Genomic DNA, 70063 nt, shown 5'->3' with positions numbered 1-70063 from the left:
GTGTGTGTGTGTGTGTGTGTATGTGTGAAAGAAAGAGAGAGAGAGACAGAGACAGAGAGATACAGAGAGACACAGAGACAGAGAAACACAAAGAGAGAGTCAGAAAGAGACAGAGGCACAGAGAGAGTATCCTGGGGCTTGAACTCAGTCCTGGTCACTGTCCTCCAGCTTCTTTTGCTTAAGGATAATGCTTTACCATATGAGCAACAGCTCTACTTCCAGATTTGTTTTGTTTTTGTAGTTTATTGGAGATAGTTTTTTTTTTTGGGCCCAGTTGTGGGGCCTGAACTCTGGGCCTGGGTGCTGTCCCTCAGCTCTTCAGCTCAAGGCTAGTGCTCTACCACTTGAGCCACAGTGCCACTTCCTTTTTCCTTATGTGGTGCTGAGGAATCGAACCCAGGGCCTCATGCATGCAAGGCAAGCGCTCTACCACTGAGCCACCTTCTCAGCCTGGAGATACTTTTTGTGTGTGTTTGTAGGTACTGGGGCTTGAACTCAGGGCCTTGTGCTCTTGCTTGGCTCTTCCACTCAAGGGGTACTCAACCATTTGAGCCATAGGTTTACTTCTGGAGTTTTGCGAGCTAACTGGAAATAAGAATTTCACGTTTTTTAAAAAATTTATTTATTTTTTTATTGTGAGAATACTGTACAGAGGAGTTAGAATTACATGGGCAAGATAACGAGTACATTTCTTATCAAGCATTGTTGCCTCCTCATTGTTTCCCCTTCCCATCCCTTCCCATACTACTCCCTTCTACCCACCCGATCCTCTCCTCACCCCTCAAATTTCACCAATTTTTAACTGTGATCTTCTGATCTCAGCCTCCTGAGTAGCTAGGTTTCAGGTGTGAGCTACCAGCACCCAGCTTATTTTAGTGGTACTAGGGCTTGAGCTCAAGACCTCTCAGGTTTCATTAATCTTTTTCCTTCCCTGCTGGTGCTCTACACGTGAGTCATAACTCCAGTCCTGTAAAGACTTTTATTTTATTTTTTTGGGGGGGCATAATTTTAATATTTTATTTCTGAATTCAGGTACAAGTTATGGAAGAGAAATTAAATGCCGCGAATATTCAAACCAGTGAATCAGAGATGAAGTTATATAAAAAGTGTCAAGATCTAGAGTCTTTTCTCCAGGAAAAAGATGACATCATTCAAAACTTGGAACTGCCACTTGAAGAGCAGGTTAGGAAACATAATCATTACAGACTTCTAAATGTGTCTGCTCATTTGTCACAAATCACAAAGGTTAAAAAGAGATAAATCTTACGGAAGGATAAACCTTCCTTATTTAGTCAGACTGTAGCATGGTAAAAGGTACAACTAAAACTGCATTGTGTCTAAGGCTTGCATCTGGTAATTTTTAAATGTGACCTTTCTCCTTCTCCTTCACTTTACAGCTTAATTGTAGTATTGAGGTTGGAAATACTTAGTTATCAGCAGGTATTTATATCTGTCTGTAAAGACTTTTAATAATGTTTATAACAACGACTTTATTTCTAGTACTTATAAGTGAAAACAGCTGACATACCATGAGGTATATGGATTTGTTGAAGTATATCATAAATATCATACTTAATTAAACAACAACAGTTTGCCGCCATACCCAGCATGAATTAATCTCAGAAACATGATGTGAACTGAAAGAGGTTACACACCAAGAGGTGCACCCCAAGTGTTTACATGATGTTTCAGAAAGGCAAAACTAAGTTGTTTAAAAGTAAGAAAAAAGTTAAGAAAGACCCCTCAAATGCTGTTTTCCCTAAATTTTTTCCTTAAAAAAATAAACTGGGGGAAGTGGCTCTGTGGCTCAAGTGGTAGAGTGCTAGCCTTGAGCTGAAGAGCTGAGGGACAGCGCCCAGGCCCAGAGTTCAAGCCCCACGACCGACAAAAAAAAAAAAAATAAACTGGGTAAATTATTGGCATTTATGCTGCAGCTCCAGTTCCAGAGTAGTCCCTCAGAATAGACCAAGAACAGGTCTTGTTTTTTTCTTTGTGAATGGTTAGATGGATGAGCTTCAAGGGAGGTGATACTGCCCCCTATAGGTCTTGTTAGGAACTTGCTACTTTCCCTTTTTTGCTTTGTATTTCTTACTTATTGAGTCAGGTGCTGGTGGCTCACACATCTAATCCTAGTTACTCAGGAGGCTGAGATCTGAGGATCGAGGTCCAAAGCCAGCCTGGGCAGGAAAGTCCATGATACTCATCTCCAGTCAACCACCCAAAAGCTGGAGGTGGAGCTGTGTGGCTCAAGTGGTAGAGTGCTAGCCTTGAGCAAAAAAGCTCAGGGACAGTACCCTGAGCTCAGGCCTGTAGTAAATATTATGGAATACTGACATAGTGTATTACTAAATACTGACATAGTGTTTTATTGAATACTGACATGGTAGGTTATTGAATAAGAATATATTGAGTGTCTGTGTGCTGGGAAATAGTATGAAATATTAAGCTGTAAGATTAGGAGTTAGAAGTTAGAAGTTAGAACTATGGAATATAGAGATAAGGACACACCCAGGGAGCCTACAGAGCTGTCACCAAGACAACTAGCCCACCAGATAAACCAGACCCAGCCAGAGGCAAGCGAGCCCCACCCTCGTCCATAACCGGACTAGACTGGCAGCGAAGCTGTCACCAAGGCAACCGTGCCTGCTACTGACGATCAGATATAGCCAGAAGTGAAAAAGCCCAGCCTAAAACATATAAAAACCCAGAGCAGCAGAGACCCAGTGAGAAGGCCTTCCTGAGTGAAGCAGCTCTGTATTGGACGGGCCCTCCACTGCAGCTGCCCCAGCAAGACAGCGCTACTCCCTCCAGGGACTCAGACGCAGCCCGGAGGACACCCTCAACGAACTCCCCTGGACCTCCGGACCAAGTGACGGTGCCACGTGAGCTGCCCTGGGTGTGGGACGCACTTAGTAGAATTAGGTATAAGAGTTAGTTATTGGTGTGGATTATATTTGAAGTGTTTGAATAAATCGAGTGAAACTTATTAGTCTAAGCGTGATGCTATATGCATGGTCAGCACAAAGCCCCAGAAATTAAAAAGGAAAAACGAGAGTATCCTAAGACACTCCTGTCAAGCTGGGGATGTGGCTCAAGAGGTAAAGTGCTTAACTACTAAGTAAAAGGCCTTGTGGTCAAACCCCAACCCTAGTACCACCAATAAATAAATAATAAAAATAACTGAAAAATAATCTCTCCCCCCCCCCTCCTCCTCCTCCTCCTCCCGCTCTTCCTCCCCCTCCTCCTCCCGCTCTTCCTCCCCCTCCTCCTCCTCCTCCTCCCCCTCCTCCTCCTCCTCCTCCCCCTCCTCCTCCTCCTCCCCCTCCTCCTCCTCCTCCTCCTCCTCCCGCTCTTCCTCCCCCTCCTCCTCCTCCTCCTCCCCCCCCCTCCTCCTCCTCCCCCTCCTCCTCCTCCTCCCCCTCCACCTCCTCCTCCTCCTCCTCCTCCTCCTCCTCCTTCTTCTTCTTCTAGATTCTGCATAACCAGGCAAAATATGCAAATCTTTCTTCTCTTTCTGAGTCTGGCTTCTTTCACTTCTTGATTGCTGAATAATATTCCATTGTGTATATATGCCATTTTCTTTCTTTTTTGTTGGTCATGGGGCTTGAAATCTGGGCCTGGGCGCTGTCCCTCAGCTCTTCAGCTCAAGGCAAGTGTTCTACCACTGGACCCACAGCGCCACTTCCGGTTTTCTGGTGGTTAATTGGAGATAAGAAACTCATGGACTTTCCTGCCTGGGCTGGCTTTGAACCATGATCCTCAGATCTCAGCCTCCTGAGTAGCTAGGATTATATGTATGAGCCACCAGTGCCCTGCCGCTATATTCTTAATCCACCCCTCTGTTGGTGGGCATCTAGTCTGGTTCCTTATGTGGCTATGGTGACTTGTGTGGCAAGTAAACATGGGTGTACAGGTGTCTAATGTAGTTCTGACTTTGATTTCTTTGAGGATGGCAGAGGGAAGGGATACTAAGTGTGGCTATTAGGGAGACAGTTTTGATCTAAATACATGATATACATGCATGAAAATGTTGTTATAAAGCCTACTATTTGTATAATTTCTGCACATTGATTATGTCTTGTAGAGTCTAGAAAATTCCTTCAACCTGTGACACTGAGATAGAAAAAGAGAAATAAAGACCAGTTGCCAGTGGCTCACACTTGTTACTCTAGCTACTTGGGAGACTGAGATCTGAGGATGTTGGTTCAAAGCCAGCTTAGGTAGGAAAGTCCGTGAAACTCTTAATCTCCAATTAACCACCAGAAAGCCAGAAGTGGAACTGTGGCTCAAAGTGATAGAGTGCTAGCCTTGAGCAACAAGAGCTCAGGGACAATGTCCAGGCTCTGAGTTCAAGCGTCATGATGGACAAAATTTTTTTTAAAAATTTAAAAATTCAGGGTCTGGGAAGGTGGCTCAGTGGTAGAGCGCTTGCCTTGCATGCATGATGCCCTGGGTTCGATTCCTCAGCACCACATAAGCAAACAGAAAAAAGTCAGAAGTGGCGCTGTGGCTCAAGTGGTAGAGCGCTAGCCTTGAGCTGAAGAGCTGAGGGACAGCGCCCAGGCCCAGAGTTCAAGCCCCCCCCCCCAAAAAAATTTAAAAATTCAAAAAGAAAAAGAAAAAGAGAAATAAGGAATCTCCTTCCCCCTTCCCCTTTTCTGCTCCTCCCTCTCCCCCTCCTTCTCCTTCCTTTTGACTTCCTGAAGCTCTGAAAGGAAACAGAACAGCTGAGGCAGATGAACACACACACACACACACACACACACACACACACACACACTCACACACACACACACACACACACACACACACACCGTTATCAGCCAGAGGTGTTTATTGAGGGAGCTGTGGGATGTACTGGGTTCAGGTTCAGGGCTAGCCTCTTCTGTTCCTGTCTGGCATCGGGGTTCCTGGCACTGAGATGATCCATGGCCGTTCTTTCACCTGGTACTTGGGCTTCACACAGCACACTTTACCATTTGAGCAGTAGACATACACCTTGTCCTTCGGGGAGCATCTCCTATGACATTTGCCATGCGAACTCCAGCATCTTTGGGCATCACCTGATACAAAGAGGAAGGGAGACATCAGTGGTAAGAAGAGGTCGGCCTTGGATTGAAACAGACTGAAATAGACCTGAGAGAGGGCCTCCTAGGCTTGTACTCTTTCTACCTAGGAACATTTTTCCTTTGCTGCACTCTTTGAGCTACCCACTTCGCCCGTGGACAAACTGTGAAACCTTAACCGTGAAACCTTAAATTTCCCATGGAAGAGTGTCACTGCGAAGAAACTGGCCTCAAAGAACCCCAAGCAAAGAGGCACACAAATGTCCAATCATGCAGAACGCAAAGCCTGCTGCCCACGGCAACCACAGGACACCCACGCTTCTTTCCACGCTAGAGATGCCAGTCTCGCTGTGTCTGAGAGCTGCCCTGCTATCAATCAGCTGAATAAAATCTTGAAGTTCGATTTGATTTGCTATTTGAGTCTCTTTTCATGAAGTTGGACAGAGGGTGAAACAGGGAAAAAGATACGGAATGGACACGGAAGGCTATGCAGAGGGGACAGAGACTTCTTACTTCTCTTCTACACTCAATCCCAATCTGCCATGGGTGGTTCCTCTCAGCATGGGAGGGAAAGGCGTAGTGGTAAAGGACATGGACCGTTGGAGCTCCAAGAGCCTGGCTCTCCTATGTATGTGAGACCTGGAGATCTTGAGCATCATTTCTCTTTTGAAGAAAACGCTACTACTAGCATCAGCTTCAGAAAGCTGTGGATGCTGAAATAAGAAGACATAAAAACCTACCAGCATACAAACTTCAGACTGAGCATGGTGGCCACATACCTGTTATTTGTAGCAGACACAAGGCTGAGACAGAAGGATCACGAGTTTTGGGCCAAGCCTGGAGGCATGGCTCAATAGAAGAGCAATTGCAAAATGAAACAGACAAAAAATAATCACTAAGTGCTAGTAGCTCACACCTGTAATCATGGATTTCCTGCCCAACTGGCTTCAGACTTGATCCTCAGGGCCTGAGCGCTGTCCCTCAGCTCTTCAGCTCAAGGCTAGCACTCTATCACTTGAATCACAGTGCCACTTCTGACTTTTTCTGCTTATGTGGTGCTGAGGAATCAAACCCAGGGCTTCAGGCATGCAAAGGAAGCACTCTACCACTGAGCCACCTTCCCAGTCCCTCACTCTCCAGCTTTAAGCAATGGTATGATTGACCAAAGTGTGCCCCAAACAATAGGCTTTGAGCATTGGTCAATGTAGCGTAAGGCTGTGATCTTCTAGCCAAGTCTGACATTGTCACCACATCCAACTACATGCACAAGGCTTTGGGTACAATTCCTGGCAACACCAGAAGAACAACAACGAAGATAATTGTTTCAAGTAAAATGAGAGCAATCTATACATACATTTGTATGTATAGAAGTGAAATGTATGACTCTAATCCAGAGGTGAGTGTAGGGAAGCGGAAGTACTGTCTGTCTACACAAATTGGCCGGTTCCCATTGACAGTCTGGCTGTGACAGGGAAAGACATTTGCTGTAAACCTTAGAGCTAATTTAAGATCTGGCACAGAGATTGGGAGAAGATGAGTTTAGAAGATAGATGGTGTGAACTCCTGGAAGTGCCTTTGGGATCAATGAAAGGAGAAACATGGGGGGAAAGCTCCTGGCAGTTAGAAACTTTTTTTTTTGGTCGGTCGTGGGGCTTGAACTCTGGGCCTGGGCGCTGTCCCTCAGCTCTTCAGCTCAAGGCGAGCGCTCTACCACTTGAGCTACAGCGCCACTTCCGGTTTTCTGGTGGTTTCTTGGAGATAGGAGTCTCACAGTCTCTCCTGCCCGGGCTGGCTTTGAACTGTGATCCTCAGATCTCAGCCTCCTGAGTAGCTAGGATTACAGGCGTGAGCCACCAGCGCCTGGCTAGGCAGTTAGAAACTTTGTATTTGAAATCACAGCAGCAAGAATGGAACATGACATTCTTCCCCAAGAAAGCAGCTTGATTTTCTCAGGTGCAGTGCCAGAAATGGAGTTTGGGAAACAAAAATCCCATCTCTCTCTTAATTTTGTGATTTCTGTGGAAATGGAGCCCTGAATCTGTAGTCAGCCTGGGTCTGATGTTAACCCTTGTGCTACTGCTCTTGCCTTGTCTTGACAGACACCATACCTAAACTCTTTTTCCCCTGTCTTTTTTGTTTTGACAGTTCTGGGGCTTGAACTCAGGGCCTGGGCTACTGTTCCTGAGCTGCTTTTGCTCAAGACTAGCACTTTACCACTTGAGCCATAGTGCCACATCCAGCTTTTTCTGTGTATGCGGTACTGAGGAATCCAACCCAGGGCTTCATGCATGCTAGTCAAACACTCTGCCACTAAACCACCTTCTCAGACCCCTTTCCCTGTTTTTATTCTATCTTTCCTGTATAAACTGTGCTGCCAGGTAACCACACAGTAGCCGTGTTTGGTTACTCAGCCATTTTTATGGATAGCTGCCATTTTTATGCCAGTGTTTCAGCTAAGTAGAGAATTTCATACCATCGAATACCATCATTTTGCAATGCCCAAACAATGATTGGATGTAGGCTATGGGCATCAGCAACTGTTATTGACACTTAAAAGACAACTAGCTATTAAAAGATCGTGTCACCACAAGCAGTTGTACACCAGGTATACAAGTTGAGTCTCACCAGTTATCTGACTTCAGGTACCAATTTTCAGGAAACACAGAGATCAGAGGAATGCTGGGAACTTTGCCCCACGGATGCAGCCAGTAAAATCTGTACTTTGAGAGGTAATAAGTCAGTGACCAATGTTTCTCAGTAGAGAACTTGTAAAGGCAACAAGAAAAGGATGAAGGTGGAACCACCAAGTTTAAAGGAGTTTTTTGTTGTTGTTTTTCTTTTTTGGTCAGTTGTTGGGGCCTGAACTCTGGGCCTGGGTGCTGTCCCTCAGCTCTTCAGCTTAAGGCTAGCGGTCTACCACTTGAGCCACAGTGCCACTTCCGGCTTTTTCTGCTTATGTGGTGCTGAGGAATCGAACCCAGGGCCTCGTGCATGTGAGGCAAGCACTCTACCACTGAGCTACCTTCCCATCCCCTTAAAGGAGTAAAAAAGGATCTGTTTAAAAAAGGTGTCAAACTGTAAACTTGGCTATTCAGGAGGCTGAGATTTGAGGCTCATGGTTCAAAGACAGTCTGGGAAGGAATGTCCACGAGGCTCTTCCGAGGCGAGCACTCTTACTGCTTGAGCCACAGCACCACTTCTGGTTTTTGAGTGGTTTATTGGAGATAAGAGTCTCACGGATGGGCTGGGAAGGTGGCTCAGTGGTAGAGTGCTTGCCTTGCATGCATGAGGCCCTGGGTTCGATTCCTCAGCACCACATAAGCAAAAAGAAAAAAAGCCGGAAGCGGCGCTGTGGCTCAAGTGGTAGAGTGCTAGCTTTGAGCTGAAGAGCTGAGGGACAGCGCCCAGGCCCAGAGTTCAGGCCCCACAACCGGACCCCCAAAAAATAAAAAAAAAGAGTCTCACAGACTTTCCTGCCCGTGCTGGCTTTGAACCATGATCCTCAGATCTCAGCCTCCTGAGTAGCTAGGATTACAGGCGTGAGCCACTGGTAGCTAGCGCGAGGCTCTTCAATTAAGCACCAAGAAGCTGAAATGGAGCTGTAGCTCAAGTGGTAGAGTGTCAGTCTTGAGGAAAAAAAAATCAGGAACAGCACACAGGCCCCAAGTTCAAGCCTCAGGACACATGCACATATTGTCAGGGACTCCTCCAGGGCAATGTGACCATTAAGAAATGCAAAGCAAGGCCAGGAATGGTAGTTCATGCCTGAGGTTCCAGCTGCTTGTGAGTCTGAGATAGGATTGCAATTCTGAGGCTGGCCTAGACTAAAGCATTAGACCCTATCTGAAAAACAAATTAAAATGGAAAGAAGGGCTGGGAAGTGGCTCAGTGGTAGAGTGCTTGCCTTGCATGCATGAGACCATGGGTTCGATTCCTCAGCACCACATAAGCAGAAAAAGCCGGAAGTGGTGCTGTGGCTCATGGTAGAGCACTAGCCTTGAGCTGAAGAGCTGAGGGACAGCGCCCAGGCCCAGAGTTCAGGCCCCATGACTGACAAAAAGAAAAAAAGAAAAAAGAAAAGGACTTGAGGGCACGACTGGAGTGATGGAGCTTGGGTAGAAAGTGTGACACCCCTGATGTAATCCCTGAACCCCCCACCCACCCACACACACGCAAAGCAGAGAAATGATTATTATAAAGGTCAGGATATTCCTTACCTCTCTTTAGAGGAGGGGGAGTTGCTATGAGAAGAATAGGTAGGCTTTTCCTGACCCCTCCCCCCTCACACATAGGGCCACCTGCACAACATCCTGGAGTGGAGGATGGTGTGGCTGAGTGGGAAGCTGTGGTTGTCACAGCTGGTCCCTAAGATCTACCACCCATTGCTGACCAGTTGCTTCCTGTACACTTCTAATGGCCATGTCTTGCTGTCCTAGCTAGTGGATTGTTCCGGCCTTTGGAATTCCCTGAGCAGACCCCAGTCTCAACCCGCCATCCCTGCACTAAGGAGGGCCAGGTTACCTGGAGTGAGCTGGGCCAAGAGCAGCAGAAGGGCCAATGTCAGTAGCAGGAGCTTCATGGCTGGAGCTGCAAGCCAGATGTGCGAGCCCGCGCAGTAATGGCAAAGTGAAGGGGAAGCTGTACTTGCTCGGATCTTGTGGGGCACATGTCACCCACACGTGCCCTCTGATGCCTACAGAAGCAGTCCCAGCCTTGAGGCACCTCCCTTTGTCTTTTAGGTCAGCAAGGCAAGGTCAGCCAAGGTCCAAGGCCCAGCAGCAGTTGAGTCTCTCCACCCAGCTCTGCAGTGCCTGAACCAAGGGACCACAAGGGGGCGCCACCAACCAGACTCCAATGACTCCAATGCTCTGGGGGAAGGGGACATTGAGAGTGGGTGGGTTGAAGAACAGTGAAGACCCAGCTAGATGAGACGAAATAGGGTTACAGAGGCTCATGTTGGTGTTGAAAGCAAGAAATAGGATGCAACTGGAGCAAAACCCGGGAGGAAAATGGACAGCAAGAGGTGAAACTCAGCCTGGGTTCTAACCATGCCGGAGACCCTACCCATAGGGTCGTCCTTGGGGGCACCAGGCTGTCTTCCTTTTCTTTGTCTTTATTTTTTTGTTGGTTGTAGAGCTTGAACTCAGGGCTTGGGCTCTGTCCCTGGGCCTCTTTGTGCTCGAGGCTAGGGCTCTACCACTTGAACCACAGTGTCACTTCTGGTTTTTGAGATAAAGAGTCTCATAGGGACTTTTCTGCCTGGGCTGGCTTCGAACTGTGACCCTCAGATTTCAACCTCCTGAGTAGCTAGGATTATAGGCGTGAGCCACCGGCACCTGGACGTCCTCTTCTTCTAAGTTCCAAGAACAGAATCTCCTTCTGTTTTTCAAGCATGCTCTGCTTACTTCCTTTAGCCCTAGGGGAACCTCTTCTTTTCTTTTTTTGGTTCTTCCAACCTGCCCCTCAGTTAACTACCCTCCATTCCAACCATTGATGTGGTTTGTGCTTCTGACTGGACCGGGCCTGAGGCAGAGGGCAAGGGTGTAGAAGCATGCATAAGACCTACAGTACACACAAACAGTGAGATACCTCTGTGGGGACAGAAATCGAGTGCCTGGAAGATGGCAAGGTAAGTGGAAGGACGAGGAATTTTTAGTAAAGCCTTTGCAGCAAAGAAGGTGGAGTGACATGGGCTGGGCAGGGACTCAGTGCCCCAACCCTAGAACTCCATATGGTTGGGATGTGTGCTTCTGTGAAGGAGAGTGATGCTGTCAAACAAGCTTCAGTCAGGGAAGCAAAACTTCTAGTTGTATTATAGGACAAGGATTTTATTGTAAAAAAAAAAGCCTCAATTTAATAGTAGAAAGTGCTGAGTAGGGGAGGATTTTTGAAAAGGATCCACGTCACTAACTGGCATTAGAAACAGCATTTTCCGCTGGGCACTGGTAGCTCATAACTGTAATCCTAGCTACTCAGGAGGCTGAGATCTGAGGATCACACTTTGAAGCTAGCTCAGCAAAAGTCTATGAAACTCTTATCTCCAATTCACCACCAGAAAACCAGACGTGACATTGTGGCTCAAAGTGGTAGAGCACTACCCTTGAGCAAAAAGAGCTCAGAGACAGTGCACGGACCCCAGAGTTCAAGCCTAATGACAAGAAAGAAGGAAAGAAAGAAAGGAAGGAAGGAAGAAAGAAAGAGAAAGAAGGAAGGAAGGAAAGAAGGAAGGAAGGAAGGAAGGAAGGAAGGAAGGAAGGAAGGAAGGAAGGAAGGAAGGAAGGAAGGGCTGGGTGCCGTGGCTCAAGCATGCAATTGTAGCTGAGGATTGTGATTCAAAGCCAGCCTGGGCAGGAAAGTCCATGAGACTCTTATCTCCAATAAACCACCAGAAAATTGGAAGTGGCGCTGTGGCTCAAGTGGTAGAGTGCTTGCGTTGAGCTGAAGAGCTGAGGGACAGTGCCTAGGCCCAGAGTTCAAGACTCACTACTGATAAAAAAAAAAAAAAGAAAGGAAGGAAGGAAAGAAAGAGAAAGAAAGAGAAAGCAAGCAAAGCAAACAAGAAAACATTTCCCATAACTGCTGGTCATGTCTGAATGAAGGTGCCGAGGGCCCTTGGTGGCCTCCTCCATGCAGTCATGGTATTACAACATATACAATGTACACACAGAGGGGAGGAGACGTGGCTGACTCTGGACATGCCCAGTATGTCTCTCCATCCAGTTCCTCACCAATACATACTTGCTAAGCCTGGACTCACATCTCCCAAGACCTGCATGGTTGTGAGGGTTTATTCCTTTTCTCCTGTGTCCAGCAAAACCAAATCGATTTACCTGCTGCATCCAAAACTTCAACTCTAGTGTTGAAAGGGAAAGATTTGGAGCCTTTTGTGCATTGTTTCCTCTCTGCCTTTTTTCTTGCTGAACAGTTGTTGCTGTTCAAGGTTGTTCCAGAGTTATATTATCTTAACCAGGGCTAGCTGGAAGGTAACTCTGTAACTCTTAGAATTCACATGCTCAAGAGAAAAAACAGTAAGTAGAAAGGGCCTTTAGAAAATCCAAGGGTTAGTAAAGTCTGCATAATATCTGAAAATTAAAGTAAGCAGACAACCAGCCAACAGCAAGCAAGCAAGGTAGAAAAGAGCCAGTAAGAAAGAGATGAGGTGTAGAAAAAAGTTGTAAGAAGGCATTTTGTATGATGAAATAATATTTCCCCCCCAAAGTAAAGGATTGTTCTAAAATGGAAATAGACAGAGAAGGGCAAAACTAGAAAGATAAGAACAGGAGAATTGTGATTCTATTTGTGCCAGGACCCAATTGATTGAATATGGCAGGGGGTAAGGAGATGCAAAACGGTTGTAAGAGAACATTTTCTACAGGAAATGAAAACATTTTTTGAAGTTATTTTTTTGGGAGGGGGTTGGATGAGGGGAAGGTAGAAACAGAAATGGAGGGAAGAAGGGTGAACAAATGAAGTCATAGTATTTATTATACACTATTAAAAAAAATGAACTATGCAATTTGTGAGCAGGGACAGGAGGGAGAAACTTGGGGAAAGTAAAGGAAAGGGTAACATTGTCCAAGAAGAACTGCACTCTGTACAACACCCCAATAATAATAACAATAAATTTATATTAAAAAGAGAACATTTTCTAACTCAGAAATGATTTTTATATGGTAAAATTAAATTTTGCTTCATAGTAAAAGATTGTTCTAGAGTGAAAATAGACAGGTCCGGGCAAAAGCAGGGGATTATAAGTCTATCACTGCAAGAATGCAGCAGGATTTGGGTTTAGACACAATTGATAGGAAAACAGTGCAATCTTGGTAAATTTGTAGGAGGCTCTGAAGCCAGAACAGCTGCTCCCCAAGGAAATGGGAAGGTGAGGGGGCACATAGGTACCTCTTGTACCTCATGGGTTTAATGGACCGCTGTTGAAGAGGCCTTGGTGGGAACAGCAAGGAAAAACTGTCTGCTTTCCTCCTTCAGTTATGCAGCTTCCTCTTGGCCCTTATCCACACTTCCTGCTAGGAAGAGGCAGGAAAATGAAATGGGGTTTGCACACTTACAATTCCCATCTCTCAGAACCAGTATTCATGGGTAGGATTCAAGCCAACACAGAAACTTAAGAGCTGGTACAATTCATTAGAAGAAAACCATGACATAGCATTATTTTTTTTTAAATTTTGATAACAATTCCAAAGTTGTGGCAATTTTAAACACTTGAATTAAATTCTTTTGCCTGGTACCAGTGGCTCACACCTATAATTATAGCTACTCAGGAGACTGAGATCTGAGAATTGCAGTTCAAAGCTAGCCTAGAGCAGGAAAGTTCCTGAAACTCTTATCTCTAATTAACCACCAAAAAAGCTAGAAGCTCACGTAGAAGAGCCTTGGGTGAAAAAGCTCAGGGACAGCACCAAGGCCTTGAATTCAAGTCCCCAAACTGGCTCATGCACATACACACATACACCACACACAATTTATTGTCACTAAGTACAGTCTGACTGGGCAGTTTTTGTTATTTATTTTGAACCAGGCTGATGTGATTATGTCTGGATGATCTAGAACAGAGCCACTGGTTTTTTTGTTTTTGTTTTTGTTTTTGATTTTTGTTGGTCATGGGTCTTGAACTCTGGGCCTACGCACTATCCCTGAGCTCGTTAGCTCAAGGCCAGCATTCTACCACTTGAGCCACAGTGCCACTTCCAAAATGTCTAGCCGGGTGCTGGTGGCTCACGCCTGTAATCCTAGCTACACAGGAGGCTGAGATCTGAGGATCGCGGTCCAAAGCCAGCCCGGGCAGGAAAGACCGTGAGACTCCTATCTCCAATAAACCACCAGAAAACCGGAAGTGGCGCTGTAGCTCAAGTGGTAGAGCGCTCGCCTTGAGCTGAAGAGCTGAGGGACAGTGCCCAGGCCCAGAGTTCAAGCCCCACGACCGACAAAAAAAAAAAAAAAAAAAAAAAACCCAAAATGTCCAGGATGTTAGTTTTTGTTTGTTTATTTGTTTTTCTAATCATACTCTTTTTATTTATTTATTTATTTTTGAGTCCGGTTGTGGGGCCTGAACTCTGGGCCTGGGCGCTGTCCCTCAGCTCTTCAGATCAAGGCTAGCGCTCTACCACTTGAGCCACAGTGCCACTTCCGGATTTTTTTTTTTTTTTTTGCTTATGTGGTGCTGAGGAATGGAACCCAGGGCCTCAGGCATGCAAGGCAAGTGCTCTACCACTGAGCCACCTTCCCAGCCCTAGTTATACTTTTGATAGCAGCTGTAGATGATTTGGCTGTGTGTCTTCTCCATAGTAAGGAAGCTCTGGTTGACTCATGTGATAAGAGATACAGGGTTCCAGAGAACACTGGCAGTGGTGAGGTGACAGACATGACTCAGTTGCCTTTTTTTTTTTTTGCTGGTCCTGAGGCTCTAACTCTGGGCCTGGGCACTGTCCCTGAGCTTCTTTGACTCAAGACCAGCACTCTACCACTTGAGCAACAGCACCACTTCTAGCTTTTTTGAACAGTATATTGGAGATGTGAGAAAAATATGTAATATATAATATATATACATATGTAAATATATATATACATATATATATGTATATATATATATATATACACACACACACATAGACTGTGTGGAGGGGGAGTTAGAGGAGAGACATGCCACAAGAGGCTGCAAGAGGTGCTTCCCAGAGCTTGAGGAGCGTACAGGCGGGCAGAGAGGCGAGAGGCTGGCAGAGATGCCTAAGGAGAGCTGAGGCCTGTGGAGAGGAGTAAGGCCTGTGAACAGTGAAGAGAGGTGAGGCCTGCAGAGGGGAGGCCAGTGGAGGCTTGAGGAGAGGTGAGTCCTATGGAGAGGCCTGTGGAGAGGAGAGGCTTCTGGAGAGGAGAGGGCTACAGAGAGGAAGGAAAAAACTTGCCCCCCTTGGAGGCTGCAGCTGCTCCTAGTTCTTTTTTTTTTGGGTCCAGTCGTGGGGCTTGAACTCTGGGCCTGGGCACTGTCCCTCAGCTCTTCAGCTCAAGGCTAGCACTCTACCACTTGAGCCACAGCGCCACTTCCGGCTTTTTTCTTTTTGCTTATGTGGTGCTAAGGAATCGAACCCAGGGCCTCATGCATGCAAGGCAAGCGCTCTACCACTGAGCCACCTTCCCAGCCCCAAAATATTTTTTATTTTTTTATTTTTATTATTGTTAATATTTTTTGTTGTTGTTGTTGGTCGTGGGGCCTGGATTCTGGGCCTGGGCGCTGTCCCTCAGCTCTTCAGCTCAAGGCTAGCACTCTACCACTTGAGCCACAGCGCCACTTCTGGCTTTTTTCTTTTTGCTTATGTGGTGCTGAGGAATCGAACCCAGGGCCTCATGCATGCAAGGCAAGTGCTCTACCACTGAGCTACCTTCCCAGCCTGCTCCTAGTTCTGAGTTAGCTCAGGACAAGGCAGTTGCAGACCGACTAATAAAAAATCCTTTGTCACCTTTAACTGTGCCTCCAAGGATTTTCTCATTCTGAGGTCATTACAGAGATAAGAGTCTCGGGGCTGGGAAGGTGGCTCAGTGGTAAAGCACTTGCCTTGCATGCATGAAACCCTGGGTTCGGTTCCTCAGCATCACATAAACAGAAAAAGCCGGAAGTGGCGCTGTGGCTCAAGTGGTAGAGCACTAGCCTTGATCTGAAGAGCTGAGGGACAGTGCCCAGACCCAGGCCCCATGACTGACAAAAAAAAAAAAAAAAGGGTCTCAAGGAGTTTTCTGCCTGGGCTGGCTTTGAACTGCAATCCTCAGATCTGAGCCTCCTGAGCAGCGAGGATTACAGATTGAAACCTGGCACCCAGGTCAAACTACACTGATTTCTTTCTTGCTTTTTTTTTTTTTGTACTAGTCATGGGGTTTGAACTCTGAGCCTGGATGCTATCCCTGAGCTTCTTTTGCTCAAGATTAGTGCTCTACCAGTTGAGCCATGGCATCATCAGATTTTTTCAAGCTTCTAGTTGTTACCTAGTGCCAATGTCCTGTTAGTTTAAGCAAGTCACAAGGTGAACCTAGATTTAAAAAATGGGGAAATAGACTCTCTTTTTTTTAATTTTTATTTATTTTTTATTGTGAAAATACTGTACAGAGGGGTTACAATTACATGGGCAAGATAATGAGTACTTATCAAGCATTGAAGCCTCCTCCTTTGTTTCCCCTTCCCATCCCTTGAAATAGACTCTCTTGATGGAAAGAGGCTGCAAGATCTGGCTGCCGCGTATGAAATCTAGGACAGGTCTAGATTTGCTGTTCAAACAAATGGGGATAGTAATGCATGCCTATAACCCCAATACCAGCACTCAAGATTATGAGTTTTTAAAAAATGTAATTGTATTGTTATTATTAAAGTGTTGTATGGAGGGCTTACCATTTCACAACTCAGGTAATGCATACAGCTCTTTTTTGGACAATGTCATCCCTCCCTTCCCTTTCCCCCAGTTTCCTCCTCCATCCCTTCCACTAGTTGCACAGGTCATTTTCCACATAGTGTATACTGAATATCATGATTGCTTTTGTTCACACTTCTTTTCCACAGTGCCCTTTGTCCCCCCCCCCCCCACTTCAAGAAGCAGTAAAAGAAAAAAGGAGAAAGAAAAAAACCCCACATGACCACCACCAGTACCAACAACAAAAACATAAGTAACTCATATTTCCATTTCCTGGAATTCATTTTCAATAAATATGATTTTACACATTCAGGAGAGTTATGCTTTGGGTTCCTCCCCTATTGGTATCCTTCTTTGGTCTCACTGTTTGTGTGTGAATGCCTAGAATTGTGCACAGATTATCATGTCCAGATACAAGGATTATGAGTTTAAGACCAGGCTGGGTATATAGTGAGCCCTTGTCTCAATAAAACCAAACACACATACGCACATACACACACAGATGATGGGACAGTTTGAAGTGAATATTAAGCCTTTAGAACAACTGGTGCAAATCATTGTGCTTTGATTATATTAGGAAGAAGCTCACAGAGGCATTGTGGTGTGTATGGGCTGTCTGGCATCTTGGTGTGTATATCTGGGGAAGGGGACTTCGTGTAAGGCGCTGAGCTATGCAGTGAGGGAGGCTTACCTGCATATTTCTAAAGGCTGGATTCATTTATCTTGAGGTATAAACCTAGTTAGTTGGGCCTAACTTGGTGGCAGAAATGTAGAGTTTTGCAGCATTTCGTTTTCCATGTCTTTTCTGTATCCAGGGAACTGCAGTAAGGCAGACTGCATTGATTTTTACAGCCCATCAGCTCTAATCTTCCCGAGAGGGCAAGTGGCTTTCCAAGGTCACACAGCTATTAAGAACAATGAGCTGGATATTTCCCACTCTGCAATTTCCCCTCTTACCCTCAATGCTAAAATCTTTCTTAAAACTGAGCTTTTTTCTTCTTTTCTGGTAAAGTCCCTTTCTAAATGGGAAACACACATTTGCAAAAAGGAGCTGGTTGGGGGAGGGGAGGAGAAAGTAGGAGAAAAATGAGGGAAGGCATAACAAGTTTGACAAGAAATGTACTTATTACCTTATGTAACTGTAACCCCTCTGTACATCACCTTGACAATAAAAATTAGCTGGTTTAACTTGCATTAGAATCACAGTGGTGGTGGATTTGTAGACCTGATAATGTGGAACTTTGTAGGACAGGAAAATATTATGGAGTGTTGTGGGATGTGATAATGGTTTGGCTTATCATTATTTGTTAGTATTTAAACATTTTTATTGTTATTGTAAAGGTGATGTACAAAGGGATTAGAGTTACATACATCAGGTAAAGAGTTCATTTCTTTTTGGACAATGTCACCCCTTCCCTGCATTCTCCCAATTTTTCCTTCCTGTCCCCACCCACAAGTTGTATAGTTCATTTTCCACATAGTGTTTAGTGAATACCTCTGCTGCATTTGTTCACCCTTTGTCCCCCCACTTCTGTGTCCCCTGCTTTATCCTCCCAAAGATGACAGGTAAATGAACAAACAAGGCAAAAAGAAAAGAACCCAAACAGCCACAAATTAAAAAAAATCTCTTGTTTCCATTTCCAGGTATCTTTTATTGTTTGTTTTTTTTTTTTTTGGTCAGTTGTAGGGCTTGAACTCAAGACCTGGGCACTGTCTCTGAGCCTCTTTGTGTTCAAGGCAAGTGTTCTACCACTTGAGCCACAGGGGCACTTCTATTGTTTGAATGGTTAATTGGAAGTAAGAGTCTCATGGGGACTTTTCAGCATGGGCTGACTTTGAACCATGATCCTCAGATCTCAGCCTCCTGAGTTGTTGCTAGGATTATTTATTTTAAGTAGTTGCACAAAAGGGTTTCAATTTAATAAATCAGCTTATGAATACAGTACATCTTGAAAATGAGTTTACACACACACACACACACACACACACACACACACACACACACACTCCATAACATCCTTCCGACTGTTGTATGATTAATTCTTGCTGTTGCCTAAAAGGTGTAAGGGGACAAAGGGAGACAGGGCAGTGAGGGAGGTGAGGGCCACACTGTAGATGTGGAGGCCTTGGGAGGGTGATTGGATATGAGGGAGGAAGGGGCTGGCCCAGGGCCCACTGTTCAAATGGACAGCTGAACGCACGTGTAAGGGACATGTGTTCTAGCTGATTAAAGGGAACAGAGTTCACAGAGCTCTCACCCACTCCTTTGTCACCTCTGCAGACCAGAGTGGACTCCGTGGGCCTGGGGAGTCATGAAGCCTGTGTTTCTGACCCTGATTGTGCTGCTGCTATGGTCCCAGGTCATTCCAGGTAATTTAAACCTCTGCAAGGGAGGGAAGAGGGGGCGGAGTGAGTCTTGGCTGGAGCACTTTGGGCCTGGGAAGGATAGCGGATCATGGGTGGCACAATGAAATACTACTTGTCTGGGAAAGGGGGGAAGAACCCTCAGATCCTGGGCTAGCACTGGCACCCCCATTTGCTAGCTCTGTGATGCCACCAGCAAACCATTCAATTCCATTGAGTTTCGAGGTCTTCAGTTTTAGATCACAAATTAGGCTGAGAAGGTCCCCATTGGACACAGGAAATTTGGAGTGTAAGGAACTAACTTCTTTATTTTCTGTAATTCATTGGAAGGTTTGAGGGTCTTCTATCCCACCCATAGGAACGTTGGAAAGGACACAGGGTCGGAAGATAAACTGAGAAGATAATCAGTTTCATCTTTTCTGATCTAAAACAGCTTCTTAAATCAATTCATTCTTTTACCTCATCCTCTGCTCTTTCCCATCAAGACAGCTAGATCTAGGAGAAAGTGTGTCATTAGTTAAATATATCATTAATTAAAAAGTGTTGGGTTAGAGGCATGGCTCAGGGTTTACAATGCCTGCTTGGAAAGTGAGGTCAAACCCACAAAAATATAGAAAAAGAGGTATGAAGGGAAAAATCTCACCAAGACTGTGACCCTAAATTAAGATGAAGTGGGTAAACAAGTGATGCTTTCCTTATCCACTATTTAGTTACTTTGGGGTTTAGGGAATTCAGGGAGGAAAGTTTGATTCTTATCAGTTTGCAAGACAATGAATTAGCTTCTGTCAACCTCTGAGGTTGAGCAATTGTTTTTGTTTGTGTGTGCTGGTTCTGGGGCTTGAACTCAGGGCCTAGGCACCGTCCTTGTGCTATTTTGCCCAAGGCTAGTGCTCTCCCACTTGAGTCATACCTCCAGTTCTAGCTCTTCTGGTGCTAAATTAGAGATAAAAATCTCATAGACTTTCCTGCCTGGGTTAGTGTTGAACCATAAGCCTCAGATCTCAAACTCCTAAGTAGTTAGGATCACAGGTATGAGCTACCAGTGCTTGGTGAGCAATTATTTTTTTTTGCTAAGTATTATTTATCTTCTTTCTTTCTTTCTTTCTTTCTTTCTTTCTTTCTTTCTTTCTTTCTTTCTTTCTTTCTTTCTTTCTTTCTTTCTTTCTTTCTTTCTTTCTTTCTTTCTTTCTTTCTTTCTTTCTTTCTTTCTTTCTTTCTTTCTTTCTTTCTTTCTTTCTTTCTTTCTTTTTTTTGTCAGTTGTGGGCCTGAACTCTGGGCCTGGGCACTGTCTCTCAGCTCTTCAGCTCAAAGCTCGTACTCTACCACTTGAGCCACAGCGCCACTTCTGGTTTTCTGGTGGTTTATTGGAGATAAGAGTTTCATGGCCTTTCCTGCCCAGGCTGGCTTTGAACCTCGATCCTCAGATCTCAGCCTCCTGAGTAGCTAGGATTACAGGTGTGAGCCTCCGGCGCCCGGCAAACACATAGTTTTGTACTTAATAGTTAGCTCTGTGCCAATGCCTCTTAATTTACTTGAATAAAGTGATTTCTCCTAGATTCCTTAGGAGAAGCATGAAGAATCAGTCTTTCCTGAGATTCCATGTGTGAACAGGAGTCTCTTTGTGTCCTTGTCCTTGAAAGTCAGCTTTGCTAGATGTAACATATTTTGCTTACTTTTTCTTTTCTTCAGTATCTTAAATACATGATATTGTAAAGTATCATTGTCAAAAAGCCCGAGTATACTCTAATTTTCCTTCTCTTATGTTACTTAACTGACCCAATTTTGTGTAGTGTCCAGTAATTCATCTCCAATATATCTTGTTTTGGCTCAGAATTCCCAAGTATGCCTTTTTATTTATTTTTTTTATTTTTTGGTCCGGTCGTGGGGCCTGAACTCTGGGCCTGGGCGCTGTCCCTCAGCTCTTCAGCTCAAGGCTAGCGCTCTACCACTTGAGCCACAGCACCACTTCTGGCTTTTTTCTTTTTGCTTATGTGGTGCTGAGGAATCGAACCCAGGGCCTCAGGCATGCAAGGCAAGCGCTCTACCACTGAGCCAACTTCCCAGCCCCCCAAGTATGCCTTTTTATTATATAATTAATTTTTTTTACCTCCAAGAAGTTTTGCTGAATATAGTTTATAGAGTTTGTTTTGTTTCCTTGTGTTTTCCTTTGTTTCCTTTTTTTTTTTTTTGTATTCTGAATTTCCTTTGCTGGTTGTCAGTATCTGTCATGTCCCATTGATTTCTTTTTTATTAAAACATCATCTTCTTCCCTTAATTTCTCTTCAGCCTGTTATTTATTTGTTTGCTGATGTGTTCCTTCTAGGTTTTTTTTTTTTGTTTTTTTTTTTTTTTGTTTTGTCAGTTGCTGTCCATGAGCTTTTTTGCACCACCACTTCCAGCTTTTAGGTGGTTAATTGGAGATAAGCATCTCATGGACTTTCCTGCCCAGGCTGGCTTTGAACCCTGATCCTCAGATTTCAGCCTCCTGAGTAGCTAGAATTACAGGCATGAGCCATCACTGTCCAACAAGTTAGTTAACATTTTTTACTTATGAAATAATTTGTAGAAGTTTGAATTCTTTCTGATGTCCTGTCATTTCACATTTTGTATTTATTTAATGCTAGTGCTTTAAAAATACTATTTAATCAAAACCTCACAAGGTGGATATTATATTTTATGTATTATATATATTTATTATTATATATTATTATATATATTATATTTTCCTTTTAGAAAAGAGGAGATTGAGCTGGGTGCTGATGGCTCACGCCTGTAACCCTAGCTACTTAGAAAGCTGAGATCTGAGGATTGTGGTATGAAGCCAGCCTGGGCAAGAAAGTCCCGGAGACTCTTACCTTCAATTACCTACCCAAAAGCTGGAAATGGAGCTGTGTCTCAAGCAGTAGAGCTTTAGCCTTGAGCCAAAAAGCTCAGGGCCAGTGCCCACGCCCTGAGTTCAAGTCCTAGGACCAGCTCACCCCCCAAAAAGAGGAAATTGTTGCTTTGAGAAGGGAAGTGACCTGCTCAAGATCTACTAGTTGACTTGTAACACGGATGGATTTCAAGTCCAGATATGGGTCCACAGCCTTAACCACTGTAACCTGCTTCACCCAGAAGGGGGAACATTCTTGCTTGCTTGAAGGGTTGGTATTGGGATGGGTCTCCATAGATGCAGACTGTCATCATAGGAAGTTTCTGACAGGGACTTTCCTTTACTCTGTGGTTCCTCCTCTACTGACTGCCCTCCACCCCCAGTCTCAGTCCAGAATTCGTTTTCCCTCATGACTGTTTCTACTCTCTGCTTAGGCAGCACTGAGAGATGCTGGAATTCTCGTGGGATCTGCCGTGAGCAGTGCTACAGGAGTGAGAAGATCTACATTTTCTGCCCAAGTGGCAAACTATGCTGCATGAAGCCCAAGAACCAGCCACTTGTTACCTGAAAAAGAAATGAGGCTAAACCCCACCCAGAGCCTTTCCTTTGTAGATTCCTGAGCTTTATTAAAACCCCTTTGGCTGATTTCTCTGTGCGTCTCTTCGTACACTTAATCATGCTTAAGCAGGAGAGATGTAGGTAAGGAATTACAGACAGCCTGCTTTACCTGTGGGTTCTGAATTGGAGATTTATCCAACTGAGGACTGAAAAATTCAGAAAAAAAAATCATACCTGCCTCAGACATGTACAGACTATTTCTTTTCTTGACATTACTTCTGAAAAGTATAGCTGAACAGTTATTTATACAGCATTTACATGGTATGAAGTATTTAAAGTCATCTAGAGATGACTTAAAGCATAGCCAATTGCTGGTGTGTGGGGAATTGGTCTAGGACTCCCTGAAAAACCAGAATTTGTGTATGTTCAAGCCCCTTATACAGAGTGTCATATTATTTGGCTGTAATTGATGTATACCCGCTCAGATGCTATATTATTGTTCTTAGACATATGAATTGTGCAAAATAATGGGTTTCATTGTGACATTTTCATATTTTTTTTTTTTTTGTCGGTCGTGGGGCTTGAACTCTGGGCCTGGGCACTGTCCCTCAGCTCTTCAGCTCAAGGCGAGCGCTCTACCACTTGAGCTACAGCGCCACTTCCAGTTTTCTGGTGGTTTATTGGAAATAGGAGTCTCACGGTCTCTCCTGCCCGGGCTGGCTTTGAACCGCGATCCTCAGATCTCAGCCTCCTGAGTGCTAGGATTACAGGCGTGAGCCACCAGCGCCTGGTGACATTTTCATACTTGTGTGTAATATACTTTGATCGTAGCCACCCTCTTTACCTCTTCTTACCCCTTTCCTCTAATTCCTTTCCTCTTTCCTAATAGTCCAGTCCCTCTTCTATGTGTGTGACCTCTTTATTTTTCCCCCTAGGTTCCCTATGTGATAGAAGAGTTGGGTACTTGTCTTTCAGAGTCTGGCTTATTTCACTGAACATGATGGTTTCTAGTTCCATCCACTTTCCTGCAAATCAAATGATTTGATTATTCTTTATGGCTGAATAATACTCCATTGTATATGTACACTTTTTCTATAGCTATTCATCCATTATAGGGCATCTGTGCTGTTTCTACACCTGGACTACAGTGAATGGTACTATAATAAGACATGGCCAGGCAGGTATCCCTAATGTATGTTGACTTTGATTCCTTTGGGTATATATCTAGGAATGAGAATAGATAGATCACATGGTCATTCTATTTTTATTTATTTATTTTTTTGAGGAACTCTGCACTGATTTTCATAGTGGTTACATGAATTTACCTTCCAAACAGTATATAAGGGTTCCTTTGCCCTCATTCCCAGATCTTCACCAGCTTTTGTTAGTTTTATTTTCTTCATGATAGAAATTCTTACTATAGAATAGGAGAAAGTCTTTGTTCTTTGTTCATCTGACAGAGAATTAATATCTGGAATATATAAAGAACTAAGAAAAAACCCACTAAATAACCAGGTAATCCAGTTAATAAATGAGCAAATGAATTGGACAGACACTTCTCAAAAGAAGTACAAGAAAAAGTATAAATGGCCAACAAGCTAAGGAAAAATGTTCACTATCATTAGCCAATAGGGAAATGCCAACCAAAGCCTTTCATATACTTTAAATCATTCCTGTGTTACTTACTATCTCTAACATGTTGTCAGTGCACTACAAATAATTATTTAGGGAATAACAGCAAGGATTCTGTATATGTCTATGTCTGGGACAGATGAAAAGCTTCTCGGTGTTTTTATTCATAGTTGGTTGATTTTTTGGGGGGGGGGTCAGTTGTAGGGCTTGAATTCTGGGTTTAGGCGCTGTCCCTGAGCTCTTCAGCTCAAGACTAGCACACTACTTGAGCCACAGAGCCACTTCCGGTTTTCTGGTGGTTACTTGGAGATCAGAGTCTCATGGACTTTCCTACCTGAGCTGGCTTTGAACCATGATCCTCACTCAAATCTCAGCTTCTTGAGTAGCTAGGATTATAAGCATGAGCCACCGGTGCCCAGTAGTTGGTTGAATTTTTGAGAGTGGAACACATTGATAAGGAGAGCTGACTGCAGCTGGGAGACGTGTGCCTGTCATATGCAAATGGTTGGCCATTTCCTCCTCCCTCTCTCCCCTTGCCTCTCTCTTATTCTCTCTCACTCTCCCTTCCTTCCCTTTTATTTCGTCCTTCCTTTTCCTCTCTCTTTCCTTTCCTTTCTTTTCCCTTCTTTCTTTCCTTCCTTCCCTCCCTCCCTCCCTCCCTTCCTCCCTCCCTCCCTCCCTCCCTCTCTCCCTCCCTCCTTCCTTCCTTCCTTCCTTCCTTCCTTCCTTGGTTTCTTGTACTGGGATTGGGTTCGGGGCCTTGTCCTTGATCAGTGGGCACTCTAGCTTTAGCCATGTGGTCTCCAGCCTGGTTTTTGCTGGCTGTTTTGGAGATGGAGTCTTGAGGACTACTCTACTTGGTTTGACTTCACACTGAAATCCTCTGGAGCTGAGACTGTGGCTGGGATTTCAGGCTGAGCCAGTGTACTGGACTCACTTTGGCATTTTGTGTAGGAATTTGAGCACTGGAAGATACTGGAATCTGTGAAGGTTCTGGAATAAACCCTGTATGGATATTGAGAGGTAGCTATATACAGAGAGGTCGCTGGATCCATTACATGTTAGGGACTTTGTATTTTTTACCTCATCTATTCATTAAAATAGCCTCATTGCTTTATTGAGGTAAAACTGACAAATAAAATTATATGTATTTAAGGTATACATGTTGATTTGATATGCATATACATGGTGAACTGATCACTGCAATTGAGTTAATCAACACATGCATCACTTCTCATATTTACTATGATTTTTGCCATTGTGATGAGAACATAAATCTACTCTCTTAGTAAACTGCAAATGTGTAAGTAGTATGACATTGCTAACTGACCAGTCACTGCTGTGATTTGGAAGATTTGCCTCCTATAAAAGACACGTCAAAACGGAATACCCATGTTATTTGTGTTTCTGGCCCTCTTCTGGTGGCATGGGGTCATATCACTATTGTTACTGTTGGGATCTGAGCTGTCTTTCCAGAGCAATTGTTCCCTATTACATGGTGCTCTTTGAGTAACTGTTTAACCAGTCAGGGTTTGATAGTGAGAAGACACAGACCAGCGTCTCTATTCCCCTGTCATAGATATGTAACAAGAGTAGGAAATAAAACGTTGAGGCCAGGCACAATGGCTCACACCTGTAATCTCAGCTAGTTGGGTGACAGAGATCAGAAGAATTGGGATTTGAAGCCCAGAGAAAAAGCTAGTGTTTTTGGAAGCATACAAAGCTTATTTTTATTTTTATTTATTTTAAACTTTCCAATAGCTTTTATTTTTAAAGAATGTGAAAACTTTGGGCAAATAAAGCCCTTTGTAAATTATAAAGTACCATGCAGATGTGTTTCGTTAGGATTCATTTGCACTGCTAGATGAAAGTAGCATCAAGTCTATTGTCTGTATCAATAAACTGCCTTCAACAGGACCTTTTGAACCTGATTTGTTTGTATACACACACAAGTGGAAAATAAACTATAGGTGACTAAAGCAAGGCTTATTTTAAAAACTGCAAATTTCTAAGGACAGGACCCCTCTAGCTCCATCATTACCGCATTACCTCCTCCATTCGTGGTGCACAGGAATTATGAGTGGCCTGGATAGTTTGGGATGGGGTGGAGGGGAGCCCTAGAAACTCACTGTAGGAAGAGTGCATTTAATCTGATCTGGGGAGAGCAGTGGTCAGCACCTGGGAACAAAGACAAAACAAAGAGCAGACGCTGGTAAGGCCTGGGCAACTGCAGAGATAAGGGCACCTCCCCCCCCCCCCCCCCCCAGACACAGAAGGGCTGGGAAAAAGAAACATGTTCTGATACAAAGTCTTCCTTTTTTTTTTTTTTTTTTTGGGTCCGGTCATGGGGCCTGAACTCTGGGTCTGGGCGCTGTCCCTCAGCTCTTCAGCTCAAGGCTAGCGCTCTACCACTTGAGCCACAGCACCACTTCTGGCTTTTTTCTTTTTGCTTATGTGGTGCTGAGGAATGGAACCCAGGGCCTCATGCATGCAAGGCAAGCGCTCTACCACTGAGCCACCTTCCCAGCCCATCTTTTTTTTTTTAACCATCTTTCAATCAAGCCCAAACAGAAACAGTTACAGTGGACTCATTGCAGACACAAAAGGAGAGAAACTGGCCTCCAATCTGGATGCTGACTCAGCCCTCCAGGTCTTAAATTCTCAAAGTCTAAGTCACTGGAGAAGCAGAGAAGTGAGCAGAGCAGTCTCTGGGGTCATCCTGAGGTCCCTTGGGTATGCTGACAATGAGGAAGAGCCAGGACAGCTCCAGGGAAGAAGGAGTCAGCATACCAATGTTCCCAAGGAGCCAGAAATGTGAAAACCCAGAGTAAGCCTTGTTAGTGAGTACTATGCTATGTGTTTCCCAAATATTCCCTAACTCAGTCTTCAGCAAATGTTTGAGGTCAGCAGAGAAAAATCTGATGACCGCTGGTTGGCTGCCTTCATTGTTCTTGGAGACCACAGTCTTATTTCATGTTAGAAAGATGTGAGGATGCCTTTGTGAACAGGAGACCTGGCCACTACTGTGCTCAAAAGCATTTAACTCATTTCTAATTGATCTGCCAATTGTATCCATCAGCCATCACTATCATCCCGCCCCCCTCGAGCTCAGCAGCCTATGCCAGCAATCTATGATGGGGTACACAGTATTACCACTTGTGTGTCAGCAGGCAGGAGTACCCTGTTTTTCACTGTTGATTTCAGTCCTCTGAGATGACTCTGTTCCATGTGTCTTTTTACCCTCCTTGGAAAACTGGGGAATGTTCTTTTCATGGTAATGGTAGGAAAGGAAAACTGAGAATATTTATTACCTCTTAAATCTTAGCTTCCTACCCACTGTCAACTTCAGCTTTTCTACTTCTGTCAAAACAAGTCACCTGTTAAGACCCAAGAGAAGGGAAAGCAAAATACATTTGCCCTGGGATGGGAGCTTAGCAAATAAATGTATGGATTCAAGCAGAGGCAAAGAATAGGAGTCTATAATACAATCCATTATACCTGAAAAGAAAGAACACCATTGTAATATATGTTTGTCATAGTGAAGATGCTAAACACACTATTAAAAAAAGAGAGTTCTGCCCGGCATCAGTGGCTCACATCTGTAATTTGAGCTACTCAGGAGGCTGAGCTCTGTAGACAAAGCCACCCTGGGCAGAAAAGTCCATGAGACTCATCTCCAATTAACCAACCCAAAGTTGGAAGTGGACTAAAGGCTCAGGCAATAAGAGTACTAGCTTTGAGCAAAAAAAGCTCAAGGACAGCACCTAGGCCCCGGGAGTTCAAGCCCCAGGACTGGTACACACAAAAGTGACCCTAATAATAACCATAAAATTATATTTTAAAGAAAGTGAGAGTTGTGATTTTCCTGTTCCTTCACTCCATAATGCTTCCCTGGTGGTCACAAAGTTATCGAGGTATTTCCCTCTGCTTTTGCTCTTCTTTTTTTATCCTTACCATTACCCACCAACCTATGGAACATCTTATGATGTTCATATTGCTGGAAACAACCCAAGACACACAGAATTATCACTCCTATTCTATCTTACTCGATTTCTCTCTTTTTCACAAGAACAGGAAATGTCCTCCTTCCTTCCCTTCATCTAGCACTCCACAATAAATGTGGTTGATGACTTGTCTGCCTGCCTTATCTCAAATGACTGTTCTCTTTATGGTTCACTGATCTCGACAGCCATGTTCCTTGAGGCCTTAAATACCTGTCTAGACAGTCCGGAATGGAGGCCTTGGACTGCACTGCTAGTTCAGAAGCCTCCTATTCTTCTTTGAGCTCTCATCACTCATGAAGCAACTTCTCCTGGTTTTGACTGTTACCTTGCTCCTGGCCCAGGCCAATGAAGGTAACCAGGATCTTTCCCAAAGGGGTATGGGTCAGGGAAATGAACACCTGTTCAGGGAACTTTGGACAAGAACCATGGAGGCTGGGAGAATAGTGTGGCAGGCAGAAGTGCATGGAGACCTTGGGATGGTTGTTACTCAAGGGAAGTTTTAATTCTATAGCAATGGATCTTCCCCGTGCCCATCACTTGACTCTTCTGACCATCTCTCTCTGAACATGGAGGGGTGGGATATGAAGACAGTTGGATGTGTAGTGTACAGAATATGGTGACTTAAAAAATAATCCCTTTGGAGGATTTGACTTTTAGTCTGTTTGTTGCCACCATGAAAATAATCTCCAGAATTCTAACAGAAGTGGTCACCTCCTCAGGAAAGATGTTTCTGATTTCATTGATGGATTCAGGCCAGCAAACAGTCCCTGAATGCTGTGGAGGAGGAGTGGGTGACATTCATGGGAGGTTTACACAGGCCCCAGAGAACTTACAAATATTTACATGGGTTTATTTCAGAGTCTTGTTCCCTTTCACCAACACAGCCAGTGTGGGTACCAAAGAGCAAATGTGACTAATTGATAATGGGTAACTAGGTACCCTATAATATGGAGAGCTGGACCCCTGGACAGAGGCGGGGCCCTCTTGCTTTGCTCAAACACACTGTCCAAGGAGGAGAAATTTCCTGGTGGGAGATGGAACTGGGCCCACCAGTGGATAAAGAAAGCTTAATGGTCTATAATTTCCCTTAACCCAGGGATACTTGATAGGGATTTCTCTCCACCTTACTGTTCTCTTCTCTACTGGGACTTGGCCTTTCCCTTCCCCAGCCCTTTGCTTTTGCTTTCAGGACTAATGTTTATCCATTCTTCCCTTTTATTTTCAGGCACACAGTGCTGGGGTTCATCAGGCAAGTGCAGACAAACATGTAAAGAGACAGAAGTATTCTATATATTATGCCAAGATGGGAATAAATGCTGTGTGAACCCCAAGTATGTTCCTGCGCAGCTGCATAAGGAAAACTGAAATAGAAGACAAATGTCTACAGCTTGATATCTCTCTTCCAAATCTGAGTCTCCACCATATTATTGGATTCCTCAGTCTTATTACACCATCCCCGGGTTTTCCTGTCTGGTGATTCTACCTAATTGTACTTAAAAAAAAGGTAAATAAAGATGGACAACACGTGTGTGTGTGTGTGTGTGTGTGTGTGTGTGTGTGTGTGTGTGTGTGTGTGATAGAGGACAGGATGGACTAGGAAGTGGTAATAACCTCCTTGTATAGCTATCTGACTGGTCCCTCATTGGTCCAAGGGAATAATAAATAAGAAATGTGTATTCTATTCATTTGAATAGAATGGGATATTCATTTGAATAGCTGGGATTATGGGTGTGAGCCACTAATGCCTGGTGCTTAGTGGCTATTTTATTGTACAATTCTTCTTTACATTCTAGAGAAGGAAGCCTGAGGGAAGGCATGGGTTCCAGTCTCTGGATATTTTAGGGGAGTCAAAAAGATGAGCAAGAGCTGGGCGCCAGTGGCTCAGACCTGTAATCCTAGCTACTCAGGAGGCTGAGATCTGAAGATCACGGTTTAAAGCCAGCCCAGGCAGCAAAGTCCGTGAGACTCTTATCTCCAATAAACCACCAGAAAACTGTAAGTGGCGTTGTGGCTCAAGTGGTAGAGTGCTAGCCTTGAGCTGAATTGCTGAGGGACAGCACTCAGGCCCAGAGTTCAAGCCCCATGACTGACAAAAAAAAAAGTTGAGCAAGAATCTGTGACAAACACAAGAATTAATTCTTAGCCCTCCGCTTTTCTCTACTTTCACAACAAAGCTTCAAGGACCTCTTGGTCATATATGCAGTTCCTGTCCTGTTAGGGATCCCAGGATTATTCTACTGTTTTGTCTTGTTGGAGAGAGATTGACCAGGCTCTGTATGAATCCTTGCTTCATCTTTTTTCTTTTCCTTCTGATTGGGGCCCATAGTATATCAAACTGTGCAATAGTTCTTTCTCAGAACAAATCCACAACTGAGATTTCCCCCCCACTTTTAGTTCCAAGATTTTGGTCATGGTCTTAAGTAATAACTACAACATTTAAAACTTGTCAGACTAGCCAGAAAGAGCTTCATTTGTTATTCTGGGTCAGAAAGTGTCATTTAGAGTCACTTGTCACCTATTCTGCCTTTTCATAAGGGTGTCTTATACCTGAAGTCTGCCTGGTGATTTGGCTCAATCTCCCTGACCTGACCTCCTTGATGAAAAACTCCAGACTCAGGATCTGAGAATCACATACATCATCATCATCATCAAGGAAGAACATTGAGTTCAAGGTCAGAGGTCTAGGTTCCAACCCTTGATCACACAAGGGTCAGTTACATGACCCAGGTAACACTCTCTGTTCTACTTGCTCATCTCTCAATAAGAATCTAGCCTACACAAATGGAGTCATGGAAATTACAGGAAAGTGCCCAGAACTGAGTCCATTACACATTTGGGATTTGACTGATAGGAGTTGAATCTAGGTTAAACTCACTTCTTAATTTTCTCCTTTTATAATGGTGCTGCAGGGCTGGGAATGTGGCTTAATGGTAGCATATATGAAGCTGTGGGGTTTGATTTCTCAGTACTACATAAACAGAAAAAGCCAGAAGTGGCATTGTGGCTCAAGTGGTACAGTGTTAGCCTTGAGCAAAAGAAGCTCAGGGACAGTGCCCATGCCCTAAGTTCAAACCCCAAGACTAGCAAAAAAATGTGTGGGGCTTAGTGGTAGAGTGCTTGCCTAGCATGCATGAAGCCCTGGGTTTGATTCCTCAGTACCACATAAATGGAAAAAGCCAGAAGTGGTGCTGTGGCTCAAGTAGTAGAGTGCTAGCCTTGAGCCAAAGGAGCTCAGGGACAGTGCCCAGGCCCAGAGTTCAAGCTCCAGGACTGGCAAAAAAAAAAAAAGGCTCTGCTGGTAAAATAATGCTTACTTCCCAGAGATAACCATTCTTAAAATGAAAAGAAAACAATTCCTTCCACATCTTTTCACTGACTTTATTTCTGACCTGCCCTTTTCAGTTTGGATATCATGGAGTATTTCTGTGACAGACATTCTTCACGCCCAGTTCAGTCTAAACACTATCCATTTCGGGGCTAGGAATATGGCTCAGTGATAGAGCGCTTGTCTTGCTTGCATGAGGTCCTGCGTTCGATTCCTCAGCACCACATAAGCAAAAAGAAAAAAGCCGGAAGTGGCTTCCTAACCATGGTAGAATGCAATCATAAGCTGACCCTCTCCATCTGACTACATGTAACAGTTGATTCTTTTTGGAGAAAATGATCCAACAGACCTTACTAACTTCACTGGAAATTTAGGGCCTCATCTCAAATATGACTTAACACTGCCCAAATAATTTCCCATCTCCCCTCTTCTCTCTCTCTCTCTCTCTCTCTCTCTCTCTCTCTCTCTCTCTCTCTCTCTCTCTCTCTCTGTCTCTCTGTCTCTCTGTCTCTCTGTCTCTCTGTCTCTCTGTCATGGAGCCTGAATTCAGGTCCTGGGCACTATCCATGAGCTCTTTTGCTCAAGGCTAGCACTCTACCACTTTGAGCCATGGCTACTTTCAGTTTTCTGGTGGTTAATTGGAGATGAGAGTCTCATGGACTTTCCTGCCCAGCCTGGCTTTGAACTGTGGCCCTCAGATCTCAGCCTCCTGAGTAGCTAGGATTACAGGTGTGAGCCAAGGCATCTAGTCTATTTAATCTTTAAATGCTTGATTGTTTTCACTTCCTGAAATAACTAGCTCCAGATTTCTCCAATATTCTGTCACTATCTCCCTCCTTGCCTCAACTTACAAGAAAATAGATGCCATTGGAAATGTTCTATCTCCTCTCTACTGTCTATACCCTCTTGTCCCTGGCCCTGTCTTCCTGATTCCTCCAGAAGTCAACTCCTTGACTTTGTACATTTTATCTCCTGTCCCTAAGAACTCCTCTGTAGTTATTCTCCTCATTATCCTCTCCCCACCAGATCATTTCCATCATACAAAATGCTCCAACCCCTCTCCTCTTCAATTGTTCCTTAATCCCACATTCCCTACTGGAAAATAACCCATGTCTTTGAAATTCTCCAAAGAAAAAACTTCTTTAGCTATTAAAAAATTCTCATTTGTTTTAACTCCGTTTGGATTTGACCATTTAAACTTCCTCAGTAAAGATCACCTACTAACTATCAGCTGGGGTGCCCAGTGCTTCACTTCTGTAATCCTGGCTACACAGGACATTGAGATCCAAAGGATCACAGTTTAAAGTCAGTCAGGCAGAAAAGTCCACGAGACACCAATCGCCAAAATAAAGGGGCTGGAGGAGTAGCTTAAGTAGTAGGGCACTTGCACAGCAAAGCAAGCCAAGTAGGTACAAAGCCCTGAGTTCAAACTCACCCCCCCCCATACCGATGAAAAACAAAGTTTCCAGCTATCCCTGATATTGCCAATCCCAAAGGAAGCACCTTTATTTTCCTCCTATTAATTCTGAGCAAGTATATGACATAGGGACCACCTCGTTGAAAGGATTTCTTTTTCTGGTCCTGAGACTTGGGCTCAAAGCCTGGGTGCTGACCTTGTGCATCTTTTGCTCTAGGCTTGGCGCTCTCCCACTCGAGCCACAGCTCCACTTCTGGCTTTTAAGGTAGTTTATTGGAAAATAGAGTCTCATAGACTTTCCTGCCTGGGCTGTCTTCGAACCATGATCCTCAGATCTCAGCCTCCTGAGTAGCTAGGATTGCAGGGGTGAGCTGCTGGCACTGGGCTGAAACACTTTTCTAGACTTCTAAGTACCAGATTCCTCCAGTTTTCTTTAGATTTTGTGCTCATTCCTTTTTAGTCTTCTGAAAGAGATCCAGGCCACCATTCCCACATCCTCTACCGCACATATTTGAAGGAGTAGGTGGTGCCTGGTCTTCAGAACTGGCCAGGCCAGATTGTACCTGTGTGGGAGACATTAGAAAGTCTGAGACTCAAATCCATTCCTGGCCTGGCAGGACTCACAGGCACTACACAGCAATCCTGAGCCAAGCTGGCACTCTGACCCAAGCTTAGTTCCTTCCCCATCTCCCTCTCCCCCTCTCCCTCTCTCTCCCATCTCCCTTTCCCCCTCTCTCTTCTCTTTTCCCTTCCCCCTTCTCTCTCCCTCTCCCTGGGCTGGGGTCTTGTGAGTAGTGCTACAATAAACATGGTTGTGCAGGTATCTCTATGTATGCTGACTTACGTTCCTTTTTGACTGGGGTGAAATGGAATCTCAATACAATTTTTATTTGCATTTCTTTCATTCTTTCTTTTGCTTTTTTTTTTTTTTTTTGTCAGTCATGGGGCTTGAACTAGGCCGGGCACTATCCCTCAGTTCTTCAGCTCAAGATGAACAGTCTACCACTTGAGCCACAGTGCCACTTCTGGTTTTCTGAGTGGTGTTTTGGAGATAAGAGTCTCATGGAGTTTCCTGCCTGGGCTGCCCGGGCTGGCTTAGAACCGCGATCCTCAGTTCTCAGCCTCCTGAGTAGCTAGGATTACAGGTGAGAGCCACTGATGCCTGGCTTGTTTGCATTTCTTTATGGCTAAAGATGTTGAACATACTCTTTTGAGAACTGTCTGTGCAGTTCATTTGCTCATTTATTAATTTGATCATTTGGTGTTTGATTTTTGAACTCTTCATATATTCTGGATATTAATTCTTTGTCAGATGAATACGTGGTATAGCTTTTCTTTCACTCTGTACATTCTCTTAATAATTTCTTTTGCTGTACAGTGTGTGTGTGTGTGTGTGTGTGTGTGTGTGTGTGTGTGTGTGTTTATGTGCTGGTCCTGGGACTTGAACTCTGGACTTGGGTACTGTTCCTGAGCTTTTCTTTTTCTTTTTTTTTTCTCAAGGCTAGTATTCTATCATTGAAGCCACAGCTCCACTTCCAGCTTTTTGGTGGCTAATTGAAGAGTTTCATGGACTTTCCTACCCAGGCTGGCTTTGAATTGTGATCCTCAGATCTCAGCCTCCTGAGTAGCTAGAATTACAGATATGAGTTACCCACCCCGAACTCTGCAGAGCTTTTTAATTTGATGTAATCCCATATGTCAATCTTGCTCTTATTTCCTGAGCTATTGGAGTCCTATTCAGAGAATCATTCCATGTCAATATCTTGAAGTGTTTCCACTAGTATTTTCATGTAGCAAGTCATTTGTCTATAATTATTTACTAAAATGAGTAATATTATTTATTACCTATACAAGTGTCTATTAAAGCCAGGCATAATAGATTACCAGCTCTCCCCTAGTGTCTGTCCTGTCTCTGTTAATAAAGCAAGCCCTGACTTTTAGCCATGATCAGAATAAAGGAAATATTTCCAGCATACCTTGCAGGTAGGTTGAGTCAGAGTGAGCTCTGGCCAATGTACTGGAGTGAAAAAATGACACATGCAACTTCTGATTGGTGCTCTTAAAGGGAAAGGTACTGTGCTAAGTTTCTTCTCTCCCTTTCCCTGATGGCTGGAACAAGGACTTAATGGCTGGAACGGAAGCAGCGCTTGCATCATCAGGTGAAGCGACTGTTGAAGATGGCGGAGCATCAAGCCAAAAGGACCCTCAGCATAGAATCACATGACGCTGCTATACTTAGCTGCAGATTAAGACCTTTACATAGAAAAGAAACGAATGCTTCTCTGGAGGCATGGCTCAAGTGATAAAATGTCTATCTAGCAAATGTGAGGTGCTGAGTTCAAACCACAATACCACCAAAAAGAAAGGAAGAGAGGAAAGAAAGAAGGGAAGGAGGGAAGAAGGGAGGGAAGGAGAGAGGAAGGAAGGAAGGATAAAGAAAGACATCAACATTTATCTCTTGGAATCCTTGTTCTTTTAGAGTAATAGTTGTTAAGACAGATGAATTAATATCTCCATGCCCCAGGTGATGTTATAGGTACTAGTTAATACATATCTATGAAGGGCATTCAGGCTGATTCTAGTACTTTGCTCCTGTGAATAGTACAGCATGGCTGTAATTTCCCCATATCCACACCAGGAGGGAGCGGCACTTCTGGCATGGGTGCTGGCCATTCTCCAACATGTTCATCTTGTACCATGCTAAGACATCTGCTACTTGTTGTCTTTGGGCCCAGGTTACCTCATAGCAATGCCCTTCTGTTCTATTTGACTGCTCACGGTCCTGCTGATAAAAGGAGTCTCATCTTCTCCTTAGGACTGTCTGTTTTTACCCTGGTAGCACAGCTGCTACCTTCTCCTGAGTGCAGCCAGCCATGAAGCTTCTTTTCTTGCTTCTTGCCATCCTTCTGGCCAGGGAACCAGTGGTGTCAGGTAAATTGGCCTCCCTCAAGAGTCTGAATCCTAGAGCAGGGCTTCTTCCCTTTCCCTTATTTCCTTCCACTTCCCTCTCATTAGGCAGCATCCAACTCTGTCATTTCACACAACCTTGGGAGGCTTCTCCAAGACCCTGCCACATTGGTATCTTTCCCTGATCCCTTTTGCTAAGTGATGGGATGGGGATAATTCAATGTTTGAAGCTTCTGGTACTTCATAGCATGGTGGTGGGAGCTTAGGAGTAGACTTAGGGGCAAAGGATTGGATAGAGGAGCCTTACATACGTTGAACACAATGCCTGTGAGACTCCTCAGCACAACCGTTTGCAGATGTAGACAAGATTATTCTATTGCCTTGTCCGAGGAGAAATTTGTAAATAAACTTGAGAAAGGAACTTATTAGGAGATCAGGCTGAAGAGATGGGGGAGCCTCTTGAGGTTGGTGTATAGAGGGAAGAAGATGAGCTGGAGATGGGGACCTGGGATTTCCTGGGGGCCTGCAAAGTTAAAGGGCTGTGCTTGGGTTGAGACTTTGAGTCGGGGGTCTGACGATGCTTGTGTGCAGTTTGATGCTGAGAGACAGCTGGGAACTGCAGTTGGTGACTTGATTCAATTTGGGTTAGGTTTGGAGTTGAGGCTCAAGCCGGCTCGAATGTGGTAAGGCTGGGGGCAGACTGGGTTTCGACCTTGCATTGGGTATTACAAGGTGAAGGAGGACTGGAGACTGGGTTGAGACTGGAGAGGAGACTTGGCGGGTTTCTGTTCCAGGGTCATCAAGAACGTGCTAGGTCTGTTGTATGGACAGCAAACCTCCCCCACTCCCACAGTGACAGGTGCACATTGTCCTTTTTCAATTATTTTTATTCCCACTCCAATAGGTGGGACCTTTGTGAGCACCACTTGAGCCCCACATAGTGAATGGGAAGTTGGGGGCCAGGGAGACAGGAGGGAGAAATGTCCAAAAATCTCTCCCTGGAACCTCTGTGTTGGTAACTTAGAGCAGTCAATTCAGTTCTCTCTTCTTCAAGGTTTCTTCTCATTATTCACTGCTGCGTGCTCTCTTGCTCCCTCCCCCACTCTCTCCCTCGCTCCCTTGTTCCCTCCCTCTCTTTCTCTCTCTCCCTCTCCCTCCCTCCGTTTCTCTGCTTTCCCCTGTCCTCCTGCACCTCCCCTGCCTCTTCTTGTCTCTCCACTTGGGTGATACTAACATTTGCTCCGTGGTTGTTCCCATACCTGCAGCACAATGTTGGAAGGATGGACACTGCCGGCTGGTGTGCAAGGATACCGAAGACAGTGTCATACGCTGTGCAAATCGTAAGCGGTGCTGCGTCCCCAGTCGTTACCTAACAATCCAGCCGATAACAATCCATGGAGTCCTCAATTGGACCACTCCGCAGATGCCCACCACAGCCCAGAAGAAGAAGAGAAAAAGAATCCATGGATAGAAAACACTTAGGCATTCGTACCTTTTCATTAAAGCAAACAAACTGGCTTCTTATGTCTATCAATCATAAAGAAAGATATCCAAATGGCCTCCTTCTTGGGGTGGGGAGATGGCAGGATGGGTTTAAGAGCTGTAAAACTTCGGATACTCCTTTATTTCCTTCTTTATCCTGTCATTGTGTTTAACCACTTTTCTGTCTGACAGTCTGTCTACCTATTGATCTACCTACCTACCCATCTTTAGTGCTAAGGACAAAAACCTTACACATTCTTTTTTTTTTTTTTTGGGGTCCAGTCGTGGGGCCTGAACTCTGGGCCTAGGTGCTGTCCCTCAGCTCTTCAGCTCAAGGCTAGCGCTCTACCACTTGAGCCACAGTGTCACTTCCGGGTTTTAAATTTTTGCTTATGTGGTGCTGAGGAATCGAACCCAGGGTCTCAGGCATGCAAGGGAAGCGCTCTACCACTGAGCCACCTTCCCAGCCCCAAACCTTACACATTCTAAGCATGTATTCTGCCACTAGGCTATGTCCCCTGCCCCATCTCTATGACTGTTCCATTTTAAGAGGGCTGTATTAATAATCACATGTGACTTTTGAGGGCTTAGTTTTTAACTTCAACATTATATTCTTGAGATCTGTTTAAGTTGTATAAATTGATAGTTTAATCTTTTTTGTTTTTTTGTCAGTTGTGGGGCTTGAACTCTGGGTCTGGGTACTGTCCCTAAGCTCTTCAGCTCAAGGCTAGTGCTTGAGCCACTGTGCCACTCCAGTTTTCTGAGTGATTTATTGGAGATAAAAGTCTCACGGACGGTCTGGCTTTGAACCGAAATCCTCAGATCTCAGCCTCCTGAGTAGCTAGGATTATAGATGTGAGCCACCGGCGCCCAGCTGATAGTTTAATTTGTGTGTGTGTGTGTGTGTGTGTGTGTGTGTGTGTGTGTGTGTGTGTGTGTGTGTGTGTGTGTGTGTGTGTGCATGCCAGTCCTGGGGCTTGAACTCAGGGCCTGGGCACTGTCCTTGAGCTCTTTTTGCTCAAGGCTAGCGCTCTGCCACTTGAACCACAGCAACACTTCTCGTGGGTTTGTTTTTGCCTTATCTATCCCAGGTTGAATTGGGGAGCTGCTAATCTGGAAACACAAATGCACAAATGTGTGTATTTAAAAAATGTCTGCTCTCTCTACCAAAATACCAAGAAAGGGGTAACCTAGCAAAATAAAATGGTTTAGGCCTGGTGCAGCGCTCATGCCTATAATCCTGGCTACTCAGGAAGGCAAAGATCAGGAGGACCACAGTTTGAAGAAAGCCCAGACAAAAAGTCAGTAAGGTTCTCCTCTCAATCCAGAAAAGCTGGGCGTGGTGACACCCATCTGTCCTCCCAGCTACTCAGGAAACTGAGATCAGGAGGCTCGAGATTCCAGTCAAGCCCAGGAGTTCATGAGACCCTCATCTCAACAGAAAAAGGAAAGCATAGTAGGAAACATCTGCCATCCTAGCTATGGTAAGAAGTGTAAATAGGAGAATCACAGTCCAGGGCAGCTCTGGGAAGAGGGAGGAAGCAAAACTACCTCAAAAACAACTAAAGCAAAAAGCGCTGGGAGATATGGCTCCAGGTAGAATTCCTGCTTAGAAAGCATAAAGCCCTCAATTCAAACCCAAGTACCAAAAGATAGATAGATAGATAGATAGATAGATAGATAGATAGATAGATAGATAGATAGATAGACAGATAGATACATCTGTTCAAGTGTGGAGCTATCTCTAATTTCCCTGTTCCATTTTCCCCTTCATTTATATACCATTTGCATACCATTTATATACACACAGTCTTGATTACTATCACTTGATAATAAATCTTGAAGTCTGGTACAATGATTTTTCCAAGTTTTATCTTTTTCAAATTTATCTTAACTATTCTTTATTTTTTTTTGCAAATTTCTTCTCAGATAAGATAATAAAATAATATTGTCTATACCTACAAGAAGTTTTGCTGAGAGTCTTACAGGAATTGTGTTATATGTGTGTATCAACCTGAGGAGAATTGACATGATTGCTAGTTACATCTTACAAAATGAAAACATTCAATGTCTCTTTGTTTATTTAAATCTTACAATATTGCCTTTTATCAGAATGCTGCAGTTTATAGCATATAACTTCTGGATATAGTCTTATATATGCAGTGAACTTATTTTTCTGTAGTGCTTGAGTGGTGTTGCATTCTTCTTTTTTTGGGGGGTCAGGTGTGAGGCTTGAACCCAGGTCCTGGGTGCTGTCCCTGAGCCCCTTTGTGCTCAAGGCTAGCACTCTATCACTTGAGTCACAGCTCCACTTCTGGTTTGTGAGTGGCTAAAATGGAGATAAGAGTCTCCTGGGGACTTTTCTGTCCAGGCTGGCTTTGAACCACAATCCTCAGGTCTCAGCTAAGATTACAGGCATGAATGCCCAGCCTCACGAAGTTTTAAACTATGCTCCTTGTCTAGTCAGATCTATAGCTTGGCTGAGAGGAAATGAATTATTATTCTTGTTCTTTTCCTGGCCAGGGAGACATTATATCCTTTGATACATGGGCAACTGCTGTATTCAACAGTGGCAGGACATTTAGATACCTAGAAGGGGCATAGAGTTGTATGACAAAGACACAAAGATAGTCTCAAGAAAAATCAAAGTGGGGGGACCAGGGGATATTTCATCTCACAGGGCAAAGGCCCCTAGCTACACTATTATCCAGCATGATGTAAGTAGGAAAGGCAGTGATTTTTGGTCATAACTCATGATGCTTAGATAAGTTCCTTATTCTAAAACAAGGCAGACAACCACAAGCTAAGCATTACATTCATGAGTGACCTGCTTAAGTATAGCTATCTCTGCATCATGATCTTGGATTAGGGCCAGGGTCACCGTGCTCCAGTGCGTGCCACTGCACTCTGCCTCAGTGACCCGTCACGGAGGTGCTCTTGGCCTGGCGCCTCTGCACTCAGCCAGTGCGCCTTCAGCCTGTTAGAACCCTTCTTGGAGAAAGGATGAAATGAAGAGCCCTACTTCTGTTGCACAAATCATCATCCATGCTACTTGAGGATACGCTTTTTAAGCAAAGATGAAGATACTAATTAGTCTTATGAGACCCACTGGCCCCCAAATATCTTGAATGCTGGTGATCACTATCTTCAAACTCTCTGGGGAACCTGCTGTCAGCCACCCTCATTAACATGCATACACTCATCTGATTTTCATCCATGGAAATCACAAAAAGAGAACAGTGGGTTTTGTCTTTCTTTCTTTTTTCTTTTTGGTCAGTTATAGAGCTTGAACTCAGGACCTGGGTGCTGTCCCTGTGCTTTTTCTCTCGAGGCTAGCGTTCTACCACTTGAGCCACAGCGCCACTTCTGGTTTTCTGGTGGTTAACTGGAGTTAAGAGTCTCACGAACTTTCCTGCCCTGGCTGGCTTTGAACTGTGAGCCTCAGATCTCAGTCTCCTAAGTAGCTTAAGATTATAGGCATGAGCCACTGGTGCCCAGTTTTCAGCCTTTTTTTTAAACCATAAAAATCCTAATTTATTGTTTCAAGACTAGAATAGAATCAATGGACAGGCTAGTGCCACAATCCCCCCCGCTTTTTTTTTTTTTTGTCGGTCATGGGGCCTGAACTCTAGGCCTGGACACTGTCCCTCAGCTCTTCAGCTTAAGGCTAGTGCTCTACCACTTAAGCCATAGCGCAACTTCCATTTTTTTCTGCTTATGTGGTGCTGAGGAATCGAACCCGCAGCCTCATTCATGCAAGGCAAGCACTATACCACTGAACCACCTTCCCAGCCCCAATCCCTTTTTTTTCTTTACTAAGCCTGGAACACACGTGAACATACTCATGGATGAATGGGCTGGAGGTGTAGTTCATCAGTGGAATAACTGCCTAGCAACTGCGAGGTACCCTGGTACCAATAAAAGAAAATGGAACTACAGAGAGGGACGGCTCCTCAGTTGTGCGTAGAAGGATAGATCATCTGTCTATTTGATATACTCTGGTGAGTAGTATATTTTAACTTACAAATGAACCAATTTATTGAGAAGAAATTCCAAGAAAAATGCACAGATCAGAATCCCAAATCACAAAATGCACAAGGAAAAAGAAGGCACCATGAATTAAGGCCAGCGAAGACTTCAGGCTAGAGACAAAGATGAGGATATCAAAATTATCAAGAATAGTAGACAAGCCTGAAAACAATAAATTCATTAGGCCCAAATTTCCCATCACATGTTGAGCATCATCTAAACTCCTTGAATAATAACAGAATTGTGAAGAAGCCTTCCCATGTTAGGTGGAAATGGTCTGTCCAAGACTAGAACTGCACAGGCCGGAGAGGTTGATCCTCAGTCACTTATGGCACCCATATCCTTCATCCCATACTAAATGTATCATGAGAAGTTCTTATGTCTAGCTAGTGAGGGAGGGGAGAGAACAAAGTCAGATTTTTGAAGTGGTCAGCCTAATATGCAGGTGCTAGACAGACAGAAATGTTCCATTGTATCCCGATGTAGAGGTCAATCTGAAAATGATTAGGGGCATTCTTCCGGTAGAAGGGAGGATCACCTAAGGTATGGCTCTCACAGAGAGTGGAAATGGGTTGGATGGATGCTGAGGGACATGAAAAGAGCAAGGTTAGAAATGGGTAATAAGGAAGCCCGTGGTAGTTATGTGGATGGGCCTCTTTCAAAGGAGTCAGGGTGGGAAGATATTTTTATATGGGAGGTATATTGAACTCTCTAATAGACAAATCTAATAGATAATCTAACAGACAAATGATCTATCTTTTCATCCACAGTTGAGGGGTCACAGAAAATGGAAAATGTTGGTACTGGGGTACCTCATGCTTGGTAGGCAGATTCTCTATTCCTGAGCCATAGCTCTATCCAGCCCAGCACAGCTCTATACTTGGATGTATATATGTGATCAAGGTTTGGTCAAGTAAATGTCTTTCCAGCATTTGAATTCCTTCTATTCCAATCTTGAAATAATGACCAGAAAAAACCCAAACAGGGATGGGTAGGTAGCTAGCTCAATGGTAGAGTACTTGACTTGCATGCATGAGGCCCTGGGTTCGATTCCTCAGCACCACATAAACAGAAAAGGCTGGAAGTGGCGCTGCGGCTCAAGTGTTAGAGCACTATCCTTAAGCTGAAGAGCTGAGGGACAGCGCCCAGGACTGGCAAAACAAAACAAAACAAAACAAAACAAAACAAAAAAACCAACCAGACAAAAAGATCTCATACCTTATATGTGGGCCAGTTGTTTTCCTATAAGCAGGTTTTGAGACAGGATTGTAGGTCAAAGTCACATAATAGGAAATTGGATGCTTTTGTGGGAGGTGTTTGCTGAATTATAAAGCTTCCTCCTACCCTGATATCAGTACATATTGCCATGAGGTAAGTATTCAGAATTTTGGCTTTCTCCAGTTATACTTTTATCCAAAAGCATGACACACAAGGAATAACTTTGCTATTCCCAAACGTTTGTTGGAAAAACAGCAGGGCACAACGAAAACTCAGGGATGGTATACTTTACCTAGGTGATTAAGGCCACTGGCAAATAAGGAACCTAAAAAAATGGGCTAAATCTTGTTGTAGAAGTGATTTGACATTTTAAGAAGAGCCTTGAAGAGTTTATTATTGAAAATAGTGAACACTTGAAACTCTTTACACAACTACTTGGATCTAGAATTACACTTTGGTGGGGAAAAGAGTGGGTCATGGTATTTTCAGAATAATCAAAATCATCAATTATCTGTAGGACTTTGTCCATCTCTCACAACATACTCAAGTGGCAGCCACCTATGATGAGCTATGATGAATCTCTGGGACGGGGGTTTGAGTCTCAAGCTTCTTGTCAGACTTTTCCCCATTGTAATTTTCTGCTTCAAAGTTGTCTGCAGCGGGAATCGTTTTCGTTGTATCTGTAAAATCAAAGAATGTCGTGGGGGTTGTCTGCTCGTTCTCGTAGAACGTTTCAGGGCTTGATGGATTCATATCATCGAACATGGTTGTGGAGGTTGATATAAAGGAAAAATCATAGAAGGCTGTGGTAGTTTTCTGAATAAGCTTCCTGATTCTAAAGGGTTGACTGGTCGAAATGCAGCAGATTCGATGATTCTTACATAGTTCCCATGGCATCTCTCCATGTTGACATTTTTTCCTGCAGTGTCCCGATTTGCTCAAGCATTTCTTTTCACCACTATAGGCTAAATGATCAAAGGAAAGACCACTGATTTTAGGTTACTGATGTTCTCTGTGTTACCACAGAACTGGATGTCTGTCATCCCATAATAATATTGAGGTTCATACTAAGATTCTGGATGCAAATCTCCAAGTTTGGGCATGTTTGCCCAGATTTCTAGTCCTGACCTCCCACTTGCCCATGTTGAACTTTTCTGAAAGTGAGGTGGATGTTTATCATCAATGGAAAGAAACTTAATGTTCTTAGGAAAGTGTAGTGTTGCTGGATGCCAGTGGCTCACGCCTATATTCCTAGCTACTTAGGAGGCTGAGATCTGAGGATCACAGTTCAAAGCCAGCCTGAGCAGAAAAGTCCGTGAGACTCTGATTTCCAATAAACCACTAGAAAACCGGAAGCGGCGCTGTAGCTCAAGAGGTAGAGCACTAGCCTTGAGCTGAAGAGTGCAGGAACATCACCCAGGCCCAGAGTTCAAGCTCCATGACCGACAAAAAAAAAAAAGTGTGGTGGTGGTGGTGGTGGTGGTGGTGTGTGTGTGTGTATGTGTGTTGTGAATTCTAATGAAATGACCTGGATGTTATGTCAAGCTACCCACATAAAGAAATTAATATGGTTACTGTAATTGAGTTATTTGTATTCGTTCAATTTCTTTGCATACATTCTACTACAAAATGTATATACACATGGGCATATATTATTTGTGTAGTGTAGAGACTCATAAGACAAGGAATAGTTATGTACCTGCATGTTAATTAAGAAATAGAACATTAACTAGAACCTTAGACTAATGTAGGCATTTCTATGAGATACTCACATGGGGACTGGGCTGATGCTTCTCAAGCACTCATGTGCATAGAAGTCTTGCTAAAAGACAGATTGTATTCAACTAACAGGGCAGGGCCTCCCTTCTACATTCTCTAACACATTTTTAAAAGATGCCAATATTGCTGGTCTAAGATTCCACATTCTGTAGTAAATTATCAGGCCATAAAAATACATTGAGAACACCCCAATGTTCAGTAGCATACCTTCTATGTTTTCTAGCCAAAGTCAACAAACTAGGATAAAATTTCCCTTGTAATCAGAAATTAACTAACGTAGGAAAGAATAAAAACTAGATAAGAAGAGTAGTAACAAAAGACCTGGGGCTTGAACTCAGAGCTTAGGCATTGTCCCTGAGCTTTTATGCTCAAGGCTAGCACTCTACCACTTGAGGCACAGCTCTACTTCCAGCTTTTTGGTGGTTAATTGGAGATAAGAGTCTCACAGACTTTCTGGCCTGAGCTAGTTTTGAACCTCGGTGGTCAGATCTTAGCTTCCTGAGTAGCTAGGATTATAGATGTGAGCCACTAGTGCCCAGCTTGGAATGAATTTTTAAACTTTTTAACCCAACCATTTCACTTCTAGAAATATATCTGCTTAAATTCTTGCCAAAAGATGTAAATGTACTTGAACATGTAGGTTCACAGATATGACATTAGGAAATGTTCTAAATTCCTATACATACATTAACAGTTCTTCTCACATTGGAACTTTACAAACTTGTAAAGAATGAGGCAGATCTTAAATAGGGATATGGGAAGATAGCCACAATATATTAAATGAAAGAAGGACTCTTTGTCATCATATTTTCTTTCTATGGAACAGCAATATCTGGACTCATTTCCATGTTGGGTTTGACCATACATTGAAATGTGTCCTGAAAGATATACAAGAAAGAATGGGGGTGGGGTAACAGATCCTCTTCAAGTTCAAAGTTCTAGTTGTGCCTTTAGGTATATTTAAAAATGCAGTAGTGATCAAAGCTTAGACTTTACCATTAGAAAAGAGAAGAAAAGTCCATTCTATCTTCCATGTAAAGATATTTTCTGACTTGATGTTAAATTGCCAACAACAAGACTTAATTGCAAGCTACCACAAGACTTTCAAGCCAAGAAGACATAGGGACTCCAGATTTGGGAATCATTCAATATGTAAGAATCAAGTCAAGAAGCAAGTCAAGCTCTCACTCGGATACCTTAGATGGCAGCTGGGGACCACAGACAACTAACTCTAGATGCTGGGACCATCCTGTCTAGTGAGGATGGCTTGCCTTACTCCTGTCAGGGCTATAATCCCAATATGGAACCTACAGAGGTGCTCAGGTGGGAGAGAACCGTTCCATACTGGAATATTCCATGGGCCAGGATCCCCATTCTATCTTCATTTCTGTAGCTTGGAGGTGGGGAGGGATGGGGAGTGGGGATGGATTCTGATTACCTGGGGTCACTTGGGGCAGGAATGCAAGGATGGTAAGAGTCAGCAACAGAAGTCTCATGATCCTTGGGGATGAAGAAGGCAGTAGATGCCAGGAATCCAGAACGCTGTGTGCAGTGAGAATCTGATCAAGAGTTTTATTGCCCTTTTGACGGTGGGGGCAGAGAGATGGTCACTGAACCAGACAGATAGGTAAAAATGTACTCATGCGAAACCTCCATCTGTTGGTTGCAACTTGGGCATCTGATCTTGGCACTGGGAGGGTATGCAGAGGGTTTTAAGTCTCAGGCTTTGAGTCTGTATTTGGAAACTTGGAGAGGGGGAACTCAGAGACTTCGGGTATATTTTTTAGGATATTCCAGAAATATCAGCATGTTCCTGCCCTTGTTCATTATTTTTTTAAAAAAAAAAGCCTAAGTTTGAGATTTCTCTACCTCTGTGCCTTCTGCATTTGACTGTGAGATTTCTAAGGAGGAACAAGGCCTCTCATTTTTTTTTTTTTTTTTTTTTGGTCGGTAGTGGGACTTGAACTCTGGGCCTGGGCGCTGTCCCTCAGCTCTTCAGCTCAAGGCGAGCGCTCTACCACTTGAGCTACAGCGCCACTTCCGGTTTTCTTGTGGTTTATTGGAGATAGGAGTCTCACAGTCTCTCCTGCCCGGGCTGGCTTTGAACTGCGATCCTCAGATCTCAGCCTCCTGAGTAGCTAGGATTACAGGCGTGAGCCACCAGCGCCCGGCAAGGCCTCTCATTTTTGAAGCTTCAGGGGGAGAAAGCATGTTCTCAGTGAAGATTTTCTTAGCATATAATATCCATATAGAGACCAAATCACTCCAATATATTCTACTGGAGAAAGTGACTTGTTTAGAGTTAATCTGCAGCAGAATTTGAAGATCATTGATAGTAGGACTTAAATAGATTATAATAGGATGCTAATCTATGTCATCCGGAATACTGTCTTTGCCAAAGGTAGCTCCACATTAACTTTACATGTCACTTTTTTGTTGTTATTTTTGGTCTTGGGGCTTGAACTCAGGGCCTGGGTACTGTCCCTGAACAATTTTGCTCAAGGCTAGCACTATACCACTTGAGCCACAGCACCACTTCCAGCTTTTTCTGAGTAGTTTATTGGAGATAAGAGTCTCACAGACTTTCTTGCCCGGGCTGGCTTCAAACTGTGATCCTCTCAGATCTCAGCCTCCTGAGTAGCAAGGATGACAGGTGTGAGCCACAGATGCCTGGCCCTAGATGTTACTTTTGACAAAGGCAACCTGGGGGCAATGGGGGTCTGGGTGTTGTCTGTAAAGGCCCAGGCATTTGGATCTGCTTTTGGGATGCAGGACCCTGCTGTGACCTTTAGGGGTAGCCTAGTCGCCCTAAGCATGAGCCATATTGCCACTCCTGCTCTCTCTGGTTTCCTTGGTCCTAGAAGTCCCTATAGAGCTAGAGAGGAAATGGCTGGCTTTCTGGAACCATTCATCTTACCTGGAGGACTGAGCAAGGCTGTCGTGCTCTTTTGGTGATGGGCTTTTCCCTAATTATCTTTAGAAGTGCATCTTTCGCATAGTAACGGCAGAGCTTCCTCACTATGGGATGGCTGCCCAGGTTGGCCTTGTGACGCTGGGCGGGGACTCTGCAGGGACATGTTGGCCCACATGCTTTCTGTTCTACCTCATAGTAGGGATTGGAAGGCACAGGGAAGGAGAATTGTCTCTCTGCCTATGTCCTGCTGCCCTTGTGTCACTCCAGCAGCAACAATTTGTCTCTTTGCCCCAGCAAAAAATGCTTTCCATCTCCATCTCCCTCCCCCACTCCCCACCTCAGCGTTCATGGAAATTGTTGTCCTTGTGTCTCTTTGAAAGAACAGGTGGTATAGAGTCCTGGTTCAAGTGGTTAAAGCACCTCTTTAGCAAGTGTGAGGTCATGAGTTCAAATCTCAGTACCTCAAAAAGAGAGAAAGCAGGGAGAGAGAGACACACACAGCTTAAAAATAAGAATGGAATCTGTATTTCTCAAGGACTACATCCTTGTCTGTCTCTAAGGGAGACATGCCAAGGTCAAGGCCAATATGGTGTCCTTGAGGTCCTAAGTAGCCTTCAGACTGAACTTCCCAATGGGGGAACCAAAAGAGCTCTTTCATCTCCGTGGTGCTTATGCTGGAACATTTATTTGAGTTTTTTCCCTCTTCCTTGTTTTTTTTTCCCCCTCTGCATTCTTTTCCCCTAACACACATTCTCAAAAGAGCAAATATGACCAAAGTATGGCCAAAGCTTGCATCAAGAAAATAACTCATGGACTCTATAATCAACCAACACTGTCCCTGGTTTCTATTTTGCCCCTGCTCTCCTTCCTCCTCCTCCTCCTCTTCCTCCTCCTTCTTCTTCTTCCTCCTCACCCCTCCTCATCCCTCCTCCTCTCCCCTCCTCCCCCTCCTCACCCCTCCTCCTCTCCCCTCCTCCCCCTCCTCCCCCTCCCTCTCCCTCTCCTCCTCCTCCTCTTCCTCCTCCTCCTCCTCCTCCTCCTCCTCCTCCTCCTCCTCCTCCTCCTCCTCCTCCTCCTCTTCCTCCTTCCCTTCTTTTTATTTGCAGTGTAGAGTTTGATCTCAGGGTCTCACAGCCTTTTTTTGTTTCTGGCCCAGGTGCCTAACTGGACTGCAATCTGCCTATTTTAGGCTTTCCATTGATACAGGTTAAGAGGAAAGCAGGGAATGGTAGCTTCTACAGCCTGCAGATAGCAAGATAAGCCGATGAACTAAACCTTGCTTGAAAATGAAATGGGGGCAGGGGGGCTACAAAAAAAGAGGAAGTAAGACATATAAAAGCATGAAAAAACAAGGATGGGACAATAAACTTTTGGTGTCACAGCTTTATAGGAAACATGCCTGCCAATAAGAAAGCCATCCAATTCTTACTATTCCACCCATGGCCGTGCTCTAACAAAGAAGATGGCCAGGGTGGCAGAGACAAGGTAAACTGCCATCTTCCCCCTTGGCATGTCTATGCCACATGCTCTCTTTCTCTGCCATATTTATTTTCTAGTAAACTTTCCTATCACTTTTAGCTGCTCTAAACTTTCGGGTAATTTTTGGGGTGTTGATGGAGAAGTTAGGGATTAAATATGTCTTTTTCTGACTTGGACTCATCAAATTATTACACCACTAAAACTGGGATGGCAGGCATGTGCCACCATATTTTATACAGCAGCAGCACATTTCTCCCCTCATGCGCTGACAGCATTTTACAACTTAGACACATGAGAATAACGATTCTTTTTCACTGGATTAGATTAGCTTGTATATGCAGTGCTGATGAAAAGATCTCACTCTCCTTTTCTCACATAGGCTGCACTGTGGCCTTTCTCGATCACGTGATCCGGCCTTTGATCCCTCAGGGCTGTCCCTGACCGAGCACCTAGGCCTTGTCTTCGTCAAAGATCATGTCTTTAGAGAGTGGCAGCTATCTTTTTACCAGCCTTGATGCTGGTTCACAGCTGGCTGTGAAAGATGCACTTTCTCACCTCACTTATGTCATTTAAAGTGAGAGAGAAAAAGAAAGAGAGAACAGCTGGGAAGGTGGCTCAGTGGTAGAGCGCTTGCCTTGCATGCATGAGGCCCTGGGTTCAATTCCTCAGCACCATATAAGCAAAAAGAAAAAAGCCGGAAGTGGCGCTGTGGCTCAAGTGGTAGAGCGCTAGCCTTGAGCTGAAGAGCTGGGGGACAGTTCCCAGGCCCAGAGTTCAGGCCCCATGACTGACAAAAAAAAAAAAAAAAGAAAGAAAAGATTTTACTACTGATGATTAGGCTCCATAGTGTGTGTGGGGTTTTTTTTGTTTGTTTTTGTTTTTGTTTTTGTCAGTTGTGGGGATTGAACTCTGGGCCTGGGCGCTGTCCCTCAGTTCTTCAGCTCAAAGTGAGCACTCTACCACCTGAGCCGCAGCACCACTTCCGGTTTTTCTGGTGGTTTATTGGAGATCAGAGTTTCATAGACTTTCCTGCCCATAGACTTTCCAGCTGGCTTTGAACCACCATCGTCAGATCTCAGCCTTCTGAGTAGTTAGTATTACAGGTGTGAGCCACCGATGCTGGCTTTTTCCATAATTTGTTTTGAGCTCTTCTAGAATTGCTGCTCATTGGTATCGTATCCAGATAGAGAAAGCAGCTCCTATTTCCATGTGCAGGTCTATTGTGACTCTTCTGGCAGACTTTGATACTTGTGAAAGGTGTTCTAGATAAATGTTTTAATGATTGTGCATTAAAAATTATTTCTTAACAGATATAAAAACTATACGAATCTCAATGCAGTAATAGGACGCTTTGATACTTACAGGTTGGCTAGTGTGTTCATTCGTTAGTGTATTTTGTGAGATAATGTCTTCCTAGGTAGCTTAGGCTGGCTTAGAACTCACTATGCAGTGCAGGCTGGCCTTAAACTTCCCATCATCTGATTTCTGCCTTCTGAGTGCTGGGATTATAGACATAGGCCACCATGCTTAGTCACATTGTGTAATGTTGACATCAAGTGAAACTTATGTATCTTCTCAAACATTTCTCATTGTCCTGTGATTAAAAAAAATCTTTCCTTATGGTTTCTGGAAATGTACAGAATATTATGCCTGTCTAGAGTTGCCCTTCCATGCAATAGCACCTTAGAACTCCTGTTCCCAATGGGACTGTGGGGGATTTTGTGATTATTTTGCTAGGAAATGCACAGTTGTAGCTTTGTAGAGACGTATTCAGTGTTTGTACATTGACTTTTCTGTTTTCATTCTTTTTCTCTTCCTTTCAAAATGAACAGAAAGAGCAGTGATATCTTGCTCCTGAGTCCCTTCTTGGCTCTTTGTTTCCCTTCTTCTTAGTGCAGCAACAAAGACATGATGTTATTAGAAGTTATTAAAGCACTTCTCAGGAAAAGCAATTTTTAAAAATTTTGTTTTATGGTAAAGATGTTGTACAGAGGGGTTACAGTTAAATGAGTTAAATGTCCAGCATTGTTATCCCCTCCTTTGTTTTTTTCCTATTATCCCTTCCCTCTCCCATCTTCCCCGCTCCTCCCCCAAGTTGTAAAGTTCATTTCCAACATAGTGGCTTGTGGGTATCATTGTTGCAATGGGTCATCCTGTGACCTTGTTTCAGCATTTTGTTATTCCCCTTCCCCTCCCCAAATTAGATAAATGTATAAACAAGATGCATGGTACCAAAATCAAATACAGTGACAACACAGGATATACCTTAGAGGGAAGAACATACAAAAGAAACAAAAAAAAATCACATATTTCATTAAAAACAACAACAACAACAACAAAGAAAAACCTTTGTGTCCAGGAAAAGCAATTGTTTGAACATAAATTACTGCCATTGAGAAAAACTTTAATGGTTTTGTGTTGGGTCTTCGTCCATCCCACGAAAGACGAACTGGGTCCTAGGAAAGGTGAGTACGCCATTCCCCAGCATCCCTCAGCCCGGGAGACAATCAGACACAGCAGGGAGCCAAATCCAGCAGGTAAAAAAATCGTTTATTAACAGAGAGCAGCCCTTTTTAAAGCCAAAAAGGGCGGGTGGCATGGCAAGGGAGGAAGAGGAACCAATCACTGTCAAGGTCACACCCTATCAGGCACCTAAGCGTTCACGGGCTGTTTTTTGTTTTGTTTTGTTTTTTTTTTGTCGGTCGTGGGGCTTGAACTCTGGGCCTGGGCGCTGTCCCTCAGCTCTTCAGCTCAAGGCTAGCGCTCTACCACTTGAGCTACAGCACCACTTCCGGTTTTCTGGTGGTTTATTGGAGATAGGAGTCTCACGGTCTCTCCTGCCCGGGCTGGCTTTGAACCGCGATCCTCAGATCTCAGCCTCCTGAGTAGCTAGGATTACAGGTGTGAGCCACCAGCGCCCGGCTTTCACGGGCTGGTTAGGCACTGATCGTAAGGCAAATTGGGCTCTGCCCACTCTACCCTCTCCCAGCGCCATCTTTGCTGCCCATGTGCTCTACAGTTTTGTATGTATCAGACAAAAGGATTCTTGGTGGCTCATGCCTGTAATCCTAGCTGAGATTTGAGGATCACATTTCAAAGCCAGCCTGGGTAGGAAAGTCCATGAGACTCTGATCTCCAACTAACCACCAGAAAACCGGAAGTGGTGCAGAGACTCAAAGGGCTAGTGCACTAGCCTTGGGCAGAAGAGCTCAAAGACAGGGCTCAGGCCCAGAGTTCAAGCCCCATGACTGACAAAAACAAAAAGTATTTTCACTGAGCACATTGCAAAGTGAATGTACAAGGAATTCCATATTCCTGCAGTCTCCTGAGATCTCAGACACCCCATTATCTCCATAGCCCCCTACACCTGCAAAGACCTTGTTGATTTTTCTGCAAATGTATAAGGACTCTGTGTGTGTGTGTGTGTGTGTGTGTGTGTGTGTGTGTGTGTGTGTGTATCTGTGTGTGTCTGTGTCTGTGTCTGTGTGTGAACTCAGGGCCTGGGCACGGCTCCTGAGCTGTTTTGCTTAAGTCTAGACCACTACCACTTGAGACACAGCTTTACTTTTGACTTATTTAATGCCTTAGTTAGAGATGAGTTTCACAGACTTTCCTGCTCACATTAGTTTTGAACCATGATCTCTCCTGAGTAGCTAGCATTACAGGTGTAAGCCATGGGTGCTATAAAAGGACTTCTGTAGTACTCCTCTCTCTGTCTCTGTCTCTGTCTCTGTCTCTGTCTGTCTGTCTGTCTCTCTCTCTCTCTCTCTCTCTCTCTCTCTGTGTCTCTCTCTCTCCCCTTTCTATATTGTAGATCTCAAGCTTACATTTTCTCTGTCTGCCCCTAACCACTGGGATTGCAGCACTAGTCCTTGAAATTGTTTCTTCTACTCACCATTGGTGAAATGCGTTTCAACAAGAAGCCCTCCCTGACGCATGTGCTCGGCTAGGAAAGACTCAACACAGTTTGACAAAGCGACTCTTGTGAAGATAGTGCTAAGGAGCTCTGTGAAATTCCCAACTCTGGTTTGCTCCCCTGTCCTAGGAAATCCATCTTGCCCTCCCCGAGGTCCACACTTGTCATGTTGATTGTACTTGTCATATTCTCATCAGTTCTGAAAGATAAAATCCTCAGAAAGAGATCTCTCCGCCTTGTGCCTCTTCTCAGAAACACAGAACAAACAATGCTAATGACTCCAGAGGTGGTTTCATCCAAATCCAATGGTACACTATAGTAGCTATGAAGAAAATATTGATAAAATGATGTCATTGCACAGCCTGTCTTTGTGAAGAAAATGTACCTCGTTCAAGACCTTAGATAAGTCTCTGTTCTCTCCCTTGGGCACGGCCTTGGCAAAGCTCCTCTTTCCCTATCCGTATCTGTAATTACTGTATGTGCTGTTAGTTAGAACCAAGTCAGATACAAATATTCTGGACTTCAAGTTTTATTTCCTGGTCTTTGCTTGCATCTATTTTTTTCTCTGATGCCTTCTATATGAACAGATGGCTGGGAAGAAGAGCTGTGTAATGCCTCGGGGGTGGGAGAGCTAGGACAGTTCATGAAATGATGTAAAAGCTACAAAGGAGTTTGAAGGCTTTTATCCGAAAGAAATAGCACATGTTGGGGCTGGGAAGGTGGCTCAGTGGTAGAGCGCTTGCCTTGCATGCCTGAGGCCCTGGGTTCGATTCCTCAGCACCACATAAGCAAAAAGAAAAAAGCCGGAAGTGGTGCTGTGGCTCAAGTGGTAGAGCGTTAGCCTTGAGCTGAAGAGCTGAGGGACAGTGCGCAGGCCCAGAGTTCAGGCCCCACAACCGGACACCCCCCCCAAAATAGCACATGTTTAAGGAGATAGATAGGTTTGCTATGATTTATACATTATGCAATCTTCACATGGATCGAAACATCACATGCTACCCTACAAATAGGCACAATTGTGTCCACTTTTATGTATTATTATTTTTAATCCTAAACACAGAAGGATGATAATTGATAATAAATTTTATTCATTCAGTTTTACTGAGGTATAACTGACAAACTTTACATATTTAAGTTATGCAATTATGTATGTATGTATATAGTCCTGGCCCTGGGGCAGGGCCTGCGCACTGTCCTTGAGTTCCACTTCTAGCTTTTTTTGTGGTTACTTGGAGATAAAAGACTCATGGCCTTTCTTGTCCAGGGTGACTTTGAACCATGATCCTTAAATCTCAGCCTCCTGAGTAGCTAGGATTACAGGTGTGAGCCACCAGCACCTGACACAAAGATATCTTGTAATATGCATACCCATTGTGAACTGAATACAAAAAGTAGTCAACATATCCATTGATTTTCATGATTATAATTTTCTTTCTTTTCTTTTTCTTTTTTGTTGGTGAGGACACTTAGGGTGTACTAGTAAGTAGTAAGTATACAGCCTTGAAACTTCTTCATCTGGCATGTCAGGTTTCCTGCCTTTTGACCTTGTTTCTCTTCCCCCATCCCACAACTGACACCGTACTCTCTGCTTCCACCAGTCTGGTGATTTTAGGTTCCACACATAAGTGATGCCATACTCTGTCTTTCTAGGTCTGGCTGACCCTACATAGTGTCTTCCAAGCTGTAATCTATCTACTCATGAGACTGAGATCTGAGGATGGAAGCTCAAATGACAGGACTTTCAAGAAAGTCTGTGAGACCCTTATTTCCAATTAACTTGCAAAAATGGAACTGTGGCTCAAGTGGTAGAGCACTAGCCTTGAGTTGAAAAGGCTAAGGGACAATGTCCAGGCCTTGAGTTCAAGCCCCCGGTACAAAAAGAAAGAGTGAGAGAGAGGGGAAAAGAAGAGAGGGGAAGACAAAAAGAGAAAAAAAAGATAGAGGGAGAGAGGGAAGGAAGGAGGAAAGGAAGAAGGAAGAAAGAAGGAAGGAAGGAAGGAAGGAAGAAAGGAATGGAGGGAGGGAGGGAGGGAAAGGCCATATAACATATGCATTAAAGTCAAAAGTTATCAACACTTAGTTACTATTCTGTCTAGATTTTTCTCTCTTCTGCTCTTTCCCTAACATCTAATATTTAATGTTCAGCTCATTGTTAAACTGTTATTATGAAAGCAATATACGCCATTATCTATTAAAATACAGAAAAACAATACTGAAACAATGTAACACATACTTCTGTCACCTAGCTATTGCCTTCTTTTGTGCTATAGTGCTATCTTTTCATATACATAGATTTCACTTAAGAAATGAAACCTTCCACACATACTGTATTATAGCCTTCTTTTGTTTAATTGATCATTATCTTTCAATTTTAGTGCACTTTTCTCTCATTTCATACCTATTGTAAATTCTAAGTTCCCCTAATTGGATCAAAAATGTCCTCTAAAGTTTGTATGGCATAGTAAACCACCACATTTTAAATGTCAAAGAACAACCAATACCCTAGGACAGAAATAACAAAGCCAGAATCTTGATTCTTGCTATACATTAATAAGACAGCTCCAATTTTTTAATCGTCTGAAAGGGAAGGACATAATTATAAGCAAACAAAACCTTGGAAATAACTATAAATGTGAGAAAAGTTCCAAGTAATAAAACTCTGTCATGAGGAACTGTGCATAACTACTTCAAAGGCAAGTAGCCCCTCCAGGCTTATACTAGATAGAAGAGAGGCAGACCTGAAACCATCAACAGAGCATGAAGACCAGGCCATGGCACAGACAGCCCTCTCCCACGAAGCCCCAGGCTCCTGATGTGCTAACCTTAAGGTCTTGCTGATTTTACCTCTCACACTCCTTGTTCATGCTCTTTTGCTCAGGCACAATTGATAGCATTTCCTATTTTTTAGTCTCAAACATGTCCTGGTTACATAAATCATAGACGAACTGTATGATCACTTCAGATCAAGCAAGCTTGGAGGGAGTAACATTGCAGGATTATATAAGCTGTTCCAGAACATTGTGTAAATGCAAAAGTTGCTCAAATGATTTTTTTTTTTTGGGTCCGGTCGTGGGGCCTGAACTCTGGGCCTTGGCGCTGTCCCTCAGCTCTTCAGCTCAAGGCTAGTGCTCTACCACTTGAGCCACAGCGCCACTTCCGGCTTTTTTCCTTTTGCTTATGTGATGCTGAGGAATCGAACCCAGGGCCTCAGGCATGCAAGGCAAGCACTCTACCACTGAGCCACCTTCTCAGCCCCGCTCAAATGGTTTTGAGAGGTTAATGTCAGGCTGATTTCAAGACACAGATGAACAATGGAGAACAGAAATAGGCCGGGCTGGGAAGGTGGCTTAGTGGTAGAGTGCTTGCTTTGCATGTATGAGGCCCTGTGTTCGATTCCTCAACACCACATAAACAGAAAAGGCTGGAGGTAGGCACTGTGGCTCAAGTGGTAGAGCGCTAGCAGTGAGCTGAAGAGCTGAGGGATGGTGTCCAAGCCCAGAGTTTAAGCCCCATGACCACCACCAAAAACAACAACAAAAAAGGGAAAAGGAAAAAGAAAAGGAAAGTAATAATGGGCCATCTCTCTTCCATATGTCTATGCCCAGATCCCTAGCAAAACGGCACACAACTGAATCTGATAATGTGTGACAAAGATATACAACTACCAAGCAGGACATAACTGAAACCCATGGGGATCGCGTCAAAGCAGAAAATGGAACCACTGAATTCTACCTCAATAGATGACAAGCAAATCAGAGGACAGCCCACATGACAGAAAAGCCATGTCCTCGATTTCAGAAATAAATTATAGTAGACTATCTTTGCTAGTTGAAAAGAGAGAAAAACTTACAAAACACGATAAAGATTAAGTACCAAGACTTTTTAGCTAATCTTGAATTTATTTAAGGAGTTTTGGGTATTTTTCTCCTTAAAATTGGAAAGCAAACGTGAATCCCCATTCATATTTCTTCTATTTATTACAAGGGTGGAGGGGCCTGGCCCTTGTTATTAGCAAATGAGGAGCCTGCCCTCTAGGTCTTTGGAAATTGACAAACAAATCCATGCATTTATGGGAATAAATGGGAAAAGAAGATTTTGAGGAGGAAAGTTAGTTAGAAGACTAGTTTGGGGATATTCAAGTTGATCAGAAACCCATAGTAATAAGCAATTGGTGCCAAGCTCTCTCCCCCTCTCATTCCCCCCTTCCCCTTCTCTCCTCCCTTCCTCCCTTCCTTTCCTTTTATTGTATTTATTTTTTGTGCTGGGGTGAACTTAGGACGTGGAATGTGGTAGTATCCTGTGCTGTGGAGCTATTTCCCCAGCTTAGGAAGAAATGTTTGTGATGGAAAGATAAACTAAGAGAACAAACTACAGTTTGCTAATAAAACTAGTTCTACATTGTTGTGTGAGGGAAAATGATACACTAGAATGTTGGGAGTCAGATGAGATGGTGTTTAGTTTTTTTAAAATTACATTTATTTCTTTGTGATAAAGGGAATCGAATCCAGGACCTTGTGCTAAGCAAGCACCCTACCACTTCAGATACACGCCTAGACCTCCCCCCCCACACACACACCTCTTTTAATGACAGAGACTCATTATGTTCTGCTATGTTGTGGCCCAGGCTAGCTGCAAACCTATGAGCCTCCTGCCTCTGCTTCGGCCTCATGAGTAGCTGGGATTACAGGCGTGCACCACCATGTCTGGCCAAGCATGGTATTTTTCATTATATATCAATAAACAAGGACATTTTATACATGCATATACATATTAACAATTATGACAAAACAATAAAGTTCCTGGAATGAACATAGGAAAGTATGTTTATGACTTTGAGATAACCAAAGGTTCTTTTTTTAATCTCATGGTACTAGAATTTGACTCAGGCCTTGCACTTGCTATGCAAGAACTCTACCACTTAAACCACTGTCCCAGCCTTTTTTTTTTTTTTTTGCTGATCCTGGGCCTTGAACTCAGCCTGGGCACTGTCCCTAAGCTTCTTTTGCTCAAAGCTAGTGCTCTACTACTTGAGCTATAGCACCAATTCCAGCTTTTTCTGTGATTAATTGGAGATATTCTCATAGACTTTCCTGCCTGGGCTGGCTTCAGACCACCATCCTCAGATCTCAGTCTCCTGAGCATCTAGGATCACAGGAGCGAGACACCTGGCACCCAGCATCACAGCCCCCTGCTTTGTTGTTTTCTGAATAGGGACTCACTTTTTCCCTGCGATGATCTGACACTGAGTAACTGAGGAGAGAAAAAGAAGGAGAAGGAAGAGGAGGAAAAGGAGGAGGAAGAAGAGGAGGAGGAGGAGGAGGAGGAGGAGGAGGAGGAGGAGGAGGAGGAGGAGGAGGAGGAGGAGGAGGAGGAGGAGGAGGAGGAGGAGGAGAAGAAGAAGAAGAAGAAGAAGAAGAAGAAGAAGAAGAAGAAGAAGAAGAAGAAGAAGAAGAAGAAGAAGAAGAAGAAGAAGAAGAAGGAGACACCTATAAGTTATCATTTTAGCTGGCAGAAAAACTTAAAAGGTTTAATGGTACTGGGTACTGATGGCTCACGCCTGTAATCCTAGCTACTCAGGAGGCTGAGATCTGAGGATCACACTTTGAAGCTAGCTAGTGCAGGAAAGTCCATGAGGTGCTTATCTCTAATAAACTACTCAGAAAAATCTGGAAATGGAGCTGTGGCTCAAGGGGTAGATCACTAGCCTTGAGCACAAAGAGGCTCAGGACAGTACCTAGGCCCAGAGTTTAAGTCCCAGGACCAGTAAAAATAAAAATAAAAAAGTTTAATGTTCAGGGTAACTAAAAGGTAACAAGAATCCATTTATCTTGCCCATACTCCATTTGAGACCCCCTCTCCCACCTCTCATTTTAAGTTACTGCCAGGGGATTATAACTTCAGTGGGATCTGCAGTCCATTGGTCACTGAATGTGGGTCTTATACATGAAGTGTGTGCCATATCTTGTTATATCTTCACTTTTATGTAAGTGTGAAATATTAATAATGTCTAATAGGGACTTTCTAAGGATGACAACAATGTAGCCTGCCAATGGAAAACTTGTTTTCCTCTTTTTGGAGACAAGATCTGGTGCCAGATCTTGTCTGTAGGAGCAGCTTTGTCTATGAGACATGTTCTCAAGGGGGATTATGCTATCATTTGGCCACTTATAGGAGCAGCTTTGTCTATGAGACATGTTCTCAAGGGGGATTATGCTATCATTTGGCCACACGATGGCGACATAAATCCAGGGAAATGAGCTGTTCCTCTTTTTCTGAATGTTTTCTGTAGTGTCTGGTAAGGGCATAGGTTCAATCTCTTTTCATAGTGTTTCCAAACTTTGAATTTTCATAGAACCCATGGGAAGCCTTTGGACCAGTGACGCCAGTCTCTTAATTTAGTCAAAGGATTCTTTGCGGGTAAGTTTCCTTCATCTCACATAGAAATTATCCCCAAAGCTCATCACATGTTAAGAGCCCTCTCCAGTCCTTCTTTGCTGAGAAAAAGTTTAAAAGGTTGTTATCCTATTGCACCCGGCCTAGGTCACAGGAAAAGCATGGAACATTTCAGTTAGTGCTGCCTTTGTTTCATTCATGGGATAGGTATAAGAGATTGGATCAAAGTTGAGGAATTGTAGAGTAGGAAGAATGAAGGGCATTTTGGTATTGTTATACATTGTAGTGGAGAGCTTGTAAGATTTTAGAACAGAGTTATATTGGAAAAACGAATGGGGAATGCACCCAGGATAATCAACTCAATTTTCAGAGCTGGGCTTTGGGTGATGTTTCGGTGATGTCTAAAGAGGAAATGGTATTTTGTTGTTGCTGTTCAGTAGAAGAAGAGTTGGGTAAAAGTGAGAGTTGAATTAGAGATATCTGAATTTAGACTGTTTTGGACTGACACGACGAATTGGGATTGAGTGTCTCTTATGGTGCTGTGTTTGTGTTGTATTTTGTAATTGGGCCTAGGGTGGTTATTAGCCTGGGTTTGGGGTTAAGTTTGAACACATCACAGCAGGGCTGTCATGATTGGCATGGGGAAAGCATTAGCCCTTTATCAGAGATATGACTTTGCAAGTACTTTTTCCTATTCTGTTGGTACCTTTTCCATTTTGTCAAGATGCTTTTTAGATGAATGAATTCTACTTATCTATTTTTTAATCTACATGCCCTATACTTTGGGGATTATATTCAATAAACTCTTGTATTGCTAATATTGAGATATTTTCTCTCTGTTTTCTTCTAAGAGTTCTATAATTTCAAATTTTATGTTTATGTCTTTAATCAATTTCAAGTTGATTTTTATGTGTATGGTGTAAGATGAGGATCCAACTTACTTCTTTTGCATGCTGATACCCAGTTTTCCCAACAGCGTTCATTGAAGAGACCACATTCTCATGTGTAAGCTAGATTACTATACAGGACAGCTTTTTTTTTTTTTTTTTTTGCCAGTCATGGGGCCTGAGCTCTGGGCCTGGGCGCTGTCCCTCAGCTCTTCAGCTCAAGGCTAGCACTCTACCACTTGAGCCACAGCGCCACTTCTGGCTTTTTCTGCTTATGCGGTGCTGAGGAATCGAACCCAGGGCCTCATGCATGAAAGGCAAGCACTCTACTACTGAGCCACCTTCCCAGCCCATACAGGACAGCTTTTACAGTTAACTATTGTTAACACACTGTGTATTTTTAAAATTGCTGAAAAAAGGACATCTTCACCTAAGATTTTCTGGATAAAAAATAATAAAGTAAGAGATAGGAGATAACCTCTGAAGATAATGGACATGTTTCTGGCATGGATAGGGTCATAGTTCCATTGGTGTGTACTTATCCCCAAACTCACCAAGATGAATACATAAAATATGTAAAGCCTTTTGTGTATCAATTATAACTCAATTAAGTGGTTTTTAGAAAACAAACAAGGCCAGGTACCGGTGGTTCATGATTGTAATCATTGCTACTCAAAGGCTGAGACCTGAGGATCAAGGTTCAAAGCTAGCCAGGGCAGAAAAGGTCCCCATGAGACCCTTATCTTCAATTAACCCTTCAAAGCCCAGAAGTAGAGCTGTAGCTCCAAGTGGTAGAGCACTAGCCTTGAGCAAAAGGAGCTTAGGGACAGTGCCCAGGCCCAGAGTTCAAGCCCCAGGACTGGCACTAGTACTACTACTTCTACTACTACTACTATTACTACTACTACTACTACCAAAGATAGTATTCTATGCTTCAGAAGTTGTACACAGTATCGTTTCCTAGAAAACTGCTTAATCCTTTCATCTGATAAAAATCTATGAGCAGGAACTATTCTGCCAGGATGATCAAAGCTATTTTCCTTTCATAGCCCCAAACATGCACAGATGAAACTGAACTGTTTGAGTGCCAGGACTCTGCCTTCCAAATTGATAGACACTTGTTGCTGAGTTTAGAGAAGACTTCGAGTATGTTTTAGCAAATATTTATTGAATGGATGACCATATAAGCATTGATGGCTTATAAATACAAAGAACTTTAGAGGTCGGTTGAGAGTCATCCCCTTTGGATATGCAGGGCTATGTTTTTAATATCTGCATGAAGTTTGAATGCCAGACAAAAGTGTTCACTGTGTGTTTACCTTTGTGTTGCACGATCCTAGTTATTTACAAAAATACTCCAAATTCAATGTTTCTAATAAAAATCAGGGTTTTAACATTTTACTTTGTTGTTGTTTTAGAGATGATGTACAGAGGGATTACATTGACATGAGTCAGGTAATGAGTACGTTTCCTTTCCTGCAGGGTCATCTGTCCCCTCATTCTCTCCACCCATGAATTGTGTAGTTCGCTTTCATCAATGTGCAGTGAGCTCCACTGCTGTACTTTTTCACCATTTTTCCCCAAGTTCTGTGCTCTCCCCCCACCCTCCTGAAGATACACACACGAATATGCCACATATAAAGTAAAGAAGACAGAATCATCAGAAAGCTAAAAACTCAAAAAGAAAGAAAACAAGTATTTTGTTTCTATATCTTAGGAGTTCATCTCAGTATGTATATTATTTTATATAAATGTGAAGAGGTGCTGAGGCATTGCACCTTTGTGATTCTCTCCTAAGACTAGCCTCTTTTGGTCTCACTGTATGTGAGTATCTAGAATTCTGTGTAATTTGTTATATCCCAGTGCATTTTACATCTAACTTCCACATATCAGAGAGAACATATGCCATTTGTCTTTCTGTTTTTGGCTTCCCTCCCTTAACATGACTTGTTCTAACTCCATCCATTTCCCTGCAAGGGACATTATTTTATTCTTTCTAATGGCTATGTAAAATTCCATTGCATACAGGTGCCACATTTTTTGGATCCACTCATCTATTGTGGGGCATTTGGGTTGTTTCCATATCTTGGTTATTGTGAATAATGCAACAATGAACATGAATGTGCAGGTGTCTTTAGCATATCCTGACTCATGATGCTCAGGGAAGATGCCTAGGAGTGATATGGCTGGGTCTTAGGTAAGGTCTATGTTTAATTTTTTGAGGAACCTTCAGATTGCTGTCCAGAGTGGAGTGGTTGTACTAGTTTATATTCCCACCAGCAATGTTGTAGGATTCTTTTTCCCCCCACTTCCCCACCAGCATTTGTGGTTGTTCAAATTCAAAATGTTGTCCAATCAATGCAATCTCAAGGTTGGTTTGATTCACATTTCCTTTATGGCCAGGGATGATGAGTATTTTCTCAGCTGTTTCTTTGCCATTCTTACCTCTTCTAAGAAGTCTCTCCTTAGCTCCTTTGCCTATTTAGTGATTGGTGTATTAAGATTGGGAGGGGGTAGTTCCTTGAGCTCCTTGTATATACTGAATATTAGCCTTTGTCTTACATATTGCTGATAAAGGTCTTTTCCCAATTAGTTGACTGTCTTGTTAATTTAGTAACTTGTTAATTTAGTTAATTTAGCTGTGCAGAAACTTTTTATTTTGATGTAGTCCCACTTGTCGAGTCTCTCTCCTATCTGTTGTGCCAAAAACCAGGGTTTTGGATTTTTTTTTTGGTTATGATTGGAAAGCCCAGCATTGCTTTGACTGTATTTGAAACATCATTTATAACAATTTTCTCTTCTTCAATTTTTTTTTCTGGTCGTGGGGCTTGAACTCTGGGCTTGGGCGCTGTCCCTCAGCTATTCAGCACAAGGCGAACGTTCTACCACTTGAGCCACAGCACCACTTCCAGTTTCTAGTGACTTATTGGAGATAAGAGTCTCACGGACTTTCCTGCCCAGGCTGGCTTTAAACCTCGATCCTCAGATCTCAGCCTCATGAGTAGCTAGGATTACTGGAGTGAGCCAAGGCGCCTAGCTTCTTCAATTTTAAACTACTAAAATTTTGACTGGCCTTCATTGATCAATGGCTTTACATATTAGTTTTATAACATGATTATAAACATATAGAGAAAGATTTGTATGTTGAATACAATTTGAATTTTATTTTTTGCAGTATTTTACAGTACATTTTTAGACTTTTTTCATTTTAACAATGGTAATTTTATTTATTTAGTTAGTTATTTTTAATTTAGATTTTTTTTTTACAATCAGTCCAGAGAAGACATTGGCCCTGCTGGATTTGGGAAAGACACACAACAGATACAGGAATAGGATGCTTGAGTGGAAGACCCCTTTTGTAAGTAGTAGCTTCACTAATAAATGTTCTGTCATGATGACTTTCCCTCCCTAGTAATCTCTTCTCTCTCTCTCTCTCTCTCTCTCTCTCTCTCTCTCTCTCTCTCTCTCTCTCTCTCTCTCTCTCTCTCTCTCTCTCTCTCTCTCTCTCTCAGCTGAGAATCCAATAATCTCTTATCAGAGAAGCAGAGCCCTCTGGGCAGAAGGAGCAGCTTAGAAAAAAACAGAGTAAGAAATTAGCTTAACAGTTTCCCAAGAACAGAAGCTGTTTGTGAGGTCTGAGATGGGAAATGAGAGGCGGAGAGGTTCCCATGATGAGATTACAGAGGAAGGAGAGGATCATCCTAAAGGGATTTTACAGTCAATTCCTGTAATGGTTTTATACCTCTTGAAAATCTCCAGGAGAAAGAATGATACCACTTAGGATTCAAATTACATATGTATATACATATATATGAAATATACAATATACATGATATATCATATATGTAATTTACTAGTGTGTTGAGCTGTCATACAAAAAAACCCACAAACAAAGTGGCTGAAACAAGAGAAATTTATTCTAGAGGCTCAAAGTCTAAGATGAAAATATTTATAAAGTTGACTTTCACCCAGTGCTCTCTCTTTGGCTGGCAGCAGGTGGTGATCATCTCCAATAAACCACTAGAAAACCAGAAGTGGCGCTGCAGCTCAAGTGGTAGAGTGCTAGCCTTGAGCTGAAGAGCTGAGGGACAGTGCCCAGGCCCAGAGTTCAAGCCCCATGACCGACAGAAAAAAAAAAGAAAAAAAAAAGACTACCTTCAAACATTTTCACAGGCCAAGGTACTGAGGGTTTGGACTCCAACATGTACAATTTGGGAGGAGGTGATCAGATGTTTTCCATTGTGATAGGCAAGAAAAGATGCTGCCAGATCTAAAAGAGTGGCCAGGCAGGTGCAGGCCTGATGAGCAGGAGACCAGATGAGGATAGAGACCAGCCTGTGAGGAAGGTTCTTCTGTAAAGCTTGGAATTGTGACTTGGTCCTCAGATGGAAGCTTCTTATCTTTTTGTCCAGTCTCTTTTCTTTATCCTCCATCCCTTTGCTGTCTAAGAGAGCATCTTCTGAAATCAAAGACAGAGAGTACGTTTTCACTATAGCTTAACCCTAAGGGACCTGGCTGACATTCCACTTTGGCGATGTCAAATGGAAGCCTGCAGGGATATTTAGCTAGATCCTCATAGAGCCTCGTAATTGCCTCTGCCCCTTTCTCAGTTCTTTGGATTGAGAGTCTGAAAGTCTGCCATGTTTATACAACTGTATGATACCTGAGACAATGGTGACATTTAATGTCACCTCCCTGAAATGTCCCTTCCCAACCAGATAAAGACAGTAAGTGTGGCTGAGACCAGAATGACACTATCAATGCTCCCGAAAAGGACACTGGACCAGTGTTGTCCATAAGAGCAAAGAGCTGTGTTCCTGCAGCCGCCAAAGCCAGCTATTCCTTAGAATGCTGAACACACAGTGGAACAAAGCCCACTAAGAAGTCATTGTGTGAATATATTATATATAAATTACATCTATCTATCTATATAAAACCACATATTCTGAGGCAAGAGCAGAGATGCTTCCTCTGCTTACTTGAAAGACATATTCAAACCCAAATAACAGTAGAGAGGCAAAGTAATGAGACTACTTCTTGGAAGAGACAGTAGCAATAAGTCAGAGACTTACAGGGATGTTGACCTTCAGAGCACAGGCATTAGGACATTAGGGGTTGCATTGTTGCTGTATATGAGGGGTCGTCATCTAAGATGCTGTGGTCTCTCCTGAAACTGTCTAGACTCTTTGGTGAGAAGTGCCATCCCAGTGGAGGGTGACAGTCTTCCCATAGGAGACCATATTTTTTTTCTTAGTGATGCAGATCAAACCCTGGGCCTCCCACGGTAGGCAAATCAGTGCTCGTGCACTGAGCTACATCTCCAACCCCAGGACACAGCCATTCAAAGACTTCTCCCCAGCTCTCCGTCATCGCTATGTGTCGTCCTCATTGCTAGGCATGTCCAGTTTTCCAGCAATGCTGCGGTAGGACCCCATGGTCACCCCCTCTTTCCTGTCTTTCAGCTGTTCGAGTCACCTGGGGAATGCACAGCCAAGACCACAAAGACAGCAAAGAGCAGGAAGAAGAGTTTCGTGTGTCCCAAGAGGTTTGTAGAGTGATCTGAGCAGCATTCTGAATGTACGAGGCACATGGGATCTACACTCAAGGGTTTAATGATTTAGGTTGGGAGGTGGGGGGGTGGAGGGGCTGAGGCATGTGGCAATGAATCAGAGACATGCACAGGGCTATAGAACCCAGAACAGCAGCCTGCAGGCCTGGACATTGATGATTCCAGTGTTCAGTCTGCACTGGACACCTCTGGGAAGGTGACGGTATTAGTGGAGGAGACACGAGTCTTGCACAAGTCAGTGGCTTTGCAGACAGAGCAGATGTAATTTCCAGAAAGTCTTTCTTGTCTATGGGAAGTCCAACTGCCCTCCCCCCCCCACGCCTGCTCTATCTCCCCGTTTCTTATTTCTGTTACATGATGCATCAGTGCTGAGTGTCTTCTAATTCATTCTCTCACCAGTCTGATATACTAAAGGAAAACTGAATTATTGTGAGATCCCTAAAGGTCGGGGCAGCCTATTTTTATTATTTACTTAATATATATGTTTATATATATATATATATGTATATCTCCCATCCTGGGGCTTGAACTCAGAGCCTGGGCGTTGTCCCTGACCCTCTCTGCGCTCAAGGCTAGTGCTCTACCACCTGAGCCACAGCGCCACTTTCAGCTTTTTTTGAGTAGTTTATTGGAGATAATAGTCTCACGGACTTTCCTTCCTGGGCTAGCTTCAAACCATGATCCTCAGATTTCAGCCTCCTGAGTGGGATTACAAGCATGAGACACCAGCCCCTGGCTTAGTCTATTGTTTTTGTAGTCCCAGTACCTGTCTGGCTGGACCTGGTCAATGTTCTCTTTACCCTCTGTGTTGGAAAATCCATGGGCAATTTTTTTTTTGTCAGTCCTGGGGGTTGAACTAAGGGCCTGGATGCTGTCCCTAAGCTCTTTTGCTCAAAGCTAGTACTCTACCACTTTGATCTACAACTCTACTTCTAGTTTTCTGGCGTTTAATTTGAGGTAAGAGTCTCATGGACTTTCCTGCCTGGGCTGGCTTTGAACTCTAATCCTCAGATCTCAGCCTTCTGAGTAGCTAGGATTACACCTGCAAGCCACCACCTGACTTCACAGGCAATATTTTTGCTCTATTGTTTGAATCTGGAGTCCAAGATAGGCCCATCAATAATAGCCCACATTTATGATTTGAAGGTTTTTTTTTTAATGTGGTGGTGTTGTTTTGTGTGGGTTTTTTTGTTTTTGTTTGTTTGTTTGCTTGCTTTTCGGGAAAGGATCTTGATTCTGTCTCTTGGTCTCTGTGTGTCTTTTAAGGGCCCTTTCTTCTGTTCCACTCTAGTCTCCTAGGAAATCACCAGTGATAGCTTGAAGTTTTGTCCTTAGAATCTGGGCAGGACCCCCTCCCCGAAAGCTGGTGCAGATGCCATCCTCTGAACTTCCTCTGATTCTCTGCAACCAAGCTCAGCACTTCATGAACGTACATGATCCTCTGGTGTCCTCATTAGGCCTCTGATTGGCCTGTGTGATTTGCTCAGTATTATGTAGTGCTTGGGGACTGAGATCTTGATTCAATCTGGTTTACCTGTTGACTGAGAGGATTGTCTCAGTGGTGTCAAGGGGGAGGCTGTTTAGCTGGAAAAGCAGTAATGAGCTGGAGAAAAGTCATTGTGGCTATCTTCAAGTCTCTAAGAGCCATGAAGAATACAGACCCAGAGAGGAGAAGCAAAAGGCCCTGCAGAGATTACAGGGGCAGGTGTATGGAAAACGGCTGAATTTGCAGGGAAAGTGGTGACTGTCAGCTTCCTTATGCTGCAAATTTTGTCTGTTCAACCATTCCCTGAGGGCCTACAGGAGGCCGGCTGAGCTATCTGCACACATGGACATACACCAAGTTCAAGTCTACAGTCCTCATATGAGAGAAAGCAAAGTCCAGCTGTTCTAACAACTGAGACAGAGAGACACAGAGAGAAAGAGAGACAGAGAGACAGACAGTAGTGATGAGTTTTATTTAAAAAACTAAAGCACGGTAAGAGAGATAGAGGATCCTATGGAGTGTGTGTGTGTGTGTGTGTGTGTGTGTGTGTGTGTGTATGTGTGTGTGTGTGTGTGTGTGTGTGTGTGTGTGTGTGTATTGATCAGAGTAGTCAAGGAAGGAATCTTTGAGAAGGTGACATTATAAGTAGCATCTGATTGTACTGAGGAACTGAGCCCTATCGATGTCTAGAATCTTCTAGGCAGAGAGAACAGCAAGAGCAAAGCCGTGGGGCATGAAAGCACTAGGTATTTTAGGGAAAGCCAGAAGTCAAGCGTGGCTGAGAGAAATGGAAAAGGCAGCCAGCCGCTCAGAAGCAGGCAAAGCTGCCCATGTTGGCTCTCACAGGGCCTTAAAGATTCTGGGACTCATTTAGATGGGGATGAATAACGTGGTTTATCTTTATTTTTTAATCTTTAAGTAGTTGTACAGAAGAGTTGCTATTTAGCACAGCTGTTTATGAATACAATGCATCTCCATCCATGTCACCCCTTTCAACGTTCTTACCCACCCCTCCTCCATCCACCCTTTTCCTCACATTTACTAATTTTGTAGAAATACCTTGAATTCTTGATTGAATTCTCTCCAGCGTCTCCTCTTCATTCACCTGCTCCTTTCCCCTTCACTCCACCCCACCCCTATCTAGTGCCTGCTTCTTGGTGTTTTTTGTTGAACTTTGATTTTGTCTTTCTAATGAATTCCATTATTATTATTATTTTACCAGTCCTGGGATTGAACTCAGGGCCTGCATACTGTCCCTGAGCTTCTTTTGTTCAAGGCTAGCACTACCACTTTAGCCACAGTGCCACTTCTGCCTTTTTCTGTGTATGTGGTATTGAAGAATTGGACCCAGAGCTTCATGTACGGAAGGCAAGCACTCTACCACTAAGCCATATTCCCAGCCCAGGAATTCCACTAATTGAGTTCTCCCTTGAACCTACCAAATTTCAGCTAATACATTTGTATCCACTATATACCACTCAATGTACTTATTTGCAATTTTATAAGCTAAATCTAGCTTCCACATCAAAGGAAAAACATACATTTTTTGTCTCTCTGGCTCTGATTTACTTCACAACATAATCTTTTCTAGGTTTTCCATTTATTTACAAATGGTACAGTATCATTCTTTCTAATAGATGAGTAAAATTCCACTGTGTATATATACACCACATTTTCTTGATCCATTCATCCCCTGAGGGGGCATCTGGGCTAATTCCATACCTTGGCTATCATGAATAGTGCTGCAATGAACATGGTTGTACTGATGTCTTTACTGTATCCTATTTTGAAATCTTTTGTATAAGTGCCCAAGAATGGAATTGCTGAATCATAGAGTCGTTCTATGTTTAATATTTTAAGGAACTTCCACACTGTTTTTCAGAGTAGTTGAATAAGTTTACATTCCCACCAACAATATATTAAGGTTCGCTTTGGCCTCCTCCTCACCAACATCTGTTATTATTCATTTTCTTGATAAAGAGGATGTGGAGATGGAATCTCAATGTTGTTTGATTTGCATTCCTTAAATGATATTTTAAATCTTGAAACTTATTTTGCCTGTTAGGCTTCACTTTCTCCATCTGAAATGTAAAGTAACTTGGGCCAAACTAGTGTTTCCTGAGCTATGTGTCACCCACATCAATGGCAGTCTGTGCTATTATTTAGGTGACACAACCAAGTTTTTAATATTCTCACTTGAGAAAAAAAAATCACTAACCATTAATCTGGTGAATTTTTTAGATTGCACTATTCAGGATTTAGGCTGATATGGACTTAATTCACAGACTGTATTGGTTGCTAGGAGCAAGTAAGTAATAGGACAGGCTATACATGGTATGACCAAAAAAGTTTGTACTTTGAGAAGGAAATGATAACCTCTTTGGTTACATGTCTGTTATGTGATATCCGTTTTCTAAAGTCTGTGCTACATCACTGATCAGTACAGTTCTGTGTACTGAGGAAACTAAGGATCAGAGTTCTACTGACTTTCTCAAGAGTATATAGCTTATAAGTTCCTTTAGAATTCAGACTCAACCTTCCTCAGCACTTCTAATCTCTAGAAACTACTATTTTCTTCTCCATTTCTTTAGTTTAGGGTTTTGAGAATATTATGTGAGTGGAATCTTGTAGTATGAGACTTTCTAAAGTTGTCAAATCTATTATGTTGATTTATTTTTTATTGCTAAGAAGTATTACATGGTATGAAACATTTATTTGTGTTCCAATTTTATTTCTTGCATGTGTGTGTGTGTGTGTGTGTGTATTGGTACTGGAGCCTGTTGTACTCTTACCTGCTTTTTTCTGCCTCCTGTTCTGTTTTTGGATTTGTCTGCTAGGGGCTGTCTTCAAACTGCAGTCCTCAGATCTCATCTTAAGTAGCTAAGAGTATAGGCATAAGCCAAGGGTTCTTGGGTTAAAAAAATAGTATGTAATAAGGCATCATGCCTTAGTTTCATTTCCTTAATTACTAATTATATCTTTTCATGCACTTATTTGCCATCCATATCCTCTTCAGTTAAATATGTTATATCTGTTTTTGAAGTGTGTTATTATTGTTGTTGTTGTTATTTAGGCTTGAACTCAGGGCCTGGGTGCTGTCCCTGAGCTTTTTTGCTCCAGGTTAGTGCTCTACTACTTGAGCCACAGCTCCACCTTGGGCTTTTTCTGGTTAATTGGAAATAAGAGTCTCATGGACTTTCCTGTCCACACTTTCTTCTGTAATCCTTAAATCACAGCCTCCAGAGTAGCTAGGATTACAGGTACAAGCCACCAGTACTGGCTTTTTTTTCTGTCGGTTGTGGGGCTTAAATTCTGGGCCCAGGCGCTGTCCCTCAGCAATTCAGCTCAAGGCTAGCA

The 70063-nt window shown here is 43.4% G+C and overlaps 5 protein-coding genes across 12 annotated transcripts in view; 3 read left to right on the top strand and 2 right to left on the bottom strand.

Moving 5' to 3' along the window:
• LOC138816858 (beta-defensin 122-like) overlaps positions 1 to 22356 on the top strand; it is a 62490-nt gene extending 40134 nt beyond the window's left edge. For 5 of the 8 annotated variants that reach the window (XM_070007003.1, XM_070007001.1, XM_070007002.1 and 2 more), the window contains exons 2-4: positions 1033 to 1182; positions 18756 to 18844; positions 22146 to 22356. In XM_070007003.1, coding sequence (XP_069863104.1) covers positions 1142 to 1182; positions 18756 to 18844; positions 22146 to 22279 — 264 coding nt within the window. In that variant the 5' untranslated portion in view covers positions 1033 to 1141 and the 3' untranslated portion in view covers positions 22280 to 22356. Of the gene's footprint in view, positions 1 to 1032; positions 1183 to 2656; positions 2923 to 7737; positions 7796 to 18755; positions 18845 to 22145 lie in introns of those variants that run through there. The other 3 variants (XM_070007009.1, XM_070007006.1, XM_070007007.1) reach the window with 3 other exon arrangements.
• On the bottom strand, positions 4817 to 9736 carry Defb123 (defensin beta 123). The gene is made up of 2 exons (XM_070007010.1): positions 9588 to 9736; positions 4817 to 5063 (listed from the first exon to the last, which is right to left on the bottom strand). The coding sequence occupies exons 1-2, from the start codon at positions 9643 to 9645 to the stop codon at positions 4876 to 4878; spliced, it is 246 nt and encodes an 81-aa protein (XP_069863111.1). The 5' UTR covers positions 9646 to 9736; the 3' UTR covers positions 4817 to 4875.
• Positions 22357 to 28128: 5772 nt separating the features above from the next.
• On the top strand, positions 28129 to 36904 carry LOC138816853 (beta-defensin 121-like). The gene is made up of 3 exons (XM_070006993.1): positions 28129 to 28256; positions 29131 to 29409; positions 36820 to 36904. The coding sequence occupies exons 1-2, from the start codon at positions 28199 to 28201 to the stop codon at positions 29268 to 29270; spliced, it is 198 nt and encodes a 65-aa protein (XP_069863094.1). The 5' UTR covers positions 28129 to 28198; the 3' UTR covers positions 29271 to 29409; positions 36820 to 36904.
• LOC138816852 (beta-defensin 119-like) lies at positions 35439 to 37072 on the top strand. The gene is made up of 2 exons (XM_070006992.1): positions 35439 to 35578; positions 36820 to 37072. Exons 1-2 carry the CDS (start codon positions 35521 to 35523, stop codon positions 37023 to 37025), a joined length of 264 nt encoding a protein of 87 aa, XP_069863093.1. The 5' UTR covers positions 35439 to 35520; the 3' UTR covers positions 37026 to 37072.
• A 5578-nt stretch (positions 37073 to 42650) lies between these two features.
• LOC138817301 (defensin beta 118-like) lies at positions 42651 to 45642 on the bottom strand. The gene is made up of 2 exons (XM_070007771.1): positions 45501 to 45642; positions 42651 to 43248 (listed from the first exon to the last, which is right to left on the bottom strand). The coding sequence occupies exons 1-2, from the start codon at positions 45556 to 45558 to the stop codon at positions 42842 to 42844; spliced, it is 465 nt and encodes a 154-aa protein (XP_069863872.1). The 5' UTR covers positions 45559 to 45642; the 3' UTR covers positions 42651 to 42841.
• Positions 45643 to 70063: the final 24421 nt, after the last annotated feature.

Source organism: Dipodomys merriami, unplaced genomic scaffold (genome assembly GCF_024711535.1).
Source record: "Dipodomys merriami isolate MVZ:Mamm:240054 unplaced genomic scaffold, mDipMer1.0.p SCAF_7, whole genome shotgun sequence".
In the NCBI taxonomy this organism is placed as follows: Eukaryota; Metazoa; Chordata; class Mammalia; order Rodentia; family Heteromyidae; genus Dipodomys; species Dipodomys merriami.
Note: the sequence above shows the minus strand (reverse complement) of the source record. Positions and strands in the feature narration are given on the sequence as shown.

What these genes read in the sequence shown, in the direction of transcription:
- Defb123 (XM_070007010.1), bottom strand. Translation starts at nt 9,645, where the DNA reads ATGAAGCTCCTGCTACTGACATTGGCCCTTCTGCTGCTCTTGGCCCAG. An exon ending in CTTGGCCCAGCTCACTCCAG is followed by an intron (nt 5,064 to 9,587) that starts GTAACCTGGCCC and finishes TCTTTGTATCAG; the next exon opens with GTGATGCCCAAAGATGCTGG.
- LOC138816852 (XM_070006992.1), top strand. Translation starts at nt 35,521, where the DNA reads ATGAAGCTTCTTTTCTTGCTTCTTGCCATCCTTCTGGCCAGGGAACCA. An exon ending in CAGGGAACCAGTGGTGTCAG is followed by an intron (nt 35,579 to 36,819) that starts GTAAATTGGCCT and finishes CCATACCTGCAG; the next exon opens with CACAATGTTGGAAGGATGGA.
- LOC138817301 (XM_070007771.1), bottom strand. Translation starts at nt 45,558, where the DNA reads ATGAGACTTCTGTTGCTGACTCTTACCATCCTTGCATTCCTGCCCCAA. An exon ending in CCTGCCCCAAGTGACCCCAG is followed by an intron (nt 43,249 to 45,500) that starts GTAATCAGAATC and finishes TTGATCATTTAG; the next exon opens with CCTATAGTGGTGAAAAGAAA.
- LOC138816853 (XM_070006993.1), top strand. Translation starts at nt 28,199, where the DNA reads ATGAAGCAACTTCTCCTGGTTTTGACTGTTACCTTGCTCCTGGCCCAG. An exon ending in CCTGGCCCAGGCCAATGAAG is followed by an intron (nt 28,257 to 29,130) that starts GTAACCAGGATC and finishes TTTTATTTTCAG; the next exon opens with GCACACAGTGCTGGGGTTCA.